Source organism: Canis aureus, chromosome 25 (assembly GCF_053574225.1).
Source record: "Canis aureus isolate CA01 chromosome 25, VMU_Caureus_v.1.0, whole genome shotgun sequence".
Taxonomy (NCBI): domain Eukaryota; kingdom Metazoa; phylum Chordata; class Mammalia; order Carnivora; family Canidae; genus Canis; species Canis aureus.
Genome location: NC_135635.1, coordinates 3,071,950 through 3,140,805, shown reverse-complemented (window position 1 = coordinate 3,140,805; position 68,856 = coordinate 3,071,950). Strand labels below are relative to the sequence as shown.

At 53.9% G+C, this 68,856-nt stretch overlaps 2 protein-coding genes and 2 long non-coding RNA genes across 13 annotated transcripts; 2 read left to right on the top strand and 2 right to left on the bottom strand.

The window, feature by feature from the left end:
• Positions 1-25,293: 25,293 nt before the first annotated feature.
• ANKRD33 (ankyrin repeat domain 33) lies at positions 25,294-27,704 on the top strand. The gene is made up of 4 exons (XM_077871835.1): positions 25,294-25,414; positions 25,586-25,747; positions 26,639-26,674; positions 26,781-27,704. Exons 1-4 carry the CDS (start codon positions 25,294-25,296, stop codon positions 27,503-27,505), a joined length of 1,044 nt encoding a protein of 347 aa, XP_077727961.1. The 3' UTR covers positions 27,506-27,704.
• Positions 27,705-34,781: 7,077 nt separating this feature from the next.
• On the bottom strand, positions 34,782-38,176 carry LOC144296793 (uncharacterized). Of its 4 annotated transcripts, XR_013363748.1 has the most exons (5): positions 37,674-38,165; positions 36,973-37,108; positions 36,697-36,919; positions 36,024-36,580; positions 34,785-35,494 (listed from the first exon to the last, which is right to left on the bottom strand). It is a non-coding gene; the product is annotated as an uncharacterized LOC144296793 (long non-coding RNA). The 4 variants fall into 4 exon arrangements; XR_013363749.1 differs by having other exon boundaries at positions 34,782-36,580; positions 36,973-37,148; positions 37,674-38,176; XR_013363747.1 differs by having other exon boundaries at positions 34,782-36,589; positions 37,674-38,175.
• A 1,425-nt stretch (positions 38,177-39,601) lies between these two features.
• Positions 39,602-54,620, top strand: ACVRL1 (activin A receptor like type 1). 3 transcript variants are annotated; one of them, XM_077869986.1, is made up of 10 exons: positions 39,602-39,619; positions 45,266-45,334; positions 45,868-46,119; positions 46,296-46,507; positions 46,761-46,860; positions 47,203-47,349; positions 47,576-47,851; positions 48,375-48,572; positions 50,961-51,091; positions 52,266-54,620. In XM_077869986.1, exons 2-10 carry the CDS (start codon positions 45,271-45,273, stop codon positions 52,398-52,400), a joined length of 1,515 nt encoding a protein of 504 aa, XP_077726112.1. In that variant the 5' UTR covers positions 39,602-39,619; positions 45,266-45,270; the 3' UTR covers positions 52,401-54,620. The 3 variants fall into 3 exon arrangements, with proteins under 3 accessions (XP_077726112.1, XP_077726111.1, XP_077726110.1); XM_077869985.1 differs by lacking the exon at positions 39,602-39,619 and adding an exon at positions 39,920-40,256; XM_077869984.1 differs by lacking the exon at positions 39,602-39,619 and adding an exon at positions 43,226-43,420.
• On the bottom strand, positions 42,267-54,777 carry LOC144296792 (uncharacterized). Of its 5 annotated transcripts, none has more exons than XR_013363745.1 (6): positions 54,542-54,777; positions 53,549-53,745; positions 50,416-50,670; positions 44,006-48,585; positions 43,285-43,330; positions 42,268-42,924 (listed from the first exon to the last, which is right to left on the bottom strand). It is a non-coding gene; the product is annotated as an uncharacterized LOC144296792 (long non-coding RNA). The 5 variants fall into 5 exon arrangements; XR_013363744.1 differs by having other exon boundaries at positions 42,268-42,833; XR_013363743.1 differs by having other exon boundaries at positions 42,267-42,924; positions 43,285-48,585.
• Positions 54,778-68,856: the final 14,079 nt, after the last annotated feature.

Below are 68,856 nucleotides of genomic sequence, written 5' to 3'. Positions count from 1 at the left end.
TCATTGTCCCCTCAGGACACCGAGAAAGTCACCACAGTTTGCACATGTGCTGGAAGGGTTGCCAAGCACAACTGCTGTCTGGCCGAAAGCAGGTTGCGGGGCTATTGATTGTAAGACGTATAAATGGTTTCAGAAATGTTAAAACGTGGCCAAGTGTGCGCTTTAGAATTGATCAAATACGATATTTTACATAACAGTGGGAAATGGCGGCTGCAGAGTTGATTCATCCAGAGACCCGACACCTTCTTCGGGGAGCCAGGTCCTTTCCGTGTGCACACGCGACACCTTCAGCATGTGTGCTGTGTCCCCGGACGGGTCGCCTCAAACCACAAAGTGGCCGATTACAGCTCCTCCGATCATCCCACCCAACTATTACCCTTGGGTGTCTCTTTTTAAGAGCAAAGAAACTTTTCTGAGAGACATCCAGAAGATCTCCCCTCTCGTCTCGTTGACCTGAAATTGTTACCGCCCGTGTTTGGTCAGGAGTAGGTTCAGTTGCAGATCTCAGCGCAACTCAGAGTGATTTAAACAGGACCGAAGGTGGGCGCCTGGGTGGCTCAGTAGGTTAAGCATTTGGCTCTTGATTTCAGCTCAGGTCCTGGTCTCAGGATGGTGAGCTCGAGCCCCTCATTGGGCTCCATGCTCAGCAGGGAGTCTAAGAGTCTTTCTCTCCCACCCCTGTTCTCTCTCTCTTAAATAAATGAATAAATCTTTAAAAAAATAAACAAGGTTGACATTTATTCTTTCTCATAAAAGAAGTCTGAAGATAGGCAGTGCTATTGTGCTAGCGCCACAGTTTCAGCGTCCCCAGGAACTCAGGTGCCACCCATCTCGTGTGATTCCATGCTCAGATTTGCCCAGTGTTCCCAAAGGGCTGCTGGCGTGCCAGCCGTATCGTAGATCCGTATCGTAGATCAGAAGGGGCAAAAGCAGAAGAACGGAAGGTCGTTCCTCAGCAGTGTCACCTCCTTTAGGCAACCGTCTCAGATGTCCCACAGGACATTTCTACTTACATCTTATTGGTCCGAAGTTGGTCACATGGCCGCATCGAGCTGCAAGAAAAGCTAGAAATATTTTTTTCAGCTGGGCACTTTGTCCTCCTAAATAAGATTTGTTATTTTTCGTTACTAAGGAAGTGACAAATTTGTTAAGGAATAAGTAAGGAATTTGTATCTTTGTTACTAAGGAAGAAGAAAGGAGGATGCATGGTAGGTGGCCACCATTCAAGTCCTCCATGTCTTCATGGACTTCAAACCAACCTCTGGTCAGGGGGACAGGATTACTAGGGTGGAAGTACATTGATGTAGGATTTACTCCCAGGGTGGGCATGGGGTTATATTCCTTGAGAGGTGGATCCCTGAACAAAACCCAAATTCTGGGATCCCTGGGTGGTGCAGTGGTTTAGCGCCTGTCTTTGGCCCAGGGCACGATCCTGGAGACCCGGGATCGAATCCCACATCGGGCTCCCGGTGCATGGAGCCTGCTTCTCCCTCTGCCTATGTCTCTGCCTCTCTCTCTCTCTCTCTGTGACTGTCATAAAAAAATAAAAAAAAAAAATTCCGTTAACAAGAAAGAAGCAGGTAGAAGCTATCAGTATTAGCTATTCACCAAGAACTATTGCCCTCCTTTCTCGCTAACAGAATCTTGATTTTGCCCAGGGACCAGACTGTCCCGTTCTTCGGGGGGGGGGGGGGCTGAGCCCCTCCCCAGCCTCAGGGGCCAACCTTGATTAGTCTTAGACACCTGTGGGAATTCCACTCTTTCTGCCAGAGTTTGGTTTAAGGACGGACACGTAACATGATTTTGGCCTCTGGCATGTGAGGGTATTTTCGTGGGGAGACTTCCGGAAAGATTTTTCAGAGGCTGAAGGAGAAAAACGGGTTTTCTTGGCCCTGGAATGTCGTTGTCTGCATGTGATGTCTGGAACTGCAGCAACCATCTTGTGACTTTAAGAGAAGTCAAGGTACAAGGACAAAAACCAACAGGAGGATGGCACAGGAAAGCGAAAGCAATTCCGTGGGGTACGCACAGCACAGAATCCCACTTCAGCAACAACAATCAACTATTGATACAGACGACAAAATGGGTGAATTTCAAAAGCATTGTCCGAAGCAAAGGGGCCAGAAGACACAAAAGCAGTACCTACCATATGATTCCATGCTCAGGAAAGTCTAAACATGCAAAACTCACCTGTGGAGGTAGAAATCAGCGCCGTGGTTACCTGCGGCAGGTGGTGAGGGAGGGGCTGACCACGTACAGATGGTGGAGAACTTCCTGGCACAATGCCAGCGTTCTCTACCTTGATTGGAATGACAGCTACTGGGTGTCCCTTCATCAAAACTCACCAAGCTGGGGCACCTGGGTGGCTCAGCGGTTGGGCGTCTGCCTTTGGCTCAGGCCATGATCCTGGGGTCTCGGGATCGAGTCCCGCATCAGGCTCCTGGCTTGGAGCCTGCTTCTCCCTCTGCCTGTGTCTCTGCCTCTCTCTCATGAATAAATAAATAAAATCTTAAAAAACAAAACCCAAAACTCATCAAGCTCAACTTCTAAAACGTGTGCTTTCTACCACACGTGAACTATATTTCAATAAAATTAATAAAAGAAAGCAAGAAAGGAAGAAGAAACCAACAGGAAGGAAGGAAGGAACCTAGATCTTTGATAACAGTGTTGAGTCACTGAATTAATCGACAGCCTCACCTTGGGACTTCTTGTTTGGCAACGTAATAAACAATCGTCCTTACTGTTTAGGGCATTTTATAGTTGGGTCTTCTGTAACTTGAAGCTCAGGCCCGCTTGTTAAAAGAAGGGAAAGGCACTCAGAGGTCAGGGCACAGATTCAGGCCTGGAAAGTGTGGGCTTCAAGGAACAGCTGAAAAGAGCAAGAGACCTTGATCCAGTGGAGCGTGCTCCCGGCCCCACAGTCAGAGGGAGCCCAGCGGCGGGCCAAGGGTTTCTCCCCACCTCTCCTTGATCTTCCCCACCCCATTTGCAAAATGGGGACCCTTGCCATCAAAGGGCCTACTCTCTGGTGAGGATTCGTTAAGAGAACCTTCAGGAAAGCTCTTGGCACAGTGCCCGGCCTACAGCAAGGGCCTCGGCGAGGCTCCCGTCTTATCTCACCTGGCCTGCGCCGCGCAGGGGTCAGAGGAGACGAGGGAGCAGAATTCAGAAACCTTTAGGAACCAGATCTTGAGACTGTAAATGATTGATGACACCAAGGACTCGGGCCTGGGTGACAATGTAGATGGGATTGCTTCTCAAGCTTCTGGTGGAGATTACGAGCAGAATCAGTTCTTAACGCCAGGAAGATGCTGGCAAAGGCAGATAAGGCACGTGGGGGGAGGGGGGACTTGGAGAGCGAAATGAAGGGTGTAAGTTGAGTCTGAGGTGGAGTGGCGGGCCCGAACAAGGTGCCACCAGCTAGCTGAGTGATCATGGGCAAGTTACTGCCTCGCTCCGAGCCTCAGTGTCCCCATCTGTGAAACGGGAAGTCTGAGAACACGTACCCCATTAGGTTGCTCTAAAGATGAAATGATATAAAGTGCTTAGCGTGGTGCTGGCGCCTAGTAGGTGCTCATTACCTAGTGCTTCTACTTCTCCTCGTCCCCTGGCGCCCTGCCTCAACTGCCCAGGCAGGCAGCCCGCGGGTCTCCTGCGCTACGGTGCTAACCTCTTAGCTGAAGTGTATGGAGCTCCCAGCGCCTATACTTCACTTTCTCCTGCCCCCAACAGGGCGTTCCCCACCCGCAGGATTTCCTCTCCTTTTCTGTGACCCTGTCCCTCCCTTCCTTCCAGTGTCTACTCTGACCTCCCTCTTCCAGGAAGCCTTCCTTGACTAATGCCTCCCCTTTCCCTGCCAACCTCTCCACTGGCCTCCCTGGAGGGGCCGCCGCCCAGCTGGGAGCTCTATCCAGTTCCCTCCCATGGCCCATCCCTCACTAAAGGCCGGTCCAGCTCAGATAAGGTCTAGCCCCAGGGGGCCGGATGCTTGTCCCCTAAGGGAAGGGTGCCCGCTCTGCACCACACCTCCAGTGGATGAGGGCCCTGAAAGCGGCGGCGCTGGTGAGGAGGCGGCCACCTGCCAGAGTGGCAGCAGACCGGCCAGCTAAATCCTTGACCTACGATTTAAGGGGTCGGGCCTAGTTCAATAGAGCACTCCAGGCTGAATCCCAGCTCATTCACATAGGTCAGGGGGATGAGGGGCAGGGCGGGGAGGGGGGCCCTCTCCTGCAAGAGCCCCTTGGATTCATTCCCAGCCCTCTGAGGCATGAGGCAGCACCCTGAAAACCTGCCAGCCCCATCCGGGTGGGTGCAGAACGCGTCTCCCAGAGGCACAGTGGGGCCGGTGGTTTGCATGGAATCCCCGCGCCCGGGGCACACGGCGAGGGCTCCGGAGGGGGGTGGGGGCGGCTGGATTAACCGCAGAGGCGGAGCCCGATGCTAGGTCCTGGGACCCAGCCGCATCGCCCAGGGTCCCAGGCGGGCCCTAGTCTACTCCCCTCCTCCTCCTTCGGAATTTCCCCGGACCTGGGCTCCCCCAGGATTCGCGGGGAGGCCCTTTGAAGAGCTGGACGGGCCGGCGGACTCCCGCGTGCAGAGCGGGGGGTTTCGCAGCCAGGAACGCCCGGGTCGCGCCCCGAGCGCCCCCGACCCACCCACGAGTCCCCTCGCGGCGCGGCCGCCGCCCACGGTTGCCCCTGGGGGGTGCTATGCAAATGAGATGCAAAACAGGCCGAGGCAGCCGTCGGGATTGGCTGGCGCGGGGACCCGTCCGCCCAATCCGGGGCGCTCGGGGCCCGGGCCCGCCCATAAATCAGCTCCGTCAGCGTTAATGGCTCCTGACTAATTGCCTGGACTCGGGCTCCGGGCTCGGGTCGCCCGCATTAAAATTCAATCAGGCCCAGCGCTGAGCTATTAAATATTCATCGGGAGAGCTTCCCGAAACCGGGCTGGGGGCTGGGGGATGGGGGTGAGGGACTACCTGCAGCCCCAGCCTCAGCCTCAGCCCCCTCTTGGCTCCTCCCCAGCACGCCCGCCTCCTGCAGCCGCTGCCTGAGTTCCATTGGGCTGGGCCTGATTTCTCTGCAAGTCCCTCGGCCCCCCCCACCCCCAGAGGCTCAGGGGATGGCGCTGGCCCGCAGGCCTGCGGTGCTAAAGGATGCCCAGGGCCGCTGTAGCCCTCCGCCCTGCATCCCTTCTGCACCTGGTGGCCTCGCCCCAGCGACCTCTTACCATGCCCACCCGGGGCCCCCAATCGGTGCTGGAGCCGGAGAGCTCCAAGGCAGGGATGGCTTCATCCTCAAGAGAGGCCCCTAGGCCTCTGGCCTGGGCTTTGCCAGCGGCTTTGCTGGCATTACTCTAGCCAACTACAGCAGGCTAGAGAGAGCTTGGGGCTGGGCAGCATGGGGTCTGTGCTGGAAGGGAGGAGGGGGGCTCTGTGCCGCCCTCCTCTTCTCTCCCCTTCCCCCAGGAATGCAGTCAGTCCAAGCTCCTGGGCCCCTGGCCTGATGCTGAGCAGGCTGCCTGGAAGTTCTCAAGGAGGGTACCCAGGGGGAGGGGGCTGGGCCTGAGGGCCTGGAGGGGGCCACTGGCAAGGCAAGTGTCTGGGACTTAAGCAGGAAGCACCCCCTCCCCATTCATACACAGTATAGTTGCAGGGCCATATGAAGAGAGGGTTTGGCAGGTGTGAAGACAGCCACGGCCCAGAGGCTGGAGTGAACCAGCCAAATAAGGACTGGGACTTTTTGCAGGCCCTCCAGATTGTGCGGAGACATCCTGTAACACAGCTTCATCCCTGGGCCAGGGGGTGTTTGAAGGAGGAGAAGAGAAAATACCAGAAAACGTTAGGAGAGACCTGTTCCCCTCCCGTTTTTTACAAACAGCAAATCTTCAGGAGCAAAGCACCTGCTCTCAGGGCTCTTCCCTGCCCTTTGGACTGCTCCCTGCTCCTCATGCCTGAGGTCCCGCAGGAAATTAACCCTGCAGGGTATGGATATGGGGGAGGCTCAGACGGTCAGAGCCACGCAGCACCCTACAGATGCTGCAGGGGACGGGAAGGACGGAGGCTGAGGGCACCAGGCTTTGCAAAGCCAGAAGCAGACCGGGGCTCTAGCACCAGTTCAGAGGGTCCTGTTTGGGGAGACACTGGAAGGGACTTCTTGTTCTGCTTATTCTGAGAGGATCAAGCCTTGTAGAATTCTTGTCTGACCCCCCCCCCCCCCACACACACACACACACACTCCCTCAGAGCATAGGTGTTCTCCTAGCAAGAGATGGGGGACCCAGGCCGGCCCCCGGAGCCGGGTACAGGGCAGAATGTGTCTGGCAGCAATTAGGAGGGGAGCTGAGCTGGGAGGCCTCAGACTTCAGCGGGTCAGGAGTGACCTGAGCCAAGTGTCCAATTCCAAAGCCAAACGTCACAGGCAATCCGGGATTCCAGCTCACCCCACGTGTGGTTCCCATTAGGGCTGGCTGGGGTCTTCCTGAAGGCCAGGCGGATTCCTGAGCCCCTCCCCCAGCACGGCCCCTCCCTCTTCAGGCTGTTTGGAATGTCTTACCCAGTCCTTCGGGGTGGCCTGCCACAGCGCAACCTTGGGGATTTTCAGGAGCATCCCACTCCAAATAGGCCTCCCCACCCACTAGATGATGTTTTTGCAATCTCTTAAGGGGGACAAAGGGATAGGAGACTTAAACCCTTAACCCCCCCAGGAAGGGCTAATCCCCGAAGACCCCTACACTGTGTCTGGGAGCCTTCCCTCCTCTCCAGGTCAGCCGCCTTTGTTCAGGCCTCGGCCCCTTTGGTCCAGACACTTGCAACTGTCCCACTTACCAGGCCATTCCTCCATACTGCCCCCGAGTGGGCATCCGAACACCCAAGCCTGCTATTCAGAGCACCTCCCTCTTGACGAAACTTCCAGTGGCTTTCCTGCAACTCTGCAGCAGTTGCACATTCGTGTTTATGTGCGTATTGGACACACACACACACACACACACACACACGGTTTTAAAATTTAAAAAATAGTTGCCAACATCTAAAAACCCAGGGGCAATCCATAAAAATCGACATTTCTAATTTTTCTTGAAAATATCTGACAACTCTAAGCTCACACGGCAGCATGACAATAACTGCTTGGAGCTCAGTAACAACTGTGGCCTTCTGAAGGGGTCCCTGGGGCTTACATGTGCACCATAGTCCCCAGAGGATGCGTGAATGGCCTTTTTATCACTGGGCTGGCACTGACCTTTTTATCTCACTTCCTGTCAGCTTTGCTCCTTCTAGCCATTCATGTTCCTGTCTGTCTCTCTCAGGAGTGGAGCGGACACTTTGGCTTGCTGCAACAAACCCAAGTCTAAATCCCTTGGCCTGGGGTATCTGTCATTTCAGCTACCCCTCACACCTCTTCCCTCCTTCAACTCCTCCCCTCCAGCACCCTTGGTCCAAGCCACTCAATCTGCTCGCTCCTCCAGACACATCACGGACTTTCACACCCCCAAGTCTTTGTGCACGCTCTTCCTCTTGCCTGGAACAGCATGTCTCTTCTGCCCCCAGTGAACTACTACTACTACTACTACTACTACTACTACTTCTTCTTCTTCTTCTTCTTCTTCTTCTTCTTCTTCTTCTTCTTCTTTTTAAGATTTTATTTAGTTATTCATGAGAGACAGGGAGAGAGGCAGAGACACAGGCAGAGGGAGAAGCAGGCTCCATGCGGGGACCCCATCCGGCACCCCAGGATCACGCCCTGAGCCGACCTGAGCCAAAGGCAGACGCTCAACCACTGAGCCACCCAGGTGCCCCCGGGCATGAACTTCTGTTGCTCCTTCAAGCCCCATCCCAGAAGCCACTGACTCTGTAGCATCATCCTGAGCCCTCCCAAAGGCAGTACCCTGGGTTGTCGATGGTTCCTTAGTTCCTGTGATTCCAAAATGTCTCATGCCTGGTTCCCTGCCTGTAGGGAGAGCGTCTCCGGGGCTGGGAGTCGGCTGCTTGGCATCCCTGCGGCTCACCTGGGTGGAGGAATGGGCCAGCAGCATTTGGGTGGAGGAGTTGCATCTCAGCCCCTCTGGAGCTGGCCTTTAAGGCTAACACAGGTTTGTGAGCGTTGGCAAGGCGGGAGGAGGGGGAGGTAGCAGGCATTTTGTGACATAGGAGAAGTGTTGTGGCCCCGGCAGGAAGGAGGCCTCCCCACACTCAGGATCATCTGTGCTTCCTCACTCCAGGGACTGTGTAGACCCCTGGGGGAAGGGTGTGAAGATGTGTACGTGTTCAGTAAGGGTCTGGGCACCCAGGCAGAGGAGTAGTCTCCTGGGCCCTGTGAGCACCCCCGTGCCCCAGAGCTGCCATCAGTGCTGGGTAAAGGGGTCAAACGGACACCTTCACCTCCTGAGGCTGATGTTGAGAGACGCCAGGAGATGGGCTTGAAACCAGTGGGGCTGCTCCCACGCTCTGCCCCCTGGCCCACCCCACCCCACCCCTCTTCCTGCCTCCCCTGGGTTCCCAGCTGCTACGGCACCTTCCGAAGGACCCACCGCACCTGCCCCAGGGGCTCCTCGGGGCGGGCACAGCACCCCCCACACCTCCCCAGGAAAAGCAACTGGCCTTCCGTGGCATCACCTGAGAGGTAGGTCCTGGGGATCCTGTTTTTATGGAGGAGGAAATCAACTCCGAGGCCTCTGAGGCTGAAGGCACCTCCGAGATGCCCCCAGTGCGAGATGCCCCCAGTGCGTAGTAGCTGGGAGGCGGTTCAGCCCCGCCCCTGTGTCCGAGGGCCAAGTTCTGGCCCCGCCGCCAGCCCCCCGCCCCGCCCGCGGGCGCCAGGCTCTGGCCTCGGGTCCCCCCTCCCCGACCACAGTCACATCCGTCCTGTGCAGACAGATCGATGCGTCAATGTCCCAACGCCGGCGTCCGCCACAGACCCGTGCGGACCTTGTGCGCTGAGTCGGGGCCGCCCGCCCCCCAGGACCCTCCCGGGAACCCGCCCCCCCCAGGACTCCGGGGGGCCCGACCCCCAGGACCCTCTGGGGGGGCCCAACCCCCAGGATCCTCCGGGGGAACCCGCCCCCCTCAGGACCCTCCAGAGGGGCCCGACACCCCAGAACCCTCCAGGGGAACCCACCCCCCCCAAGAGCCCTCCAGGGAGCCTAACCCCCCAGGACCCTCCAGGGAGGCCCAACACCCCAGAACCCTCCAGGGGAACCCACCCCCCCAAGAGCCCTCCAGGGAGCCTGACCCCCCAGGACCCTCCAGGGAGGCCCAACACCCCAGAACCCTCCAGGGGAACCCACTCCCCCAAGAGCCCTCCAGAGAGACTGACCCCCCAGGACCCTCCAGGGAGGCCCAACACCCCAGAACCCTCCAGGGGAACCCACTCCCCCAAGAGCCCTCCAGAGAGACTGACCCCCCAGGACCCTCCAGGGAGGCCCAACACCCCAGAACCCTCCAGGGGAACCCACCCCCCCAAGAGCCCTCCAGGGAGACTGACCCCCCAGGACCCTCCAGGGAGGCCCGACCCCCTGGGCCCTCGGGGGGACCCAACACCCCAGGACCCTCCGGGAGCCCGACCCCCAGGACCCTCCGGGGGAACCCGCCCCCCCAGAGCCCTCCAGGGAGCCCGACCCCCAGGCTCTCGGGGACCCCCGCACTCGCCCCCACCCCGGGGCGTGCGGCGCGCTCGGCCCCTCCCCCAGGCGGAGCAGATGGCAGCAATTAGGGCCCGAGCCGCCCCCGCCCAGCCCGGGCCGGAAGGCCGCTGCCAGCGCTTTCCCGGGCGGGGGCGGGGCGGGCCGGGGCGGGGGCGGGGGGGGGCAGCTTCCTTCCCGCGGGAACCGGCCGGGAGATTCCCTCAGGAAAGGCCGAGCCCTACCTTCCCGGCCCCGGCCCCGGCCCCGGCCCCGCCCCCGAGTGCTTCCAGGCCCGCGTCCCAACAGGCCAGCAGCGCCTGCAGGTCTCAAGGCTCCGAGGATTTTCGGGTTGGGCCAGTGGTCCAGGCTGGGGAGAGGGGAGCTGTACGGTTGTGCAGGTTGCCACCTAAACAAGGGCCGGGTTGGAGGGGTTAAAAGGGGCCTGAAGTCCGAATCTTGGGCCTTGGCAGGTGCTGCTGTCCCTGGAGGAAGGCAGGGGCCACCTTTTCTCACAAAGGGCCCGAATGAACCAAAGTCGGGGACTACCCCTGATTTAGGGCTGCTGAGTGTAGATGGATCTGGGGGTGGGGGGAATGGCTGGAATGGCTTCTGTGGCTCAGGGGCAGGGCCAGAGCAGGAGGACTCCGAGGGCTCAGGACGGAGACAATTCCACCGGTCGAGCTTCCCAGGTTCCTTCTTCCTGAATTCTTCTCCCAGCCTGACCCTATTGTCCAATCCATTAGCAAAGTCTGTCCCTCCTGTCTCTAAGATAAATCTGGGATCAGCCCCTGCCCCCCCTGCCCCCCCAGCGTCCAAGCCCCTCCTCCCTCCTTGCACAACTGCAAAGGCTCCTGTCTGCTCCCCTGGTTCCCCTGGCTCCGGGGGAGTCAATTCACACGGCTTCCAGGGGGGCTGTTAAAATTACCCATCAGGAAAACAAGGCAAAAAACCCCGAGAGCATGTCCCTCCCCGTCTAACAGCTTTGCATGGCTTTCCTGGAGGAAGGCCCCAGTTTCTAACCCGGGCCCCTGCCTGTGCTGATCATTGTCCCTTCTGTCCAGCTGCCACTCACCCCGGCTGCCTTTCTGTTCCTTGAACTTGACAAGTTTTTCCCCACTCCTGGCTTTGGGCTTGCCCATCCCTTTGCCTGGAACACGCTGCCCGGATCCTTCACAGGGACGTCGCCTCCCCATCAATCCTGACCACGACACCACAGCAGCCTCACACCCAGTTGCCTGATCTACGGTGGCACTTAACCCTGTTTCTTCGGGACTTAGCGGCTTTCTGTAATTATCTTCTTTCTTCACTTGGTTTGCCGTCTGTCTCCCTTACCAGAATGCCAGCCTGATGAGTGCAGGTGTCTGCCTTGTTCTCGGCTAGAGATGCCTGGTGCCTGGCACAAACCTGCAGGATGCCCAGCCTACTCCGTGCAGTTAAGGAATGCAGGAGTCCCCGGGGAATGAACTGGATACGGGTCCATTTGGTCATTTCTAAGGGGGCCACTCCTTGGGAGAAGCCAGCTACAGACCCCTGTCCCCACCGGTGTTTCACTCAGATACCTCATATATGGGCAGGCCTGTGGTTTCCAAAATCAATAAATTTGGCAGCCAAGGCTTATTGAGCATTTACCACATGCCAGGCGTCATTCTGAGTGCTTTACAGGGCTTCACTAATTTAATCTGCACAACAAAGTATACACGGCATCCTCAGTTTACCAGCAGAGACGCACTAGGACGCACCCAAGAATGCGTGGTCATTCAGCAAACACCTGCAGGCATCGAAGCGCTGCTGTTGGTTATCATCGCGGGACAGATGGGTGAATACAGAGGTGAGCCTGGGGCATTTAATGACTGCAGGAAGGTGGACAGAACAGGAGGACAGGACATTGGGGAAGGATCAGCATGGGGGGCGCACAGGGCTACTCTGGGCAAGTGGGTAGAAGAGGAAGTGTAGGGCCACAGCCCAAGGCCCTGCTCTGGGCCCGCGCGGCACTCCAGGGTGCAGAGGCGAGGGCCCTCTGCCGCCCACCAGACGTGTGATCTTGGGCAACCCCTTAGCCGCTTGGGGCCACGTTAGCAAAATCCTGGGGAAGGCTTACATCATGCCCAGCTGCCAGAGCTATCACCGGGATTGCATTTAGAAATGCCCATGAAGGGGATCCCTGGGTGGCTCAGCGGTTAAGCACCTGCCTTCAGCCCAGGGTGTGATCCTGGAGTCCCAGGATCGAGTCCCAGGATCGAGTCCCACGTCAGGCTCTGTGCATGGAGCCTGCTTCTTCCTGTGCTTGTCTCTGCCTCTCTCTCTCTCTCTGTGTCTCTCATGAATAAATAAATAAAATCTTTAACAAAAAGTAAACATTGACTTAAAAAAAAAAAAAAGAAATGCCCATGAAAGCGCTTCATCGGCTGCAGAGGGTTGCTGAGGGAAGGAGGTAGGGCAAGGGTGCAGGCTGCCCCCCTGAAAGGCTGGGGTTAGAGCCACACTTTTATGGCCCCTCTTGGGTCCGTCCTCTGCCGCGTACCCTTCCAGGGTGGGCCAGGGTCTACCAGTTGTTCTCCGTTGACACAGAGTCTACTCCTCGGGTGTTTGTTGAGTGAAGGCCCAAGTGAGGGAAAGGCCAGGGGGAGGGTAAGAGGGAGAATAAAGACGTGGGTGAAAGATGGAGACGATGAGGAAGGGCCTGCCCCCGAGCCTCAGTTTCTTCATCTGTAAAAGACAGAGGTAAGGCTCTAGTGGGGACCCAAAGAGATGTGGCAGGTCCATGGAGGCCACCCCTTGCTGTCTCTGCTGAGCCAAAGTGCCTGGCGCCCCCTCCCCCACATCCCTGTCCCCCGGAATTTATAGATTCCTCATTGTCCTGCACAAAGGCCCTCTTGGGGAGGAGGCGGGGTGGGTGAGGAGGCTGGGGAATTAAAAAGTCAGAGGCTGAGTAACAGCCAGCCACACCCGAGGCCCCATAAATCTTCCTGGGCTCCGGGTAAGAAGGCCTGGTCTGCCCTCACCCGGAGCAGCCTGCAGGGCTCCTGCTCAGTCCCGGGGGCACCCTGGTGGAGGTGTGGAGGCCCCAGGATGGGCCCTGAGGGCAGGGGAGGGGTGCACCCTATTGTTTTATCCCAATGACTTCAGGGAGTCCTTCCTCCCACCCCGCCCCTGCTGCTCCCTGACGCGGCCCTGTCACTGCTTGTTGGGACAGAGCCGAAAAAGTAGCTCTCTGTGCACATTCTGAGACCCTGGGTGAGTGGGGCCCAGAGGTCCAGACTCCAGGAAAGCAGCCGCCTCCCCCACCCCCGCCTCTCCGGGAGAGGAGACCTGCCAGATGGTGCAGTGTTAACAGATGACAAGAAAACAGAATTACTCAGCTGCTCTGTCCCTCCTGTTCCTGGAAGGGGATGGCCTCAAACTGGAAAGAGACAATGATGTCAACTGGGAGGGTTGGGGAGGAGAGGGAGGGAGAGAAGCTTTGGGGCACAGGGGCCTGCAAACCAGCCCATGGCAGACCTGGCTCCGCATCCCATCTCCCCATCTCGGCCGCTCACCAGCTGGGGGATCTCAAGCAGGTCCCTTAACCTCTCAGAGTCTGTGTTTCCTCATCTATAAAATAGGTCGATGAAAAACCCGGCCTTACCTTCTCACTGGCTTTTATGAAGATAATGTGGATTTTTCTCTTAATAGAATGGGCTTTATAACCTGTGAAGGTGTCAAAATATAAGAGGTTACTTATAAACTGTAAGTGCCAGCCCCTTAGAGTGGCATTTTAAAGACTTTTTAAAAATCATTTTATAAACTTTCTTTTCCTTACAACAAAATGGAATAGGATAGAAAATATCATGCATATCACAATGTTACCTACAACTTTTGCTTTTACTTACGGGGATGTTCTTGTGTCCTGGGGCCAGAGGTAGATGCATTTGACTGTGGGTGATGGTCCCAAAAGTTTGAAATATTCCAAGTAGAGAAAGTCCTTTAGTGGTATCTCCAGAATGGGAAGGTGGGTGGATGGAAACCAACAACAAGAAAAGCACCAGGAGAAATACATGTGATGGGCCTTGGACTGTGGACCTCGGGGTGGGGAGACCTGGTTCCCAGTAGCTCAGTGTAACTGAGACTGGGGGCAGTGGGTGCTTGCTTAGCACCTACGGGCCTGCCCTCTCGGTGGATAACAAGAATCTCTTTGCTTTGTAGGATGCCTTGAGCCTGAATCATAAGGACACTGTTCCTGAACGCTTACTAGGCCATGGCCACTGCTCCGTCAGCTTGGCCCTGAACTGAGCCAAAGAGAGGGGCTAGTCGGTGAGAACCTGGAACCCCTGTGCTTGGACCTTTTCCCCCAACAAACCCACTAAAAGTGCAACAGGTATGATGTAGTGGTAGTCAGGACCCTCCTGCCTGAACTTCACCCATGACCCTCATCCCCACCTCCACCCCAGGGGCCTAGTCTGGTGGGGGTGAACTGGTCAGAGGGGGCCCTAAATCAATCCCAGACTTCCCTGGCCGGCATTGAGTTACGAGCTGTGGGTTTTGTGATGTAGATCATGGTAGGGGAGGAGGGGGCATGACCTATGGCAGGTCACAGAGGACCCCCAGAAGGGGCCAGAGCTGGGGTCAGAGGTCACCTCCTCCATTCTCCATCCCACCGTGCTGGGTCCTATCCCATGTCCTTAAGTCCTTAAGCAGGGTGGGCCATTTCCCCACTGATTGCCTGTCCCAGCTGTACCTGCCACCAGGCCTGTAGGGTGGGAGTAGGAAGCTTGTTCTGGAAAAAGAACCTGGAAAGAAGGCAGAGGTTGAGATAACAGTACATTTGATTCTCTAACGGTGACTGGCCTGTGCTCCAAACTTGACTCAAGAGTTTGCTGAGCTCTTTCTCTGTAGATTCGTTGCTGCCCTTTCCCCGAATCTCCCCCCCTCCCCCGCCCCTTCTGACTTAACTGCACAAGTCAAGATTCCTGCCAATCCCAGCCCAAGGCATTAGATGGCTGGAGATACGGCCTGACAATCGGAGTCCAGATAGAGAGAGTCAAGCCGGCTCCAGACAATGTGTGTTGCCAGGGCTTAAGAGAGAGTTTTAGAGGGATAGAGAGAAGGAAAGGTCCAGACAGTGAGATGAGATCAAAACTGAAAAGATGGAGAAGTGAAGTCAGGCAGACAGAAGGAAGATGGACAGACAGAAGGCAGTGAAGAGATGGAGAGTGAAGGGAAGTTAGGGTGGCAAGAAAAGAGCATTCTGGTTCACTCCCATCAGAGCCCAGGGATCAAAGGGAGGATAACCCTCCCTCTCTGTTTTGGTTTTTTGTTTTTGTTTTCAAAGACTTTATTATTTATTTATTCATGAGAGACACAGAGAAATGGAGACATAGGCAGAGGGAGAAGCAGGATCTCTGCAGGGAGCCCACCACCAGGCTGGATCCCAGGATCCCGGGATCAGGAGCCAAGCCAAAGGCAGACGCTCAGCCACTGAGACTGAGCCACCTGGGTGCCCCCCTTCCTCACTATTTTTTTTTAAGATTTTATTTATTTATTCATGATAGAGAGAGAGAGAGAAAGAGAGAGGCAGAGACACAGAGGGAGAAGCAGGCTCCACGCCGGGAGCCCGACGCGGGACTCGATCCCGGGTCCCTAGGATCATACCCTGGGCTGAAGGCAGCGCTAAACCACTGAGCCACCCAGGGATCCCCCCTCTTCCTCACTGTTAATCCTTAATCCTTAAGACTGCCAAACTGAGACTCTGAAGGCCCCTGAGATGTACCTGTAACGCCCAGAACGTGATCCAGTATCTTACCCATTAACTAGCGACCCCCAGCCCCCCTCTACCACAGTCATCCCCATCAGCGAAGACAGACACAGGGAGAGTCAAGACCCAGCCTGGGGAACTGGAAAGGGGGGAGTGGGAAGGGACCTGCAAATGGTCTGCCTGAGGGCAGAGGCCTGGACGGGACACCTGGCATGGATGGAGCCTTGCTGCAGGCAGAAGGTAAAAGAAACCTCACAAACCATCTGGGTACCAGCCAGCTTGATTAAAGCTGATCTACACAAATAAACCCCCCGGCTACCATTCTGTGGGACCAAAACTGGGCCCCATTCACCCTCCTCCTGTGCCCTGCCCTGCCAAGACCTTGCCGGGCATCCAACCCCAGGACCCTCTGCCATAGGCTCCTCCGGGTGGGGATGCTCTCCCAAGTCCTGCCCAGGGCTGCCACCTGCTGGCTGAGCGTGGCCTGGCTGAACAGGACCCTTGCTGAGGCTGGGAGTGACCTCCGCCTGGGGGGAAAGATCACCCAAAAAGCAAAATGTGAAATTCCCTTTTACCCAGTTAGATGTCCTTGGGGCCTCTCGGCACAGATCAAAGTCTCCTATCCCTCTACAGTCGTTGCTGAGTGGTAGTCAGGGGACTCTTCAGGCCAGAGGAGGGACTGTCAGCGAACTTCCCATTTCCTGAGTGGCCAAGACTGGGCTAGATGCAGAAGGAAAACATGACCAAGGTGAGGGAAACAGCCAAGCACAAGATTAATGATAGATAACTCCTGTGAAGAGCCAAAGTACCTGCCCGACACAAGGCACGTTTCGGTTCATAGTTATTGAACAAATGAATGAGTGAGTGAAGTTCAGGGGTACACTGAGAAGTAATGGACTCTTAAAAAAAAAAAAGATTTTATTTATTATTTGAGAGAGAGAGAGAGGGAGAGAGAGAACAGGAACAGGGAAAGGGGCACTCCCCGCTGAGCCGGGAGCCGGCCATGGGGCTCTATCTCAGGACCCTGGGATCATGACCTGAGTCTAAGGCAGATGCTTAACTGACTGAGCCACCCCAGCGCCCCGAGAAGTGATGAACTCTGTGTACAATGCAGGTTGGGTAGGGGTGCCTGGCTAGCTCAGTCAGTGGAGCATGACCCATGACTCTTGATCTCAGGGTCATGAGTTGAAGCCCCACGTTGGGTGAGGAGCCTCCTTTAATATATATGTTTAAGATTTTATTTATTTATTTGACAGAGGAGGAGAGGGAGCACAAGCAGGGGGAGTGGCAAACAGGGGGAGAGGGAGAAGCAGGCTCCCCACTGAGCAGGGAGCCCAACGTAGGGCTCTGTCCCAGAGTCCAGGATCATGACCGGATCAGATCCAAAGGCCAATGTTTAACCAATGGAGCCACCCAGGTGTCCCTGGCAACGCTTCAATATCAGTCATTCTTTACAAAAGTCCTCAGACTTGGCCACACATTAGAATCACATGGGGGGATTTTATTTTATTTATTTTTTAAAGATTTTATTTATTCATGAGAGACAGAGAGAGAGAGGCAGAGACACAGGCAGAGGGAGAAGCAGGCTCCATGCAGGGAGCTGGACGTGGGACTCGATCCCGGGTCTCCAGGATCACACCTTGGGCGGAAGGCAGCACTAAACCGCTGAGCCACCTGGGCTTCCCGGATTTTATTTTCTTTATTTCGATTTTTAACTTTTACTTATTTTAAGTAATCTATACACCCAACGTGGAGCTCAAACTCACAACCTTGAGATCACAAGTCACATGCTCTACCAACTGAGCCAGCCAGACGCCCCTACTATTTTGTTTGTTTGCTTGGCTTTGTTTTATTTATTTTTTATTTTTTAAATTTCTTTTTTTTAAAGGATTTTATTTATTTATGCATGAGAGATACAGAGTGAGAGGCAGAGACATAGGCAGAGGGAGAAGCAGGGTCCTCGCAGGGAGCCCGATATGGGACTCGATCCTAGACCCTGGGATCACAACCTGAGCCAAAGGCAGATGCTCAACTGCTGAGCCACCCGGGCGTCCCTAAATTTATTTTTCTAACAAGTTTGAGAGCTCATCTATTTCTCTGTCACCCAGGGCTCTGGCTGTGTTGTGTGTGTTTTTTTTTTTAAGATTTTATTTATTGATTCATGAGAGACAGAGAGGGAGAGAGAGGCAGAGACACAGGCAGAGGGAGAAGCAGGCTCCATGCAGGGAGGGGCATGTGGGACTCTATCCAGCATTTCGGGATCAGGACCTGAGCTGAAGGCAGACGCTCAACTGCTGAGCCACCCAGGCATCCCTTTTTAAGAAGATTTATTTATTTATTTGAGAGAGAGAGAGCGAGCTGGGCCAGGGGCAGAGGGAGAGGGAGAGAGAATCCACAAGCAGACTCCCCGCTGAGCGCCCCATGAGATCATGACCTGAGCTGACAGGAGGCAGATGCTTAACTGCCTGAGCCACCCAGGTGCCCCGCTACTATTTTTTTTTTAAGTGATTAAGTGATTACACGGTGCGGCCAATGTCAACAACTACTCTTCTAGTCCTTTCTATGCATTTCCGTACATGTAAGTTAGCCCATCACACACACATACATCATATATATACAGCTTGTTTCTCTCCAATTAATATGTCTCAGAGATATTTTCCAAGGAGGCCATATGGATCTATCTCATTATTTTTTAATGGAGGCACAATCTTATGTGCATGCTTTTTTCAAGCCCTTCCTCTACTGACGGACATATAAGTCATTTCTAAATTTCTTTTTTTAAATAATTACAATGCTGCAAAGCATATACAATATATCTTTGTTCACATATGCAAGTACTGTTTTGGGAAAGATTTCTAAAAGCTGAATTTTTGGGTTCATGTGTATGTACATTTGTTATTTTGATAGATACTGTCAAAATGCTTTCCAAAAATACTTCCCTAATTTACATTTCCCCAACAGTGTAAGCACTTAATATTATTAATGTTTCATTTTTGCTAAGCTGATGGGCCAAAAGCAATGTTTCATTATTGTTTTAATTTGCCTTTTCCTGCTTACTTGTGAGATTAAGCATCTTTTCATATGTTTATTGGCCATTTGTATTTCTTCTATGAATTAATTACCATGTCTTTTCCCCATATTACTCTTTGGTTGTTTTTTAATTAATTAGGATTAGAGGAAATTCTATTTCCAATAACATGAGTGGCTGGACTCTGGACTGATATTACTGAGTAAAACAGTAAAAATACTAGTTAAAATAGAAAATTCAAATTATTTGAAAAGCATAGAAGAGTGGCCACATAGCAGGGCGCCTGGGTGGGTGGTTCAGTCAGTTGAGTGTCCGACTCCTGGTTTCCACTCGGGTGGTGATCTTAGGGTCATGGGAGCGAGCTCTGCATCAGGCTGCACGCTCAGCACGGAGACTGCTTGAGTTTTTTTCTCCCTCTTCCTCTGCCCTTCCCCTCTTCCTCCACATGCCTGTGCTTTCTCGCTTGCTCTCTCTAAAATGAACAAATAAATCTTATTTTTAAAACATTTTATTTATTCATGAGACACACACTGATTTTTTTTTTAAAGATTTTATTTTTTTTATCTATTCATGAAAGACAGGGAGAGAGAGGCAGAGACACAAGCAGGCTCCATGCAGGGAGTCTGCACCACCAGGGCTGCCCCCACACACTAATTTTTATTCTTTCATACAAAATTGCAAACAAGGGGATCCCTGGGTGGTGCAGCGGTTTAGCGCCTGCCTTTGGCCCAGGGTGCGATCCTGGAGACCCGGGATCGAGTCCCACATCAGGCTCCCGGTGCATGGAGCCTGCTTCTCCCTCTGCCTGTGTCTCTGCCTCTCTCTCTCTCTCTGTGTGACTATCATAAATAAATAAAAATTAAAAAAAAAAAGCTTTAAAAACAAACAAACAAACAAAAAACAAAATTGCAAACAAGTGTATTTTCCTTTAAAACTTCTCTCCCAAAAAATAAAAAATAAAACTTCTCTCTCTCTCTCTGTGTCTCTCATGAATAAATAGATAAAATCTTTAAAAAAAAGCTTGTCTTTTTTTCTCTTGCTGCCTTTAAAATCTACTTGTGGTAATGTAAAGTTTTACTTTTTTTTTTTTTTTGAAGATTTTATTTATTGATTCATGAGAGAAGTAAAGACATAGGCAGAGGGAAAAGCAGGCTCCATGCAGGGAGCCCAATGTGGGACTCGATCCTGGGACTCCAGGATCATGCCCTGGACTGAAGGCAGGCACTAAACCACTGAGCCACCCAGGGATCCCCCCAAGTTTTACTCTTGAAAAAAAAGAAATAAAAATTTTTAAAGATTTTATTTATTTATTAATGAGAGAGAGAGAGAGAGAGAGAGAGAGAGGCAGAGACACAGGCAGAGGGAGAAGCAGGCTCCATGCAGGGAGCCTGATGTGGGACTCGATCCCGGGACTCCAGGATCATGCCCTGGGCCGAAGGCAGACACTAAACCTCTGAGCCACCCAGGGATCCCCCCAAGTTTTACTCTTGAAAAAAAAAGAAATAAAAATTAAAAAAAATAAAGTTATACTTTTGTGTGTAGGTATGGATTTCTTACTGTTTATCTTTCTTTGGATTTTTTAAAATCTATCCTGCTTTTGGATCTATAAATTTTTGTCTTTCATTGGTGCTGGAAAATTCTGGAAATCTCCTATTTTTTTTTTTAAATTTTTTTTTTTTTTTATTTATGATAGTCACAGAGAGAGAGAGAGAGAGAGAGAGAGAGAGGCAGACACATAGGCAGAGGGAGAAGCAGGCTCCATGCACCGGGACCCCGACGTGGGATTCGATCCCGGGTCTCCCGGATCGCACCCTGGGCCAAAGGCAGGCGCCAAACCGCTGCGCCACCCAGGGATCCCTGGAAATCTCCTATTAAATTTACTTTGGTTCTGTCAAAGATGAAGACTATGGATATTGTGGGACACCTGGCTGGCTCAGTCAGAGGAGCATGAAAGCCCTTGATCTCAAGGTCATGAGCTCAAGCCCCAAGTTGAGTGTACAGATTACTTAAATAAAAGTTAAAAAAAAAAAAAAAAGACTGGAAATTGAAGCTGAAGTTTGCCTAATTCAACAAATATTTTCAAACTAAAGCAGATTCCTTGATTTGTTTTTTCTTTTTTTTTTTTTTTTTTTTTTTACGGATTTTATTTATTTATTCATGAGAGAGAGAGAGGGGCAGAGACACAGGCAGAGGGAGAAGCAGGAGCCCAATGCGGGACTCGATCCTGGGACTCCAGGATCATGCCCTGGGCCAAAGGCAGTGCTAAACCACTGAGCCAACTAGGCTGCCCGCTTGATTTGTTTTCTTGTCTGAGATCCTGCCCTCCCTTAGATTTTAACCTAATAAATTATTTTTTTTTAAAGATCTATTTAGGGACACTGGTGGGTCAGTGGTTGAGCGTCTGCCTTTGGCTCAGGTCATGATCCCCCAGGGGGCCAGGTCTTGGGATCAAGTCCCACATGGTGCTCCCTTCAGGAGAGGGTGGAGGGTGGGGGAGAGAAATAGAAAGGGAGAGATAGCAGGAGGAGCTCTGGTGTCTCTTCCTTTTCTGGAAAGGACAGCAATCCTGTTGGATTTGGGTCCACTCCATGACCTCATTTAATTTTAAGTTTGTCCACAAAGGCTCCAACTCCAAATAAAATTACACTGAGGGTTAGGGTTTCAACGTATGAATTTTAGGGGGACACAATTCAGTCCATAACAGATCCCTTCTTCACGCTATATATGAGTAAATTTCAGATGTTCATACAGAATTATTAAAATTAAAACTGCAAAATTAATAAAAGAAATGAAGATCTTTGTGATCTCACTTCACTGTGAGAAGTGCTTCTCAAACAAGACCCAAAGGCACAAAGCATAAGGAAAAATTTTGATGAGTTTAATCATATCAAACTTCTGGATTTCTTTCAGCAAAGCTCACCACAGATCAACCTAAAAGAAACGCACATACAACAGTGGCAACATCTAAAACGCACTCGACACTGGGTTTATTATCTAGAATATTAGAAGGAATTCTTGAAAAAGCAATGAGAAAAAGATAGGAAAGCTCAACAGGACATGGGACGAAGGCTATGAGCAGGCGATTCGCAGGAGGAGACGCGAGAATGGCTCTCAGGTGTTCGGAAAGATGCTCACCGTGTTGATAATCAGAAAAATCCAGTGTAAACTAGTGATATTACCTTACAGTTCTGTCCCATCAGATTAGAGAAAAATTAGAAGGCTGAATAATTACCAGATTGGCCAAGGGTGTGGGGAGGCTTACATGCACTGCTGGTGGGCACACTGCCAATTGGAGAGCAGCCTGGTCAGTAAGGATGCGTGTGCCCTCTGACCTAACAGTCTCAGAACCACCCTGTCGCAGGTCTGGCTGCTAGACACGTACGAGGATGTCCACTGCAGCATTATTTGCAGCGGCAGAGAGTTGGAGGCAAGTTAGTATGCAACACCGGAAGAACAGATTAGAAAAATCTGATAGATGAACAGTACAGAACTTTATGCAGCAGGAGGAAGTTGGGAGAAAGAAAGAGATAAAAAGCTATGCCCCTTATCTTTTATCAAGAGAGCAAAGATTTTTCCAGAAGCCTCACCCACTAGACTACTGCTTGCATTTCATTGGCCAAGATTGTGGCCAGTGGTCACACTTCACTAAAAAGTGACTAGAGAGAAGGGGGCTGTGGTTTACAGATAGGGATTGTGACATCTGATTAGTGCTATCTAACACCTAATCGAGTAGATTTCTTCTATTTGCTGCATAGAGCTCCATAGTGTGCATTCACCAGACTTGACCGTGAAGGCTAGAGGTGCAGTAGCCATCTCGTGACCATGAGGAAAAGTTAACAGACTCCCAGAGAAGGCCCTGCCACCATCAGTTTATATCAACACCAACAGCTTATCCCTGGACTTCTTAATCTTGTGTGAAGAATAAACCCCGATTTGGTTAAGCCACTTGTGGCAGTTGGGTTCGACAGCAGACAGCAGAAATAGATCTGGCTCGGTTAGACATAAAGGAGTGGAGAAACAGGTTCTAGGCTCAGAAACAGCTCCCAGCTTTGCCAAGCACATGACCTTTGCCTGTGATCGGAAGCATCAGTCACTATACTACAGGAAGCTGATGAATCAGGAAGCTGCTCACCAGAGCCCCACTACATCTGTCCTGATCCGTGACAGCAAAACAGATGTCCCATGGCATTTAGCTCTGTTCCAAATTTATGTCTTGCACAAGAGCAGAACCTAAATCACAGATTTCTAGCCCAGGGGAATTGAGGAAGTGTCCTTTTGGTTTTCCAGCTTCTGTAGTTCACAAGAAACACTCAAAGGAGTTTTGGATCGGTGTTGGCAGCCACCACACCTCAGGGGCCAGCTTTTGGTTGCTCACCACCAAAGACACTCCTAGCAGATACACTGCACCGAACGCAATGAGGGGAGATCTCCAGAACAGCACGGGGTGGAAAAAACAGAACGAGCTCTGTCACACAGTCCTACGGTGCTGGTTAAAACATACATAAACCAGGTAGAGGAGGAGAGGGGAAAATAAGAGGAAATCAGAGAGGGAGACAAACCATAAGAGACTCTTATCTCTAGGGAACAAACTGAGGGCTGCTGGAGGGGAGAGGGTGGGGATGGGGTAACTGGGTGATGAGCATTAAACAGGGCAATTGAGGTTATGAGCACTGGGTGTTATATGGAAGTGATGGCTCGCGAAACCCTGCTTCTGAAATTAATTTAATTTTTTAAAAAGATTTTATTTATTTATTCATGAGAGACACAGAGAGAGGCAGAGACACAGGCAGAGGGAGAAGCAAGCCCCATGCAGGGAGCCCGACGTGGGACTCGATCCCGGGTCCCCAGGATCACGCCCTGGGCCTAAAGCAGACGCTCAACCACTGAGCCACCCAGGCGTCCCCTGAAATTAATTTTAAAAACCATACTAAACCAACACTACCTTTTTTAATGCAATGTGCGTTTTCAAGGATATGTAAGTGCCGATTGGTAAAGGGAGGGAGGAGAAGAATGGGCTTTGGGGATCAGGGATGAAAGAGATCAAGCAAATAAAGTAAAATAAAAGCAGATCTCCTACCTGCTGATGGTGGGAATGATATAAACAGAAGAACAAGGTTGACTCCGTTTTCTACACCTGAGGTCCAAAAGTGACCCGTTAAATTTAATATTTAGTATTAATTTAATTTAAAGCATGGTTTAATTATCATTCTAAAAATTATAAATAAAAAAAATTTTAAAAATAAAATAAAATAAAAATTATAAATAGGGGCAACCCGGGTGGCTCAGCGGTTTGGTGCCGCCTTGGGCCCAGGGCGTGATCCTGGAGACCCGGGGTCGAGTCCCACGTCGGGCTCCCTGCACGCAGCCTGCTCCTCCCTCTGCCTGTGTCTCTGCCTCTCTCTCTGCGTCTCTCATGAATAAATAAATAAAATATTTAAAAAAAATAATAATAATAAATAAATAAATAATAAAAATTATAAATAATTTGATTGTTCTAACATCAACGCAATTTAAATATCCCGTACTTAGTTTACCATACCAGAACTAGTCCATGCGATTTACTAGATCGTAATTTCTGCACCCCTAATTAGGCAATTCTGTATCTTAATTTCCCCAGAACCTCAAAAAAAATAAAAATAAAAAAGATCCAGGTTATCCGTGGAGCCCCACCTCCCCCAGTCCCCCCAGTTCAGAGATGTCTGCGCTCGCACCCCCTCCTTCCACCTCCCCCTCCTCCATCCTCAAAGGGAAAGGGGCTGCGGGCTTTCCCGGCGGGGCCGGGACCCCTCACGACCTACCACCCTGCAGGGTGTCCCGAGGGGCGCGCTTCTGGGGCGGATGGGGGGGCCCAGGTGAGCGTGTCTGGAGGGGGCGGGGCCTCACCCTAGACACGCCCCCCGCGGGAGGAGCTGCCTGGTCTGGCCCCGCCCACTGGGGGCGGGGTCTCGGGAGGGTCAGGTGTCTGCGAGAGGGGAGCCCCCCCCTGTGTGGGCTGCTCACCCAGCTTGATCCAGCTCAACCCCGTGGGGGGGGGCGGTTTGCAGCAGCTCCCTCCCTAAGTCCAGCCATCTGTTACCTGCCTCGCTTCCTGGGGAGAGAGAGCGCCCTGGGGCCGCCCCGGGGACCCGCCAGTGTGCCCCAGGAGTGCGGGGGATGCTGGCGCGCCGGCGGTGACTGCCTCCTAGGAGCCCCCACTCGCGGGTAAGGCCCCGAGGGAGAGAGGAGACGGCCCCCGCTGCTGGACTCTTACTGGGGTCCCCCCCACCAACTACTTCTGCCTCTTAGGGTTCCCGCCCACAGCTTGTCCTGCCCTAAGGTGGTGGGGAGCTGGGGCGCTGCCCTGGGGTCCAGGGAGACCCCATTCCCTTCTATTCTGTGTTGTAGATGCCAGCTGCATGAGGAGGAGGGACGGGCCTTCCTGTCCTCTTGTCCCCCCCTCCCCGACCCCAGCCTCCCACCCCTGCGCTGGAAGAGGAGGAGCCGCCCGTTGCACAGCATCCTCCACCCCATGTCTGAGGCATCGTCCTGCCCCGACCCGGAGACCCCTGCCTCGGGCTGCAGCCTGGGGGCCTTGTACTGGGCCTGTGTCCGCAATGACCCTGTCCAGCTCCAAGCCGCGTTGGACGGTGGGGTCTCCCCGGAAGAGGCCGCCCAGGTGGATGGCAATGGGAGGGTGAGCTCCCACCCCACACCCCCCCAGGTGTTTCCCAGGGCAGCTTGGGCATCTCTGTGTCCCCGCCACACGACACTCATCCCGTGCCTGGATCCTTGGGAGGAAAGGAGGGGGTGAGGGGGGCGTCTGAACAGAGGTCGGGGCATCCCGGGTGAGGTGTGGGTTGAGAGGGCACAGGCCCCCAAGGGGATCTTGGAGGAGCGCGCTGGGGCTGAGCTGCCCCTCCCCCAGACAGGCCTCATGGTCGCCTGCTACCACGGCTTCGGCAGTGTGGTGGCCCTGCTCAGCCGCTGCCCTTTCCTCGATGTGAACCAGCAGGATAAAGAAGGGGACACAGCCCTCATGCTGGCTGCCCAAGCAGGTGAGACACTGTTGGCCTTACCTCCCACCACTTCCCCCCCTTCACACAGGGTCACAATCCCCTACTTCTTGTGTAACTTCCTCCCACCCAAAGCACTGTTGTGGATGGGGTTCCGGGGCTTCATCACCCTCTTTTGGGGGAGAGCTAAGCCCCATCCTTGGTGCCCTGCAGGCCATGTGCCTCTGGTGAGTCTCCTGCTCAACTACTACCCAGGCCTGGACCTGGAGCGCCGGGACCAGCGGGGGCTAACAGCACTGATGAAGGCCGCCATGCGGGACCGTTCGGAATGCGTGGCTGCCCTCCTCATGGCAGGTGCATGGGGCCTGGACCGGGATTTGTGACCTCCAGTCCCTCCGCAAGCCTTCCAGCCTGATGCTAAGTCAGCTGGATAGTTGTCAGGTGGAGATGGAGGATCAACCTAGGCTGACTTCCTGGAGGAGGGGAGTGTGCATGAGCCTCTCACAACCAGCAAAACCCAGCTACTGGTAGCTCTATTTACACTGTGAATGTTGGTCTCAGAAAAGAAAGCTTGGGAGGATAACCTAGACCCGCTGGAAAAAAAAAAAAACAAAAAACCCTGATATCCAGAACCAGACCCTTGGGTTCTAGTCCTGGCTCTGCCGCCAGCTGAGTGACCCTGGGCAGATGGCTTCCCTCTTTGGGCCTTACCAGTACAATGAGGGTGTTGGCTTTCTCTGGGATGACTTCCATCTCTGACAAGCCAGGGTCCAAGGGACACGATGATACGTCGTCGAGGCATGTGGCCGTGTGGAGTCTTTCTGGGGTGAAGTCCACACTGCTCATGCAGCCTTGGGCCTTCACCATTCCCTGAGGTGGGCTTGCCATCTGTTGGTCACCCCGGGGAACCCCAGCCTCCAACTCTTCCTTTCCCTATCCCATCTGACTGTGTTGGGGTGAGGAGGGAGGAAACTTTCACTCCTCCTTTATCCCAAAGTGGCTGCTATTTCCCCACCCCAGATTAAAGGGGTGTGGTGATGAAGAGAAGGGGGTGGGGCCAGCAGGACCCCCCTCTACCTGTCCAGCAGGTACAGCTCAGGCCTCCACCAACCTGCCCACCATCCCTTCCTTGCCTCAGGAGGTCCCTATTCTGCTCCAGGTTTGGAGACCGCCCCCTCCAACCAGGTCCCTCTGACGCCTTTCCTACTCTCTGGACTTTAATTTTATCATATATTAATAAAGTGGCCCGAGGCTGTGGCCACTGACGGCTCCCAGATTCCAGCTGCAACAGGATGGGACTCTGTGGTCCTTAATCTAACCCAAATCAGTCCCGCTGCTAAAGAATCTGCCCTTCTGCAAGCCACCGATCCCTGTCCCCACCCCATGTCACTCCCGTGCCCCCTCCCAGGCGCTGACCTGACCGCGGTGGACCCTGTTCGGGGCAAGACGGCCCTGGAGTGGGCAGTGCTGACGGACAGCTTCGACACCGTGCAGAGGATCCGGAAGCTGCTGCGGCGCCCGCGCATAGAGCAGCTCAGCCAGCAGTACCAGCCCGAGTGGCCAGCCTTGCCGGGGCTTGTGGCCCAGGCCCAGGCCCAGGGCGCCCCATCTCTCCTAGAGCGACTGCAGGCCACCCTGAGCCTCCCCTTTGCCCAGCCTCCGCAGGACGGGGGGGTCCTGGACCATCTTGTGACCATCACGACCAGCCTGGCCAGTCCCTTCCTCACCACCGCCTGCCACACTCTGTGCCCAGACTGCCCACCTACACTGGGCACCCGGAGCAAGTCTGTGCCAGAGCTGCTGGGCACTGCCCCGCCCCCGCCCCCAGCCCCGCAGCCCCCCCAGGTAGTCCCTGGCTCCCGGGTCCTCATCCCCTACCAGAGCCGTCAGGGCATGTTGAGTGTGTGCCCTCAGTGGCTACAACCCAGAGACAGTAGCACCCCGAGGCCCCAGGCCCCCAAGATCCACCTGTCCAAGGCATCCTCACCTCCCAGACAGTTCAAGCTAGAGTTTAGGCCTCGAGAGACTCAGAAGCTCGCCCTTCCTATCTGGAGATACCAGGAGCTCAGGCTGGAGAGGAGGAGGCAGGAGGAGGAGGCTAGGTGGGCACAGAATCAGGGGAAGATGGGCTAGGCCAGGCTGGGAGCAGAGGATCGGGCCCTCCCTAAGGCTCCTTGGCCCTCTAGAGCCCCTTCTGCTTACCCACCCACCTCCGTGCAAATGATTCTACTCTAACCTACCTAGGACGTTATTTATACAGCGTTGTTTGCCATCATAAGAGTGGAAACAACCTAAGTGTCCATCACCTGAGCTAGAGGACTAGCTACATTGATCCTGGGCTTAATTACCGCACATCCCTATGCGGTCTTCCACACAGTGGTAAAACAAGGTAGGGACACTCTTTCTTTTTTTTTTTTTTTAAAGATTTTATTTATTTATTCATGAGAGACAGAGGTGGGGGCGCAGAGACACAGGCAGAGGGAGAAGCAGGCTCCATGCAGGGAGCCCGACACGGGACTCGATCCAGGGACTCCAGGATCATGCCCTGGGCCGGAGGCAGGTGCTAAACCGCTGAGCCACCCGGGGATCCCAGGGAAGCTCTTTATGTTCTGATGGAGGGATCCCTGGGTGGCGCAGCGGTTTGGCGCCTGCCTTTGGCCCAGGGCGCGATCCTGGAGACCCGGGATCGAATCCCACATCAGGCTCCCGGTGCATGGAGCCTGCTTCTCCCTCGGCCTATGTCTCTGCCTCTCTCTCTCTCTCTGTCTCTCTCTGTGACTATCATAAATAAAAAAAAAAAAAAAAAATATGTTCTGATGGAAAACTACCTTCAGGATGCATTAAGTGCAAATAGTCAGGGGGTGGAGCAGCGTGTACGGCATGCGACTTTTAATTTGTCACAGTAAAATTTGCACCAAGATAAACTTGACTAATACAAGCATATAGTGAGTACCAGGATGTGTTGAACTATTAGTGAATGAGGGATCGAAGGAGGGAAAGAAAGAACCATTACTGACAGTGGAGGGGAGAATGCTTGAATAAGATTGGAAAAGTATGTAAAACAATTTTTCAAAAAAAAAAAAAAAGATTGGAAAGGCAGGTACAAAAAAAGTTAACTCCTACATGGCAAAACCATCACTTTTTGGTTTTGCCAGACAAAGATGATTTGCTATTTATCAATCTTCTACAGCTTAACCGCTTAACTTTATATATAATAGAGTCTGGGCCCCAATCAAGAGTAAATAGTACGTCAAACAAAATTACTTCCCCTAGATGACCCATAGGTGGGGTTATTAGCCAATGATCTAAAATTTCTTGAAAAGGCACTTAGTAATTTTGTGTGTGTGCCTTATTTACAATTTTTTTTGACTCAGGTTTTTTTTTTTTTTTTTTAAGATTCTATTTTTAAGTAATGGCCACACCCAACCCGGGGCTCAGACTCACAACCCTGGGATTAAGAGTTGCGTGCTCCACTGACTGAGCCAGCCAGGCACCCCTGGGTATTTTTTTTTTCTTTTTTCCTTTTTTTTTTTTTTTTAAGATTTTATTTTTATTTATGAGAGAGAGACAGAGAAAGAGAGTGGGGGAAGGAGCAGGACAAGCAGACTCTGAGCTGAGCTGAGAGCTCGACACAGGGCTCAACTCCATGATCTTGGGACCAGGATCCCTCAGACTGTCAACCCCCAGTCACCCAGGCACCCCCACCCCCACCCCGGGAATTTTTTTTTTTAACACATTTGCTCCATAAATACATTTGTTTGCTTATTTGTAATAATAAAAGCAACCGTTTATAAGGTGCTTACTATATATATTAGTGCATTTAACACTCCCAATAATCCTAGGAGGATTTTATCCTCGAGGACACGGGACACAGAAGAGGCAAGGAATTGCTGGGGTCACACACTAGAAACTGACAGAGACCAGGACTGAGAGCCAGCCATCGAGGAGTGGAGGCCAGGCCCTGGGCTAGAACCCGGCTGCCTCGCGGGAACCTCCGTGGGAAGAAACACGGCCCTTTGCTCAGGAAGATGACTGAGCAACTGACCTCTAAGAGCAGAAGGGAAACTTTCCACCGAATATTTTTTTGAGACTTTTGACTTTTTAAAAAATCAGCTTTATTTTTTAGAACAGTTTTAGATTTACAGAAGAGTTGTGGAGATGGTGCAGAGTTCCCATACGCCCTCCACTCCTGACCTCTATTTTTGACCCGAGTATAGTATATTTGTTACAGTTGATGAACCAAGGGACACCTGGGTGGCTCAGCGGTTGGGTTGCTGCCTTCGGCTCAGGTTGTGACCCTGGGATCCGGGATCGAGTCCCACATTGGGCTCCTGCGAAGAGCCTGCTCTTGTCTCTGCCTCTCTGCCTCTCTCTCTCTCTCTCTCTGTGTGTGTGTCTCTCATGGATAAACAAATGAATCTTAAGAAAAAAACAGTCGATGAACCAACATTAATACATCATTGTTACTGAAGTCTAACCTTTATTCCGATTTCCTTAGATTTTCCCTAATGTCCCTTTTCTGTCCGGAATTCCAACCACGATACATTACATTTAGTTGTCATGTTGCTGTAGATTCCTCTTGATGGTGACGGATTCTCAGATATTCCCTGTTTCGGATGACCTTGACAATTTTGAGGCATACTTACCAGGTATTTAGCAGAAAAATCCCTCATTTGGGATTTGTCTGATGTTTTTCTCATGATGAGACGGGGGTTATGAGCTTTCAGGAGGAAGACCACAGGGGTGACATGCCATTCTCATCACATCACATGAAGGGCACGTGCTGTGAACGTCACGGTGAGGGAGCCTTAGTCACCTGCCTGAAGCCGTGTTTGTCAGGTTTCTCCCTGTGATGTCACTCTTCCTTCCCCCTTTGTACAGCGTGCTTCTTGGAAGGAAGTCATTACGTGAAGCCCACACTGAAGGAGTGGGGAGTTATGTCCCATCTTCCTGGAGGTGGAGCATCTACATAAATTACTTGGGGATTATTCTGCACAGAACGTTTTGACTTTTTAGTCATGTGTTACTAAATTTTGAAAAATTAAAAAATGAAAAATAAACCTGTTCTTTGAATAGGGGAAAGCACACAGACACACTGAAGTGACAATGACTTGTTTGGGTTAGATAGTGCGTGATTTCTCCCAGAGGGTTCTTTTTTTTTTTTTTTAAGATTTATTTATTTGAGAGAGAGAGCACAAGTGGGGAGGAGGGAAAGAAAGGAGCAGACTCCTGCTAAGCACAGAGCCCGACATTGTACTTGATCTCATGACCTTGAAATCATGATCTGAGCTGAAACCAAGAGTCAGATGCTCAGTCTACTGAGCCACCCAGGTGCCCCTTTGCTGGAGGCTTCTGAAGGCAACTATGGTGGACTGGGCCACTCCAGTCCATTAGTCTAGTTCAAGGCTAATTGATCATTTCCTACCTGCGTGAATACGGCACTTAAGTTCCCCTCGCCCCTGTTTTCTCGTCTGTTAATGGGAGGAGACAGGGTTTGGGGAGAGATCCGTTGGATAACATGGTGAAGACGTACTGTAAACTGTAAAATGCTACCAAGATTTGAGGTGCCGTGGAAGGGCCATGGGGAACTAAGTTGGGTCGAGCTGTTTCCAGGCCTCCGGGATGGAGCTCGAGTCCTTTCCTCCCATGGAAGCCAGGGAAAGAAGCTACATCTGCAGGCTTGGAACAGCACGGTGGTTGCACGCTCAGCCTAGGAGCTGGCCGGCGACCTTGGGCAAGTCACTGAGCCTCTCTGAGCCTCCGCCTCTCCCACCTCGAGCGGAGGTAATGAAAACACGTTCCACGGGGCCGCTGGGAACGTTCAGTGAGCGTGGAGCACTTTGCATTGTCCCCCCCTTAGCATCACCACTGTCCTCTCTCAGCCTCTCCCTGCCATGTCCCACAGGCCTGAGTTGTCCTAGGGCGCAGGGGCAGCCTGGGCATCTTCAGGACCAGAGAAGTAGCCCCCCATGGCTCTCTCCCTCCCTCCTGTTAGTGTGGGCTGCATCTGGGCTGGATCTGGGCTCGGGGTGGGGGTGGGGGTCAATTTTCCAGCAGAGGCAAGCCTCTCCACCTTGGAGACCACCGTCTGCCCCTGGCCAGCCTGGGCCGCTCCAGTTACAGGCCTGCAGTCCTGCAAGCGCTCCTCCCAGGCCAAGCCATTTACCTCTAATCCTCTCACAGCTGCCAGCCTTTCAGGCCCCAGGGAGGAAAGAAGCCCACGTCAGCCTCTCCACCAGCATCCCCGCTGCTCCCCGCCAGCCCGGCTCCTGCAGCTTCCACGTGTCAGCAGAGGCCGAGGGCCTCAGGACCAGGCCCCTGGCTGTGCTCGGCCAAGGGCAGCTCCCGGGCTTGGATCCTGGCCCCACCTCTGACCATGTCTGTGACCAGGGACAGCTCGCAGCCTCAGTCTCTTTGTTTGTTTTTTTGTTTTGTTTAAAGGTTTTATTTATTTATTCATGAGAGACACACAGAGAGAGGCAGAGACACAGGCAGAGGAGAAGGAAAAGCAGCCTCCACGCAGGGAGCCCGATGCAGGACTTGATCCCAGGACCCCGGGATCACGCCCTGAGCCGAAGGCAGATGCTCAACCACTGAGCCACCCAGGCGTCCCTCAGTCTCCTCACCTGTAACCTCAAGTGGTGATAATATGTAATCCCTGCTTCCCAGGGTCCTCCTGCAGCCCAAACAGGAGAGGTGTGCTGGGCACTGTGCATGGCCCGGGCCAGCAGTCAGCGCCCAGCGGACAATGGGTTCTGTGTCTGTGCTGATGGGCCAGGGTGTGGCCAAGGGGCAGCTCCATGGGGGAGGCCAGTGGACCCGTCCTTGGAACCCTGTGGCCTTCCTGGTGGTTCCAGGATGTTGATCTGGTGGGCCCTGAAGGGGAAACGCATGCTTTTTCCAGACAGCCTTCCCAGACCAGCTCCTGTGAGCTCTGCGCCCCCAAGCCCAGTGCATGCTGGGCCTGCAGCCCATCCCCGCTGCACTGATGGCTGGCCAGCCTGCCCCCTGAATGCCCCTGGCCACCCTCACCCTGCCCCATGGGGGGGATCCTACAGAAAGGACTGAGAAGTTGGCCTTCTGGACACCCTGGGATGTCAGCCAGGCCTGTGAGGACTCTTGGGACACCCTCCCCTCACTCCTGCATGGGCAGAAGCTGGGTTTGTCTCCCTAGTCCCTGGCTTTGAGCCCAGCCTGTCCAGGTTTAATAAACGTGTATAGACGAGAGTGGAGTTCAGGTTCCACCAAGATCTGGGAGGCTCAGGGGGCCCTTTATCATCTCCTTCCTCTTTGTAGGGCCTGTCCTGGTCCAGGAGCCACGGTGTCCCCACTCACCCCAGGGCATGCCCCAGAAAAGTGCTGCTGGGCCGAGAGAGGGCGGGGGAGTGCACGTATGTAGGGAGGACAGAGGGGCAGGTGGGGATCACTGGTTTATGCCCCTTTTTTTCCAAACTGGGGCACCCGAACAGGATTCCCTCCCCTCTAGCAGTCGTACTTTCCAAATGGTTGGAAACACCCATGCGTCTTTCACCACACCAACCACGAGGCCCCGCTTCCCTCCTCACCCCCCCATTCCTCTCCCTGACCTCTGAGGACATTTCCCCCGTCAGATTTCAGCTGGTCTCACTGACAAACCACCTGGCTGGGGTTCCTGCAGAGAATCAGAGCTGCACACTTTGCTCCCTTTCCTCAGGGGGACCCTGGTTGAGGAAGGTGCCGTGTCTGGAGGGAGGACTTGATGGCAGGGCTTGGCGTGGGAGGGGCCCTGCCACTTGCATCAGTCACATGGGCAACAGCATGGCCAATGCCCCGCCAGCCAGGGTCCCACAGGGGCCTGCAGGTTCCCAGGCACAGAAGTACACACAGGCCGGCTGCCCACCCGGCCCCGGCAAAGCACACACGAACCCACCCCATCACACAGGTACACAAGCACACAGACCCACTGACAGAGGGGGAAATAAAGGCAGGTTCCCCCTCCCTGGGGTCCCGTCTGCACCATGCACTGCCCAGGTGACTGTGCTCCGAGTCGTGGTCTGTTCAGCAACTTGCAGTGGGCCTTGGTGGGGGGAGGGGGGCCTCGTTCACCCTTAGACCTCGCTGAAAAGCCATGCTCCTCGGAGGGAAAGGAGAGAGTAGAGCAAGTCAAAACCTAAATCCTGCTTTGTGGCTATTTACTCCAGACCAGCCTTGGATACCTCCCAACCACTATTTCCTACATCCGTGCCCATGATCTGCTTTCGGGGAATTTGGGGCAGAGGACTTCAGATGAGGGGGCCCTAGAATCAAGAACTTGCTGACGGCCCTCCATACCAGGCTGTCTGGTACTGCAAGGACAGAGCCTGGGCACGGATGCCGGAGGGGTGGGAAAGGGGCAGGATTTATGGCATTTCCCCTCCAGCTGGAAACAAAGGCAGATTCCTGTGTCCAGTTCCAGCAATCCGGTCCCACCCACCCGAGTGGCTGGAGCCGAAGGAAATCCCGCTGGCCTGTGGCCTCACCCAGCCGCTCAGACCCTCTTTCAAACAATCTCTCCCCGCTGGGGCCATTACCAGCTCTCAAATCCTGGGGAGCTGCTCCTTGTCCAAATACCAAGCCCTCCCCATTGGGGATAGTCCCCTTAACCCCACAGACTCTCTCCTTAGGCAGTAACGGTCCCCTTGGCACCACCCAAGAGCCTACCAGGCCTCTACCCCCTTGCTGGGCAACTCTGCCTACCCTCACCCCACAAATTTGGGATCTACTTTTTAGAGTGGGCCAAAGTCTTGATGGAACTCTGGTGTCATCCTAAACACTCAGCCAGACCTTCAAGGCACCTCCAACGATCTTTCAACCGAACATCCCCCAGTAACAAGATGTTCACCTCAACTTGACACGTCTTCCTTCACGGTAGCACAACTGCAGCTCTGGGGAAGGGTGCGGAGTCTTAATTAGCGAAAAGTCACGAGATACTGTGGGACGCCAATAGAATAAGAACTAAAGATGCATTACTTAAACTTATAAAATAATAATATAATGATCAATAATTAGAAGGGAAAGAAAAGAGAATCTAAGTGGCCTAAATTTTGAAAAAAGAAGAAGAAGAAGAAGAAGAAGAAGAAGAAGAAGAAGAAGAAGAAGAAGAAGAAAATTAACAAAACAAAACAAAAACAAATAAATGGCCTAAATCCTGAAGCTTTAAAATAATGGCTGAGGGACCCCTGAGTGGCTCAGCGATTGAGCGCCTCCCTTCAGCCCAGGGCGTGACCCCGGGGTCCTGGGATCGAGTCCCACATGGGGCTCCCCGCAGGGAGCCTGCTTCTCCCTCTGCCTGTGTCTCTGCCTCTCTCTGTTTCTCATGAATAAGTAAATAAAATCTTTTAAAAAGAAATAATGGCTGAGGGCTCCTGGCTGGCTCAGTCGGTAAAGCGGGTGACTCTTGGTCTCAGGGTCATGAGTTCTAGCCGCACATTGGGTGTAGAGATTACTTAAAGATAAAATCTTTAAAAATATATAATGCCTGAAGCTTTCAAATGTAGGAGCAGCAGAAAGACAAACACTGCACGGTGTCACTTATATGTTAAATCCAAAACCAAGGCAAACTCATAAAACAGAGAGTAGAAAAGTGGTTGCTGGGGCTGAGGGGTGGGGGATGTAGGGAGAGGTTGGTGAAAAGGCACAAACTATCAGCTAGAAGATGAAGAAGTTCTGAGGATCTAACGTGTAATACGGTGGCTATAGTGGATTACCCCATGTTGTATAATTGAAGTTAGCTAAGAATGTAGACTTAAATTCCACTCACCAAAAAACTTCTCAATAATAACAACAACAAAAAGATAAATATGGGGGTGATGGATGTGTTATTTTGATGGGAAGAATGCACCATGCATCCATACATCAAATTGTTATGATACACACTTCAGAGATCTTTTTTTTTTTAAGATTTTATTTACTTATTCCTGAGAGACACAGAGAGAGGCAAATACACAGGAAGAGGAAGAAGCAGGCTCCATGCAGGGAGCCCGACAAGGGACTCGATCCCAGGTCTCCAGGGTCACGCCCTGGGCTGAAGGCGGCGCTAAACCGCTGAGCCACCCAGGCTGCCCCACACTTCAGATATCTTACATTTTTATTTGTCAATTGAACCTCAACAAAGCTGAAAAAAAAAAAGATGGAGAGACTATTTAGAGTCAGCAAAGTAAACGTCAGAGAAAGGAATAGCTGAGATTTTGGGAAGAGGGTTGGCTGTAGCAAGAGGGTCGGGGTGGACACAGGTGCTTCTTGTTATAAAGTTTCTTTTTCTTTTTTAGAGATTTGATTTATTTATTTGAGAGAGAGATACCGAGAGAGAGCACGAGCAGGGTAGAGGGGTACAGGGAGAGAGAGAAGCAGGCTCCCCGATGAAAAGGGAGCCTGATGCGGGACTCGATTGGGGGACCCTGGGATCATGACCTGAGCGGAAGGCAGACACCTAACCGACTGAGCCACCTAGGTGCCCCTCAGTATTAAGTTTCTCTGCAGTATCTCGTTTCTTTATTTCACCCTGTGTTTATTTGGGATTTCTCAATTTTTTTTTTTCAGAACGGTCCCTTCATCCTTCAAAGTCCTCTGCAGTGGCTATACCTTCATCTGGGTAACAAGCCCTCAGGTAAGTACCTCTCAGTAGAAGAGGCACTAGTACGCATCTTTGAACAGGTAAGGAAACCGAGGCCCCCGTGGCACAGCAGAGCCTCCAGTCTCCTAACTCCTGGTTCGCGCTCTTTCTCCTACCCTACGGTCGGCCTCCCTCTCTTGCACAACCGGGACATCTGTGCAGGTCTTACGGCTGGTAGGGGACTCTTCCCGGGTGTGGTAGAGAAGGAACTGTCAGCGCCTGGCACAGGTGTGGGGACAAAGGCTCACACGCAGGGACTCCAAGTCCAAGCCCCACTCTTGCCCGCAGTGGTGGGGCCGGTTTGGTGGCGGAGTCAGAGCCTCAGGAGGCTGAGCAGGGTGGCGGCGCTGGGGCAGTGCAGGGGTCGCTGGCCTGCCCCGGAGCGGGTGGTGCGGAGCAGCTTCTCAGCAGAGCCCAGGCCACGTGCCAACTCCCCCTGAGGCATTGTGTGGGCACCGCCTCCTCTCAGACTGCTGCCCTGACATGCCATCCCTTCCTTAAGAGGTTCCATCCTGAGATGAGTCACCCTGACGGTTCAGGGGTAGGCAAGGAGCGGATGAACCCGTCCAGGGGACATCCTGGAGGAGCTGGAGAGGAAGAGGAGGGTGACTTGGTGGCTCCAAGTCGGGCAATCTGGCGACCTCTGGCTCCCCACCCTCTCCAAACCCCAGCACCCACCACACTGCTTTCTTACCTGAGCTGTGACCCCCGGGCATGGGACCAGGCCATTTTCTGAATCTTAGAGCCAAACAAGATAATAGAAGGCTGGGCACGACCTCTGGAAGTATCCGGTTTAAACCTCTCCGTGTAAAGAGGAGGAAAGTGAGGCCCAGAGGGGTGATCCAGGCCTGAAACCCGGGCCCCACGACCCCTGGTTTACCGCTGTCTTCAGGACATGACGGTGCTTGCGCTGAGAGCTGAAAGAGACCCAGAGAGATCACTCCTCCCCCCACCTCGGGGCAAAACTCACTCTGTCCTCTGTGTTGAATAGACGGACAAATGGAATTCATGGGTATCTGCCCCACTTCTCTCCTAAAGGAGACCCGCAGTTCTTTCTCCTCCTCAGGTAGTAGGACCCCCTTCCACTGCTTCCGTGTCTCTTACATCTGAAAAAATCCCGAGCTTGGCTGATCTAAATCTCCCACACTGCAATTTAAATGAAGCAAAGGCCAGCTCACCCTCTGCTAACTACCACCCCCCACCCGCCCTTGCTTTTGCTTCCTACTCATCCTGGTGCAGAACCAGCTACATCATTTGTGGGGCCCAGAGCAAAATGAAAAGGCTGGGCCCTTTGTTCAAACATCATTAAGAACTTCAAGACGGCAACAGCAGGGATCCCTGGGTGGCGCAGCGGTTTGGCACCTGCCTTTGGCCCAGGGCACGATCCTGGAGACCCAGGATCGAATCCCACATCGGGCTCCCGGTGCATGGAGCCTGCTTCTCCCTCTGCCTGTGTCTCTGCCTCTCTCTCTCTCTCTCTCTCTCTCTCTCTGTGACTATCATAAATAAATAAAAATAAAAAATAAAAATAAAAAAAAAAAAAAAAAAAAAAAAAGACGGCAACAGCAGAGCCGTAAGCCACGCCGGGGGGCCCGTGCGTCTGCAGGGGTCGATACCCATGAAGTCGGCTCTGCTCCGGTGTCAAGAGCGATGCTCGAACCCAATACTCACAGCCGGTTCTGAAAGCTCAAGTTGTCCAGTCTCCTGCCTCCATGCCGGACTCCACGTCACCTGCCTTCCTTCCACAGGTCAGAACGCCCTGGAGGCTCATCCCACGAACCCTTCCTAGGATCTCCAGGCCTCTGCTTCACACACCATAGGGAAATCCTTCTCAATATCTAAATTCAAATCTTAGCCCTTTCAGCCTGTTTCCTCTTGTTCTGTCCTCACTGAATATGGGGAACAGCTGGTCCTTCTGAGTAATTAATTTTGTGCACTTGGACACAGTTTGTAATTCCTTTTCCCTTTCCTCATTGGGCTGAGTCTCCAGGGCTTTCTCCAACGCCGCATCCCCCCTCCGAAGCCATCCCCAGGTTCTCTGTGTGCTACAGAATGCACGGGGGTCACCAGAAGCCCTAGGGAGCCCCAGCCAGTGTCCAGAGGGCTCAGCGCTCCGGCGATGGGGGGTGTCTCCATCCGACCCTGTCTCCCTGCTCCAAACCCGACCCTGCTTTGATCTGTTTCGTGACTCCTTCCCAGATAAAGTCCCCCGTCCCCACTGACTCTTGCCAGCGACTCAGCGCTGGCCATGTCACTGTTGCAGTTCTCACTGCATGTCTCACACTGAATGTTTCCCTTGGGGAAGCCCCCACTTCCACCCCCCAGGACAGAGATCCATGGGCTGGGATTGGGAGAAGTTTATCAGAAGCCAGAGCCGGGCGGGGGGGAGAGTGGGTATGAAAGATGGACAGGAGGCCACACTGCGAAGTGGCCGCTATAATCTGAAAGAGCAGATACCGTAATCCCATAGTACTTCCTATTGGCTGCAGGACACAGCTCTGTCCTGACACTGAATTTTGGGTGTGCCTTGGTTCTGGAATTCACAAGGCTCACTAGTTGTGAAGCAGCTGTGGGGTGGGGGCTGGGGAGGGTTTCAGCAGAGGAAGTGAGGTCAGTCAGCAATTGATGGCTGGCGGAACCCTCGGCTGATGTCTCCCCCAGCCTCTGGTCCCAGCACAGGGTGGGGGGCCCCGGCCCATTTTACACCATCTTCATAGAGGAAGACACCTCAGCGGTCCACTTCTGCTTCCAATACCTACTCTTCCCACTTGGCTCTGAGGCGACCACCGCCCCAGCTTTTTCATTTATTAGTGTCCCATGTTCACGGAGGGCCTACCCCGTGGCGGGCACAGCCAGCCGGCGTTTCACTCTGCGCTGAGATAAGCATCCGTGCTTTCGGTCCCACACTGGCCCTATGAGGCTGGCACTGCTGATTGTGCCCATTTAGCAGATGAGAGAGTGAGGCATGGAGAGGGGTCACTTGTCTAAGGTTATGCAACCAGTCTGGAGTCCCAGACTTCGGGGTCTTTGTGCATAACCAGGAGGCCAGAAACGAAATCCTGCCTTCAGGGTGCACACAGTGGTTGGAGCCAAGCAAGACAATGATGTCGGCGTTCGGAGCCTGGCAAGGGAATCAGGAGGAAGAGCCATTGTGCTCCCCTCCCCAAGGCCTTGTCTGCCTTGCCCCGTGGGTGCCCCCACAGAGGTTCCAGTGGGTCTCCATTTGGGGGGGGTAAGGAGCCCGCCTGGAAGGGAGCAGTCCCTGCCTCTCCCTGCATCTGGCCAAGCGTGTGGGGCGAGGCGGCCTTGTCCCTGAGCTGCGGGGCTGGTGGAGAGGCTCTGCTGTTCTCACCACTGACCCGGAGCAGCCCCATCTGGGCCTGTTTACCCAGCGCTGAGCTGAGAGAGGCTGCGGAAGAGAGGAGTGAGCAAGAGGGGGCGAAGGGGCAGGAGGGAGGAGGCTGCAGGATTTGGACCGAGTGGGGCGTCCTCGAGGGCGGGGGTAGGGGTGGAGGGGGCGGGGCTAACACATTTCGACCCCGCCAGCCCCAAACTCTGCCTCGGTGGCTCTGAGCCTTCGAGGTCCAGGACCAGGGGCTGAGGAGGAGGGAGGACAGGTAAGTCACCTCCCCTTCCCCCTCCCCGCGGTCCTTCCCTCGCTGCCCCCCCACTCCAGTCCCAGACTCCAGGTCGCCCCTCCGCGGCTGGGAGCCGGAGGGGGCGCCTCCCTGTCCATCCCCTCCCCGGCCAGTCCTCAGACCGCGCCTCCGCCTCGGCTCCCGGCCCCAGGGCTCCGGGCCTGGCTCCCACGGGACCCCCGCGGCCCGAGTCCAAGGCCCGCCCCCTCGGGGAGGCGGATGTGGGAGGCTCGGGGCGGGGGCGCCGCCGCGATGCGGGGCGGGGGGCAGCCGAGGGTGGCGGTGCCCTGGGGTCCGGGGTCCGGGAGCGGCGCGGGGGAGGCTCGGGGCCCGCGGCCCCAGCGAGGGGCGAGCGGGCGGCCCGTCGGCTAGCTGGGCAATAGGAAACGGTTTATTAGGAGGGAGTGGTGGAGCCGGGCCAGGCAGGAAGACGCTGGAATAAGGAACGTTTTTGCTCCAGCCCCTTTCCCAGTCCCGGGAGGCCGCTGCGCCGTCCGCGCCGAGCGAGCCCCTCCCGGGCCCCAGCGCCGCCCGGGCCGCCGCGCACCCCCGCGCCCGCCGTCCAGCGCCCGCCGGTGCTGCCGTGGCCGCCGCCGGGGAGGGGAGGCGCCCAGAGGTGAGTGCGGGTCCGCGGGCGGCCTGACCCCCGCCGCAGCCCACGCCCCCCCCCACCCCTCGGGCTGATCCCGGAGAGCCTCTCAGAGGGGTCGCCGTAGGGTCAGTCCCCCCTCCTCGCGTAGCGTGCCTCGGCTCCGGACCCCATCTGAGAGACTGGAGCGGGCTGGGCCGAACCTGGGCTGCGAATCAGAAAACTGGCTCCTGGGGCCGGTCACTTACTTCTCTGTTCTAGCCTCATCTGTAAAATGGGCAGAAGGGAGTCCTGCTCTTCTTCACAGAGAAGGGGTCACGTGTCCCTCCAGGCGGCTGCCCTAACCTGGGAGTGAGTGTCGACTTCCAAACCTGTTGAACCTTCCCTTGAAGCCCACCTTTCTGGGACCAGCCTTTGCAGTTCTCGCTTAAGGAATCTGATGCTGTAATGCCACCCTATAAACCTCACCTCCAACCCTGTATGGTCAGACAATGCCCATGCCGTGGCCGTCCCTGGGGATCCAGGCCAGAGGGTTTCCCAATCTCCCTGCAGGCTGGGACCCAAGGTCTTCAGACGGCCCTAGAGGTCAGTGCTGTCTAGAGCATCTCCGGGCTGGCCACCCCACCCTCTTTTCTTCTGGAAGGACAGGGGCAAAGTGGACTGACTATAGCACCACCCTCTCTATAGGGGTAGCTTCTGGCTGAGTCAAGATCTACCCTCTCTGATCCCTCATTGCCCCACTTGCATGTCTTCCCATCTCATTGGGAAGTAAAAATAGATTATCACTTATTGAGTACTTACTATGTTTTCTTAGATATAATTTACCTATATTTCTCTTGTGTAATCCCGGCCACAATTTAGCAGGAGAGATATATTACGCCCCTTCTATTGAATGCAAAAGAGTTTTAGACCTGAGTCCCTCGTCCAAAGCCCCATGGGTGGTGTAAATGGTGCTGTTGGTTTTTTGGTAGCACTTGTTAGGTGCTTACTGTGTGCCACTTAGTGTTCTACTAAATACTTTTTCTATATCGTCTCCCTGAAATGAGCACTATTGTTATTCTAATTTTTAAAAAAGATTTTGATTTGTTTATTAATGAGAGACACAGAAAGAGAGGCAGAGCCACAGGCAGAGGGAGAAGCAGGCTCCTGGAAGGGAGCCCGATGTGGGACATGATTCCAGGCCTCGGGGACCATGCCCTGAGCCAAAGGCAGAGGCTCAACCACTGAGCCACCCAGGCGTCCTGTTATTCTCATTTTTTTTTTTTTTTTTTTTTTGGTGGGGAAGCCTAAGCCTCAGAGAGTTTAAGTAACTTGTCCCAAATCTCATAGCTCTAAGTGGCAGAGGCAGGATTTGAACCCAGGTATCCATGATCCTGACCCCTGTGCCATATGGTGCTGCCTGCGCCTTCTGTATGACCCGAAAATCCAGGCTTGATGCTACATCCCACTGCTCTGAAGGCCCAGGGCCGTGATGCCCATGAAAGTGTTACGTGTATGGTAAGGGGCAGCCTGGGTTGAGTAGCTCAGTCTAACCCTCTGCTGTTCAGCTAAGACCTACTGACACGCCAAGCGAGGCTTTTCCAGCCCTGGGACAAGCCTCAGGTGTGCTGTGGAGAAGGGGATTGACTGCCACCTTCCGAGCGCCCCCCTACTCTGGTTCCCCCCTTAGGACTAAGCCTACAGTGAGCAGATGATTTCTGTCTTCACATCCACACAAACCCGCATCGGGCACCCGGTGATGACAGCAGCTGTGTGCAATCTGTTACTGTCCACAAAACCCACTTGCTCTTTTTCCTCCTTTGAGGGACTCACTGAGCACCAAAGAGTTGGAGGAATAAGTATTCAAGTGAGGATTTATTACCAGCAATTTAAGTTGATCGGGACACATGTGGCGATTACAGGCAAGAAAATTAACATCCCGGGCCTCAGTTTCCCCCACTGGATTGTTGGAAGGATTAATGAGATTAACCATCAAGACTGAGTCCTTAGCACATAAGTAGTATTCAGAGAAGGTTAAATTCTTTTTCTTTTTAAATATTTAATTTATTTATTCATAAGAGATACAGAGAGAGAGAGGCAGAGACACAGGTGGGGGAGAAGCAGGCTCCATGCAGGGAGCCCGATGCAGGACTCAATCCCAGGACCCCAGGATCACGACCTGAGCCAAAGGCAGATGCTCAACCACTGAGCCCGCCAGGCGCCCCCAGAGGTTAATTCTTATTATTAAAGATTTCACAGTAGTAAGTTAACATTTGAAATTCCGTTTGGCATTTGTGATTTCTGGCCAAGGACAGTGATGCTTCTTTTTTTTTCAAAGATTTTATTTATTATTTATGCATGATAGACATAGAGAGAGAGAGAGAGAGAGAGAGAGAGAGAGAGGCAGAGACACAGGCAGAGGGAGAAGCAGGCTCCATGCTGGGAGCCCGATGCGGGACTCGATCCCGGGACCCCAGGATCACACTCTGGGCCAAGGGCAGGCACTGAACCACTGAGCCACCCAGGGATCCTGGCAGTGAGGCTTCTGTCAGCAGGAGATCTTTCAGGAAGTTTTGCTTAGAAGTGAAGGGATGCCACCCAGGCCTCTGTGCTGGAGTCGGGTGTCTGGGCGAATCATTCAGGGACGCTCTGAGTTTGGACTAGTCAGGACTCAGCAGCCTCCTGTACTTGACTTTGTGCTGGGCCCGTTTAAAAGCTGGAGAGTCACAATTTTCCTCCCATTTTCCCAAGATTAGACCAGAGTCGGATTCTGCAAATCCTGTCTGGCCTCCCAGCGTGGTGGCCCAGTCTAGGGAAGCTTGAGAGCAAAGCCGTCACACCGGCCCCCCTGCAGGGTCTCCAGGTCCCTGGCTTCCAGGTTTAGCCCGTCTGTCCCTTCTCTGCCCACGGAGGTGGGGTGTTGGGGGGGGTGCAGAGGTGCCCAGGTAGGAGGGAGAGTCTCTGCCCTCTGCTCCCCTCACCCAACAGGTCCCTGCACATTTCACTGGACCAGACTTAGCACCGTGTAGGACACATTTCTCAAGCGGTGGGACCCTTGCAAACTGATGAGAATTACCTGGAGAACTTTTTAAAAGGCATGATTCTTGCTGGTCCCAGGTGGACTGAAATGAGAATTTGGAAGGAGGGGTGAGACCAAAGAATGTGCATGTTTAACCAAGTGCTTCAGGGGCTCCTGATGCATTATGAAGTAGGTAAGAGGGTACACTGGGGTACGGTCGGAGAGGTGGAAGCGTGGGTAGAGGATCCGAAAAGGATGCCCGCTTCCATCCTTACTGTTAGCCACCCTTTCCTTCCTGCCCCGTGCTTTCTCCTGGCTTCCACAGATGGCTTCCCGCCTACCCCCGGGGGCAAATCCGCCTTGCCTGGGGCTCCTTCCCCAGCCACCCGCCCCCCTGCTAAGTGTCTGCGGAGTCCTCACCGCCTGCCTGCCGGGAGGGGCAAGAGGCAGGAGGTCAAGCAGAGGCTGGGGACACAGCTGCAGCAGCCCAGGGCTCCGTTTCCTCCCCCGGCCCTGGGCCTCTGGGGCAGAGGAAGCCCAGGCAGGAAGGCCAGAGCTGCCACCAGCCAGGGAGGCCCGTGAACGCCACCCCCCAACAACCATCCTGCCCTCAGAGCCGCAGCCCCGTGGATCTCCATTTGGTACCATTCTTAGACTGTGGGTCTGCTGCAGCGCCGGGCCGCCAGCCAGCCCTCCTGGGCTCACGGTTAGGCCAGAAGACGCTCCCCCTCCCTCACGAGAGCCGCCCCTGCCTGGGGATCGGGGCCCAGGGACACACCTGCACGCTCCCCACCATTCAGAAAGTCCTTGCTGCAGCATCAGACCTTATCTTCTTGTTTGAAACCTTTGAGAAATGAAGAAGGATGTGGCTTCTGGAGCACTAGCCGGCTTGGGACCTGGGTTGGGGACTATCACAGATCAGAATTACTTCCCTAACACTCTCCGCCAAACTTCTGGAAAAGTTCAACCTTAGCCAGCCATGGAAGGTCAAACAGTGTTTAATTCTCTTTCAGTTCCCCTCCCGCATCCCCGGCCCTCCCCCAGCCCTTCCCAGGTCAGCAAGGAGGGAGAAGGAAGGGGGCCGGGAATGGCTGGCAGGGGGCCTCTTGCACTCTGCTGAGGCCTAGAGGGGTCTCCTCATGCCTGGCACGAGCCAGCGCTGTTCAGGGTTTGTATGGTCGTTACAACCTGAGGGCTCAGACCCAGTGCCCCCGGGATTGGGGGGCAGACTGGAGAAAGCCCTGGCCTGGCAGTCGGGACACCTGGGGTGTACTCCTGGTACTGCCACCGAATCCTGTCTGACCTCAGACGAGTCTCCTGCCCTGTCTAAGCCTTGATCTCCATCTTCTCTAGAATAAGGGGTTGGCCTTTGTGGTTCCCAAGGTGTCCCCCTAGAATTCTCTCATGGGGTGTCGCAGCCCCAGGTGGCTCCCCCAGAGCCTGCAGCGCCCCTGCCTGCCCTGAGAGTACACGCTGAGCTCTCTGCTGTGCGTGACTCCTGCCCGTTCTATCCGGACCCCGATCTAAACAATCTTGATTCCTGTTCCCAGCTTGGCGGGACCCTGAATGGCAGGAAGTGAAGACAGGAGCCTGTTTATGTTTGAGGCAGCCAGTGCTAGGGGTGGGGGCACTGGGGGAGGGGGCGCGGGGAGGGGGGTGGGCAAGAGCCGGAGGACACAGGGTGCGGGGGGACTGCTGAAGACAAGTGCCTTCCACCCCGGCCCGTGCCCTCTGTGTCCTCCAGTCTGAACCCAGGAGCAGGGGTAAATAGCTGGGAGTCCCCCAAGCTCTCTGTCACTCAAACATGGCTCCCCCACCCTTTACCCCTTACAGGATGGTTTCCATGGGGAAGTGAACCAGGACTTCCCCTGCAGGCCCCGCCCCAAAGCCAGACACAGGGAGTAGGGAGGAGGCCTCCCTGCCCCCCCCCAAAACTCCCAGTGATTTCCTCTGGGTGGGAGGAACCCACAGTCGGTGGCTAAAAACACCAAGGGGAACACATTTCACGGATCTTACGGTAACCCCCTCTCCTCTCCAGGGACCATGACCTTGGACCTGCCCAGGAGAGGCCTTCTGATGCTACTGATGGCCTGGGGCCTGACCCAGGGTAAGTACTAGGGAAGCAGGTGGGGGACACGGACCTGGATGGAGGAAGGGCTGGCTGGGGTCAGCTCTTGCTGGGGCTGAATTTGAGGAGCTGGGGAGGTACTCAGGAGCTTGGCTGGAGAGTGGGAGGCAGGCTCAGCTGCCCCAGCCCTCAATGTTCTGATCTGAACCCACAGACTGGTGCCCTACTGGCCTCCAGGGTGGGAACCTGTATCTGGGGGGTGCAGAGGATGGGGATGTTGGCAGGGAGGGCCTAGGAGAGCCCTCAGGGTTGGGGCAGGGGCCAGGGGCCAGGGCCGGGCCTAGAACCAGGAGGGAAGGTCCTCGGATCTGGGAGGGGACGAAGCCTGGTTCTCATCATCGTATCAGAGGCTAAGGTTCTGGAAGGAAGGATCATCCGAGGCTGGGACTAAAGGCCCACGGCCTCAGGGGTATGTTTGAGAGGTCAGAGGGAAGGGCAATGGGTCAGACATCGGTGTTGGGCCCCGCCCAGGAGTTCGGTCCACAGCGCTGAGCTTCCAGTGTGTCTCCCAGGCAACCCGGTGAAGCCCTCTCGGGGCCCGCTGCTGACCTGCACGTGTGAGAGCCCACACTGCAGGGGGCCTACCTGCCAGGGGACCTGGTGCACGGTGGTGCTGGTGCGGGAGGAGGGCCGACACCCCCAGGAGCATCGGGGCTGCGGGAACCTGAACGAGGAGCTGTGCCGGGGGCGCCCCACCGAGTTCGTGAACCACTACTGCTGCTACAGCCCCCTCTGCAACCACAACGTGTCCCTGGTGCTGGAGGGTACGTGCAGGTCCCCGCAGGCCCTCCCCATCTTCTCAGACCCTTCCTCCCTGCCCTGCTTCCACCTTGTGCTCTGGCCTGGATGGGGGGGCGGTGCACGGCAGGACCCTGGGATCTGAGTCAGGGGAGGGATCCGGCCTGGTGGAAGCTGGGCCTCGGTGTCCCCCCTCCACCAGCCACCCAAATTCCTCCGGAGCAGCCGAAAGTAGATGGCCAGCTGCCTCTGATCCTGGGCCCTGTGCTGGCCGTGGTGGCCCTGGTGGCCCTGGGTGCCCTGGGCCTGTGGCATGTCCGGCGGAGGCAGGAGAAGCAGCGGGGCCTACGCAGCGAGCTGGGCGAGTCCAGCCTCATCCTGAAGTCGTCGGAGCAGGGGGACAGCATGCTGGGGGTATGGGCCTGGGGGAACCTGGGACATGGGCAGGGGAGGGGCTAGGCAGGAGCCACAGAATCAGAGGGGGTGCCGAGTGACAAGCAGCCAAGAAAGGCACAATCACAAACACTCGGAGATCTGAGTGGGGGCCGGGGGTGGGCGCTGGGCAAGTTTGGAGCAGGTAGGGACACAGCAGTGGGGCCCAGCTTTAGGAGGAAGAAACGGGCTGGGCCAGGTGGGGGCCTCTCAGCGGCCTCTCCGGGCCCCCTAGGATCTCCTGGACAGCGACTGTACCACAGGCAGTGGCTCAGGACTCCCCTTCCTGGTGCAGAGGACAGTGGCACGGCAGGTGGCCCTGGTGGAGTGTGTAGGTGAGCAGTGGGGGAGCCCCCGGGGGGATGAGACCAGGGCCTCCCATGAGCTCACGGGAGTGAGCGAGCTCTTGGTCTCGGAGTCCCGGGCAGGCCCGGCCCGAAAGGGAACGCTGCTGGGTAGGCGGTGGCCTGGAGAGGGTCTGGGCTAGATGGTTCTGCAGCGGCTGGGGGTGGCAAGGCAAGTGGGGGCGGGCCTGGAGCGGGTGAAACCTCATCGAGGGTTCTGCAGCTGCGGTCAGGACAGCATCAAGGCGGTGGGGGGCTCCTCTGGGGATGCCCTGCCCAGGGGCTGCATGTGCCCAGCGTGTGACCCCTCCCACCCTCCCGCCACCGGATCAGGCAAGGGCCGCTACGGCGAGGTGTGGCGCGGCCTGTGGCACGGCGAGAGCGTGGCCGTCAAGATCTTCTCTTCGAGGGACGAACAGTCCTGGTTCCGGGAGACCGAGATCTACAATACGGTGCTGCTCAGACACGACAACATCCTAGGCACGTGGGGAGCGCTCGGGGCTGGGGTCCTCAGGGCTCCCCGGGGCCCCCGGCTCCGGCCTCGACTCCAGCTTCCTCCCTGGCCTAAGCCGGACCAGCGTCCACCGCGGCCCCGGCTTTGCCCTGACCCTCTACCCTCTGTCCCCAGCCCCGACCCTGACCCCCATTGGCCCAGCCTCCCTGGCCCCTCGCCCCTTGGCCGAGCCGCCCGACCCTCTGCCCGCAGGCTTCATCGCCTCGGACATGACGTCCCGCAACTCGAGCACGCAGCTGTGGCTCATCACGCACTACCACGAGCACGGCTCGCTCTACGACTTCCTGCAGAGGCAGACGCTGGAGCCCCAGCTGGCCCTGAAGCTGGCTGTGTCCGCCGCCTGCGGCCTGGCCCACCTGCACGTGGAGATCTTCGGCACCCAGGGCAAGCCGGCCATCGCCCACCGGGACCTCAAAAGCCGCAACGTGCTGGTCAAGAGCAACCTGCAGTGCTGCATCGCCGACCTGGGTGAGTGCGGGGTGCGCGGGGCGGCGGCCGGGCGGGCTTTGAGCGCGCCCCTCCTCGCTGGCTTGTGCTGGCTTGTGCCCTCGCCCTCGGCCTCACAGGCTGCCTTGCGGCTCTGCAGGCCCGACTCCTCCGGCCCAGCACCCTGGCTCCGGGAGTTGGGAGCACGGTGCGGGGCGCCGGGAGCCCTGGGTTTCACCCCGGCTTTGCTGGCTGCACTGCGCCCCTCAGCAGGCCTCGGGGGTCCGCCCGGGAAACAGGCATGACAACGCCGGCCTTGCCTACTCCCGTGTCTCTGGGTCCTCGGGCGCTTGGGGGAGCGCTTAGGCGAGCAGAGCGTCGCTGGGATAGGCGTCCTCGGGGGCTGCGGTCCCCCGCCCGCCCCAGGACAGGTGTCCCTCTGCCTGCTGCTCTCTGCCCCACCACCTCTCTCCATCCCCACCTTGCCTCCTGCACCCCAGCCTCCAGGGCCACCCTGTCTGTGGGCTCGGGCGAGCGGCAGGAGTGACAGGCCCGGTGCCCACAGGCCTGGCTGTGATGCACTCCCAGGGTAGCGATTACCTGGACATCGGCAACAACCCGCGAGTGGGCACCAAGCGGTACATGGCCCCCGAGGTGCTGGAAGAGCAGATCCGCACCGACTGCTTCGAGTCCTACAAGTGGACGGACATCTGGGCCTTTGGTCTGGTGCTGTGGGAGATTGCCCGTCGGACCATTGTCAACGGTGAGGGCCTGCCCTGCACGGGGTGGGGAAGGAGGAACGGGGCGGACGTGTGGACAGGCAGACGGGCAGGAGACAGGGGCCTTCCTGCCACGGCTGGCGCCCGTGGCCTGAGGGCTCAACTGAGTGACCCTTGAGGTGTGACTGAATCCGTGAGCCTGGCTGTGACGGGAGGCTGGCTGTGAAATCTTGGATAAGTAGTAATAACAGAAATATCAGTAGCAACTAAGCTTTCTTGAGCCTAAACGTGTGCCAGACGTCCTGCTGTGTCCGTGTAGTATCTTAGCTCGACATCCCGTGCTGGCAAAGCTGGCATCGGCCTGTGGTCAGGAGCGTGCGGTGGGAATCAGACTGCCTGGATTCCGCTCCCGGTTTTGCCCCCCGACCACAGGCAGGTTACTTAACCTCCCTGTGCCTCAATTTCACTTGAAAATGAGAATGAAGATGGTTCTAGTTGTCGAGATGATCCTCGGGCGGGATCTGGAGCTACTCTGGGGCTCAGTAAATATCAGTGGCAGTTTATCGTAATAATGTGAGACCAGCCCCTTCCCAGGTGAGGGTGCCGAGGTAGAGAATTGCAGCTGGCTCGGGGCAGCACCGGGGTCCGAAACCAGGCGGTGTGACGCGGAGGCCACGGGTTCTTTGCTATAGAAATGCAGGCGCTGGGAGTGTCTGCGCTGCCTGCTTATCGCTGCCTCCTTGGGACTTTGGCTGCCGTTGGAGGGGCCGGGAGCAGGTGGGGGGACCTCAGTCCTGCTGGCCAGTATGGGGACAGCCCTGTGGCCCGTGCCCTCCTGGCCCGGGGTTGGGGGGGGTGCATGTATGGATGACGGGTGGTATTCTGGACCAGGTGGAGAGACTCGTCAGGCTGTGTGGCAGCTGTCCCTGGGGAGGGCTTGCTGGAGGTCCTGACAGTTCGGGAACGACCTCAAGATATGACTGGAGCGCTCTGTTCCTTGGGGACAGGGACATTCTCATTTCCTGAGCATCTGCTGGGAGCCAGCCCCATGCCAGGCCTCATTTACCCTCAGCATCAACAGGTGGAGGCCGGGGGGTCACCAGTCCCTGTGGGAGACTCTCTAGGGGCTCAGATTCCTGGCCCTTCAGATGTGAACTCCCTGCGTAGGGTCTGAAGACCGGGGCTGCGGAAGGGACACCTGGAGGGACCGTTGCGGGCAGGAAGGGAAGGCTGGGCCAGCCAGGGCCGACGGGAAGGCTGACTGCAGGCTCCTGGGGCGGAGGGAAGCTCTGAAAGCCCCACACAGATTCGTGGCGCATTATAAACACTGTAATCTGGTGTCAGCCCCGGCGCTGATTAAAGGCCCATTAGACACGCTCAGGCCTCTGTGCAGCGCTGATTAGGGCCGGAGCGGCACAGGGGCCGGCCTGGAAGCCCGCCACGGGGAGAACAGCTGGCGGAGGCTCGACTGAGGTTGCGGCTGCGTGGCTACGGCCCCCAGCCTCAGGCCGGGAGCAGGGGGTGCCCGGGGCACCTTCTCTGGGCCTGGCCTCTCCTGCCTGAGCTGTGGGCGGCTCCCCAGGCAGCATTTCGAGAAGGCTCCGCTAAGGGATGGCGAGGGGACGCAGCGAGGCCTGTGCCATCTCTGGGACGGGGTGGCTGTTACGTGGACCTGGGTAAAAGTCCCTTTCTCCTCGCGCCACCTCGTCCCCCCAGAGCAGGCCAGCTCCCCTCCCTTCGGCACTGCTCCCAGGTCAAGAATGTGCAGACCATCTGGGCTTAAATCTTAGCTCAGTCACGCGCTACCTGTGTGCTTTTAGACGAGTTTCCTCACCCCTCTGGCCTTAGTTGCATTGTCCATAGAGTGGAGCTGGTAGTGCGACTTACGGGGTTGCTGTGAGGATTTAATGCAGTGCGGCCGGGACAGTGCCTGGCACAGCGTACGTGCCCAGTCCATGTTTTTATCGGGCATCTGTGATAGTTGGGGCCTGGGAGCGGTGCCCAGGCCCGGGGTGGGAGGCAGCGTGGAGAGACCGGAACAGGGTCCGGCTGAGGAATCGACGAGAGGAGTTCAGGCCTTGACTCTGCCCTTCCTGGCTGTGTAACCTTGGGCTCCACTTCCTCGAGCATCAGTTTCTTCATCTGTAAAATAGAGGTTACGGTAATACCCGTGGGGTTGTCGCAAAGACGAACGAGATAAAGCATGAAAGTGTTCATAGCACAATGCCTGGCACCTGGTGAGCGCAAAATCAACAGCCGTAATCCTTATTCTTTGAAAATATATTGATGATGTTATCGTGGCCCGTGTCTTACACGGGTAAGACAACTGGTTTTCTGCACCCTGGGGCAGAAGGTGGGGCAAGGCTCTCCTCGGGATGGAATGGGGTCTTCTTGGGGTGCCGAGTGACTGTCCGTCCCCCCGCCATCCTCAGGCATCGTGGAGGACTACAGGCCACCCTTCTATGACGTGGTGCCCAATGATCCCAGCTTCGAGGACATGAAGAAGGTGGTGTGTGTTGATCAGCAGACTCCCACCATCCCCAACCGGCTGGCCGCAGACCCGGTGAGGCCTCCGCGGGGGCGGGGGCGTGGGGGCCTGGGGATGCCATGGGGTAGGGGCTCACAGCTGGGAGTTCTGGCCCCGGGAACACGTACCTGAGGTCTCTGCTTCACCTGCATGGATTCCGGAGGAGAGATGCCAGGGTACCTCCCTGGGTCCTCCCTCCCACATCCCTGGCCTGCAGAACCCCGAGATTTGGGTTACTCGGAGATATTTCAGAACCTTCTATCTCGCGGTGAAAAGTCAGCCTCTCTGCCGCATTTCTTGCTCTGAACTTGTTGCTGTTTTCGTTATTTTCTCAAAACGCTCCACATGCATATAAGACACATACACACGTGGACGTGGACGCATAAAGGCGGGCACCTGCCTCTGCACGAACACGTCCTCACACAGGCATGCGCATCCATGCCAGACTCTCGGCCCTCTGAAGACGAAGAACGTGTCTCCCTTGCCACCTTATATCCCTGTTATCTGTCCCCGGGCTGGCACACAAATGAGTGCTCAACCAGTGTTTCCGGAAGGAAGGAAAGTACATGTATGTACGTACATGTGCATAGACACACGCGTGTTTCTGTACAACATGCTTATCCATAAACAGCCCCATATATGCACTGCTAGGCACACACACGTACACTCAGGCCAGCTTGAGTTTTGGGATGGAGGAGAGGCTGGCTCACTCTGGGGCCACTGAGCTTCCTGGGATGGCTTTGTCCTGGACACTCCTCCAGGGGGCCCAGGCGGGGCTGGAGGAGGCGCTGGGAGAGTCCGTGCCCTCCACGCCGGGGCCGACAGCAGAGGGGAGCCCCCGGGCTTGCACATCTCCCAATCCTCGGATCTTGGGGGAGGTGGGTGGGGTGGGTGTAAGGTGTTCCACAGACACTCCTCACCAAAGGGGGCCTGGGTGCGCCCGAAGAGCTGAGTTCCAGCTCTCCTCCTGCCCTGCCTGCTGCCTTCCCCCGTCCCCACTGCCTTCATCTTCCATCTTTGGGTCTCTCCTCTCATCCTTGCCTCCATTCCCCCCCTCACCTCGCAGGCTTTCCTCTTCCCATCCTTAACACTCCCATCTCCCTCTTCCCGCCCTTTCTGTCCTGCTTATGTCTCTCTGTCCCGGGGCACCCTCCGTGTCACCGCCTGCTCAGCCTCCCTGACCCACGTCTCCGCTTCCTCTCCTCTGCAGGTCCTCTCCGGCCTGGCTCAGATGATGCGGGAGTGCTGGTACCCCAACCCCTCCGCCCGCCTCACTGCGCTGCGGATCAAGAAGACACTACAGAAACTGAGCAACGGTCTCGAGAAGTCCAAAGTGATTCACTAGCCCCAGGCCTGAAGCCGGACTCCCCTCTGCCTGCAGAGCGCGCGTGGGGTGGGCGGCAGACATGGCCTATCTGGGTAGAGGTAGTGTGAGTATGTGTGCTGGGGAGGAGGGTGCCCCTCTTTGGGCGGCCCTGCCTGCCCCGCCGGCTCATCCAGCCAAAAATACAGCTGGGCTGAAACCCGATCCCCCGCCGTCTGGCCGGCTCAAAGCAGCAGGCTCCCTGACGCCTGGCTCCCTCCCCACCCTCATGCCCTGGGCGCAGCCCCTACCACCCCCAGGACAGGATGCAAAGAGGCCCCGGAGCCAGGGTGGCCGGGCCAGGGAATCCCAGTCCTGGGCCCAGAGCCCAGGCCTGCACTTTACCCCCTGCCCTCGGTCAACCTCACGGCCCCACCGGAGCTGCCAGGGTGACACAGGGCCCTGTCTAGCCTTTGGTGGACAGCCTGCCTCTGGCATAAGCCCTACACCCAGGGCCCATCATTTTCTCTCTGTGGGTTTGTATCTCAGCTCCATGAGGCCTACGGCCTCTGTCTTCTGGGTGAGCTGAGTGCCAGCTGCCTGGGAGAGCTGGGGCCTGATCCTGGGCCCCTTCCCCACCCCTGTGCTAGCTCACTTATTACAGCATTAAGCCCAAGGAGTCCTGCTGCAGGTGTGGCAGGGTCAGAGGGCAGTGGGGCAGGTAGTAGGTCAGATGGAGGAGGCCCAGGACTTTCAGAACCAGAGAGACGTTGAAGCCGAGCAGACCTGGGGAATGGCTCCGCTGGGAGTCAGGAGACCCAGGTCCTGGTCCTGGGCAATTGCCCTAGGTGATGAGAAAGAGGCCTTCACTCTGGAGGACCTTTGTTTCCTCATCTACATATTGAGATACAGTCCTGATGCCCTTTGAGGTTTTTTTCAGCTCTAATTGTCTTTGAAATTTCAGCCCATGTCAGAGATCCATTCATCTGGCCCTTGGGGTCCTTTTGCCCCAGCCCCTGGCAATTTGCCCCAAGGTGGGGATTTGAAAGTACCTTTATCTGAGGCCAGGAGTGCCTGAAAGGCCTCGTAGACAGATTCTACAAGCTCTAGTTCCTGCCTTAGTTCACACCAGCAGCCATCCTTGGATTCAGACAGCCCTGGGCCTTTTGGCAGGCCAACCAGCCACTCACCCCACTCCGTGGCTTAGCGTTCTCCATCCAGGACTGAATAGGGCTAAGGGCCTCCCTTCCCACAGGGCCTCCAAGGCTCAGAAGAAATTTGGCTCCAGCCAGCAAGCCTCCAGCGCCCAGGTTCCTGCTCTCCACTGGCCCCTGGCCCAGGCCCACAGCCTTGGCCAGGCCCCAGACAGTGTGTGTCTAGGAAGAACCTGGTGGCGGTGAAGAAACACACGGGAAGTTCAGCATTTGGCAATGTCAAGGGTGTATGTCCATGCAATGAAGACGTTACCCCAAACCCCGGGCGGGTGGATGGACTGGAGGTCGGTGGATCGGAGGTCGAGCCTGAGGGTTGGGGGACGGGGAGGGGGGAAGGGGGGGCTCAGGCCAGGGACACGGTCAGTCTCAAGCTCTGGAAGACCTGGCATGTCAGCCCTTGGGGCAGGGTTGGAGAAAGACCCTCAGTTCTCCCCTGGAGGTGACAAACACAGCCTCCTCCCCTCCTGCGTAAATGACCCAGCACAGCCTCCCCAGGCGGCTTGCTTGCCCCGCTTCCGCCCTGGGGGCACTTTCCCAGGCCTATCTCCCCTGGTTGTGCAAGGCGCCCAGGAGAACCAGGAAGTGAAACTGGGTGAAAACAAAAAAGTGAGAGGGGCCTGCTGGGTCCTCAGATGAGCTGGGGGGGGGGGGGGCGCTTTCACATCCTCCCGACACTGGAACCCACCCAGCCCAGGAGCCAGAAACCCCCTCTCCCACCTCCACCCGCCCCCCACCCTCGTGCCAGATTTTCTCTGGCAAAGCTCTCCTGGGAGGACTCCACAGCCAGAATCCGAAGGCCTGGAGGCTGGAAAACCCCCGAGGGGGAGAAGGTCTGAGGTCAGGGGCCGCAGCGCTGGGTGAGCCTGGCTGGTGGCTCTGGTGGCTCTAGTGGCTCGGGAGGGGAGGAAGCCCCGGGAGCTCCTGTGTGGGCGCAGGCAGGTGTGCCCGGGCCCAAATGCAGCCTCTTACCTGGAGGTACTGGCCGTGGGCGCGCTTAGCTCGTGCTTAGCACCTAGTAGGTCCTCAATAAAGCACGGTTGCATCTCGAGCTCCTGCCGAGTCTTGTCGGGCGGGCGCCTCTGCAGCGGCTCCGGGCAGGGGAACGCGGAGCGGGGCCGGCCTCGGGCCTCCCTCCCGGGCCGGTCACGTTGGCGCAGCCCCGACCCCGGGTCGCGCAGGCCGCGGTCGGTCCGGGCGGGAGCAGCCTGGGGGCAGCGCCCTCTGCTGGCTGCCGGCGGCCCCGCGCCCGCCCCGCCCGCCCCGCCCCTGCGCGGGGACCCGCGGGCCTTCCCGGGCCGGAGCATCCGCGGCGGCGGCGCGCGCTGCGCCCCGGCCTGGCCTCGGTTGGCAGGAACTGTCCCCGGAGAGGGAGAGCCGCACCGAGCGAGGAGCTTTCGGCGGCTTTGCGCGGAGGCCGCGTGGACCCGGCAGCCTCAAGTCTCTGCTCTCGGTTCCCTCCCCCAGGGGGGCCCCCACCCTGCCTGGAGTCAGCGCTCACCCCCCTAGAATGGGAAGGAGCGCGCAGGCCTCGGGGTCACATCTTGGCATCCTGGGCTTACAAGGATGACCCCCCCACCTGTCCCCCCTCACCTGTCCCACCCCACCTGTCCCACCCCCACCTGTCCCACCCCCATCCCAGCACTGCTCCTGCCCCTGGGGGCAAGGAAGAGCCTGGGGGAGAAAGGTACTGAAAGAGGGGACTCATCCATCCGACTTCCCAGCCTAGAAAAATCTGCGTCTTTGTATTAGAGGCCCTCCTAGGGAACCGCAGAAGGGGTACCCTAATTCTTCCTACCACCGAAGGCCCACCCTGCTCCCCGCAGACCCCCAGGCGGCCTCATGCCTGGAGCCTGCTAAGGCCTCCCGGTGCCTGTGTCCATGGACCGCACCGACCCCCCCTCCCAAACTCCTACACCCCTGCCCCAACCAGGGGGTGACCTTCTTCCCAGAGGACCTCATAGACCAGCTTTGGGGAAATGAGAGCGTTCCTGGCATCCTACAAAGGCAGCCTTTCCCCTCCCTGTGTGCTTGCAGACCCAGGCCGCACATTCCCGCCCTGATGTCCTCTCTGTGCTTGGGCATGGCCCAGGGTCAGAGAAAGGAGAATTGGCCCATTGCCCTCCAGGGTTAGAAGAGTCCTTGGGAGATCACCGTGTCCTAGCCGCGGTCCCCCACGTGGGGCCTAGAGAACCCGTCTGCCTGTGGAGGAAGAAAACCCACTGACTGCTTTGCAGGTTTTGCCCTACTTTCCTGGGGGACCCCAGACTCCTAATTCCCTTACCTGTACAAAGAGAGAGAGGATCATCTGTGTAATAAGAAACCTCCCTATATAAACAATAGTGAAAGGGAATAGAAGGGAAGGGAGAAGAAATGGGTAGGAAATATCAGAAAGGGAGACAGAACATAAAGACTCCTAACTCTGGGAAACGAACTAGGGGTGGTGGAAGGGGAGGAGGGTGGGGAATGGGGGTGACTGGGTGACGGGCACTGAGGGGGGCACTTGACAGGATGAGCACTGGGTGTTATTCTGTATGTTGGCAAATTGAACACCAATAAAAAATAAATTTATTATTAAAATAATAAAAAAAAGAAAGAAACCTCCCTAAGGGATGACAAATGTCTGTAACATGCCCACGTGAGGGCGGGGGCAGGTGAAGGTGGTCTAGAGCGTGAGCGTCCAAGCTGAGGACCACCCCTTCCCCTGCCCAGGCCTCAAGGTAGTCAGGCCCTCAAGGTCAGTTCCCTTCCTCCGTCCGGGTCATCAGTCTCCCTCTGTCCCACCCCACATCAGCCTTCAAGGAGGGGGCTTTGCTTCCCCCGAGTCCTCCCTTGCGTCAAGACTAACGGACCAAGGCACACAGTCCCCCTGTGTCAAAGGCCCAGCCCTGGGGGTAGAGCAGAGGGGTGCACGTCCTGGGTCCGGTCTCCCAGGGCGGCGACTGATGCTATCTGCGCCGGCGTCACTCTAGGTGGGCGACTCTTGGAAGGAGCTGCTTCCACCAGGGCCACATTCAGTTTGCTAGAAATAGAGACAGAGGGCTTCTTGACTTTGCATATAATTTGCATAATGTCATAGACACACAGTCTATTTTCGGGCAGATTCCAGGTTAAAGTGTTATCACTGCTGCCCTGCGGGGTGTCACGTCTGGATGAGTCTCTTCTCTGTTCTTTCTCACCCACCCACTCTTACTGACCTAGATCCCAACTGCAGGAGCAAGTGATGAGGTGAGGGGGAAGCGTGGGGTTGTCCAGGGAGACACGAGGACAGGGCAAGAGGCGCACTGGAATTTCCTTTATCCCGGCCACCGCCGAAAGCAGAGCGTGGCGGCCGGAGAGCAGCTGGTAGGCGGAGGGCAGAGGAACGGGGAGCGAGGTAGCCCGTGCTCGGTTCTACGTAAACCTTCCTGCCTCCTAACCAGGAGGACAGCCAGTTCTCATACTCTGGATTCAGGCTTCTGGCAGTTTGAAGAAAGACGTCTAGATAAACCTGTTCCTCTGAGCCACCCATAGAGGCTGGCTTGGCCCAGATATCCCTCTTGGGCGTTTATTTTCAGCACTAAGATGTGATCTTCGCCTCCTGTGAAATCTGACCCTCAGTCCGTCCCTCTCCTGGGAGCCCCATGTGGGAGCCCCGTCCTGGTCTGGTGATCAGTGTTTTTAAAGCACCTGGCACGTAGTAGGAGGTCAATCAGTGCTAGAGGGCCGCTCCTCCCCTTGGTCTGGAAGTCTCTGCCAAGCACTAATGGTCCCAGCCCTGGATGCCCAGCACAAGTGCCATCCTCTGAAGGCTCGAGGCAAACACACTAGAAGGGCCAATTGGGGTGACTGTCACTAAGTTGCCTGTGACCTTGGCAGGTCACTTCCTCTGCTCGGCTAGAAAGGAGGGGGTTTGGTGGGTTTTAGGGCCAAGGGCAAACCTCATTTCATAGCTTGAGCTGTTTGGTCACTTGCCCTCGGTCACAGAGGGTAGGGATGGAGCCCCCCCCACACACACACCGTCCTGCAGACCTTTTGGCCTCGGGGCCTGGCTGGTGTGCGGTCTCACTACACAGACCTAAGGATTCACCGGATACCAAGGCAAAGAGCCTTACTGGGTCCTGGGGATCATGAGGCCACTCGGTGAGGCTGGACAGCAGCACTGCACTACCCAGAATTCCCAGTCCCTGGCGTCCAGTCCTCTTGGACCTGCCTCGTCCCCTTAGGCAGGCGTTTCCTGTTGATAAGAAGCTCAGTCGCAAACACTGATAAAGAGATGAAAAAAGGAAATTGACGGGCTTGGGTATAATGGGCATTTTGTCTGCCTTTTCTACCTTCTTCCTTCTCCCAGCATCCCTCCCCCGTTGCTTCCCAGAACTGAGGGGAAAACAGGCCCCCACCTCCACTGTGGGCCCTATTTTGTAGTTTCCAGGAATTTGGCCCTACAGAGCCCTTAGGAGCAGGGCCTAGCCTGACCTGGTGGGGGTGGAGGTGCAGGGTCAGAGCTCAGGGGCAGGAAGCTCTGGGTGCTGTGAGGCCCCCAAGCCCAGGGAGCAGGGCAGTGGCAGCAGGAAGGAAGGATGGTCCGGCACAGGTTGCATCCATGATCTTCCCTCTTTTCCTCCCCACAGAGGCCTGGCTCCAAGTGCTGGTTAGGTGGCTGCATAGTCTATAATTAGCGGATTTTCCGTAATTTTAGTCATAGGCTCATTACTGGGAGATCTCATTAATTTTTGACTACTCCTTTGGAATCTATGATCCTTCAGGACAAGAAGCTGGACTGATCTTTAGAAAAATAAACAAAGCAAACAAGTTTGCAAAGCCTGCTGGGCTGCCCTTCTTGGGTTTGGATTTGTAAACTCAGCTGGACACAGGCAGTTTTCCTCAGCCCCCACCCTTCTGCAGTTAAGATAACCTGCCACCAGGTGGGTGACAAGGTTTTACTCAACACTTAGGCATCAAGTAGCCCTTGCTCCTGGCGGAGGTGTTCTAAAGATCTCTATTCAATACTTCTTTTCCTTCTTCCCCAGAGATGCAATTCCTTAATAAAACTGTTAGGCAAACATAGAGGAGTGGAATAGATTGGCTCTCTGAATGGCCAGTGTTTAAAAGGAAAACAACAGCCATTTACCACGTGGTGACTTTTTCTCCTGAATTCTTAACTGTTTCCAGCCCTGGTACCCACCTGACCAGGGTCTCCTGGCTTCGGTACCTTGTCTCTTTCGTTGCACTTCTGATACTTGGGAGCAGAGTAGCGAAGAGCAAGGGTTTTTATCCTAGTCAAGATTCCAGCTGGATTTTTCTTTTTAGTAATTCGACAAATTTATTCTTACTTTTATATGGCAAAACAGAAATGTAGCTAAAGAGCTACATCAATTTTTCTCTTATTTTAGGTGACTTTTTGAATGGTTTATACAGTCACATGATTCAGAACCAAAAGTGCCAAAAGTCTTCCATCCTTGTCTCCTGTCTGCTCAAGTTCCCTGACCTCCAAAGAAATCACCAAGTCTTAGTTTCTTATGCTTCTGTCCCTTCAGAGTTTATATATAGAAAACATATTTCTTTGTATTTATGTATTTACATAAATATATATGTAAATTTAATATGGATCCTATCCTGCCCAGCCTTTTATACAGAAGTAACATTTTTAAAAATATTTTATTTATTTATTTATTTATTTATTTGTTTGTTTGTTTATTTAGAGAGCACACGAGCAGGGGAAGTGCAGGCAGAGGCAGAGGGAGAAGCAGATTCCCTGTTGAGCAGGGAGCCTGACTTGGGTTCAATCCCAGGACCCTGGGGTCATGACTTGAGCTGAAGGCAGACACGTAACCAACTAAGCCACTCAGGTGCCCCCAAAGTAGCATATTATATACACTATTCTACACCTCACTTTTTTCACTTAATAATATACCTTGAGGGTGCCTGAATGGCTCACTTGGGTAAGCGTTCAATTCTTGGTTTCAGCTGGGGTCATGATCTCAGGGTTGTGGGATTGAGCCCTGCATGGGATTCCATGCTCAGCGCCAAGTCAGCTTATCCCTCTCCTCCCTCCCCCTCTGCTCCTCCTCCCGCTTGTGTGCTCTCACTCTCTCTCTCTCAAATAAATAAATACATAAGAGAAGAAAGGCTAGGTTGTTTAGATACTGTGGGGAATGCTAGATCATGGTTTTGAGAGAAAATTTAGTTGGGTCTCTACTTCTACATCCACGTAAAGATGGCCTCCAAGTGGATTAAGGACCAAAATATGAAAGGCAAAACTGTAAAGCCAATAAAGGAAATGGAAGAGGACTGACTCCTTGTGTCCTGAGAGTGGGGCAAGACTTTTTTTTTTTTTTTTTTTTTTTGCAAGACTTAAATAAGACCCTAAGACACCAACTGCAAAACAGATAAATAATATAGATATGATGATATTAGTTCACTTTTCAACTAGAAACCATAAATAAAATTAACATAAATAAATTAATAAAATTAAAAATAGATGGTAGACTGAAACGAGATATTTGTAATCCCTAAAACTTTAAGGCTTTAATATCTACAATATACAAGAAATTCCTGCACATCAACAAGACCCAATGAAAAATGGGCAAAGATGCAAAGAGTCAATTCACTAAAAAGAAGCCCAAAAGACCAATAATACAGAAAGGAGGGATCCCTGGGTGACGCAGCGGTTTGGCGCCTGCCTTTGGCCCAGGGCGCGATCCTGGAGATCTGGGATCGAATCCCACGTCGGGCTCCCGGTGCATGGAGCCTGCTTCTCCCTCTGCCTATGTCTCTGCCTCTCTCTCTCTCTCTGTCACTATCATAAATAAATAAAAATTAAAAAAAAAAAGAAAGGAATGTTCACATTCACTAGTGATCCAAGAAACGCACACTTAGGTGGTATAACAATCAACATCCATTAAATTGGCAAAATTTGAAAAGTGAGTAATGCCAAGTGTTGGCAAGGATGTGGGGAAATAGAAACTCTTGCGCAATTCTTGTGCAAATGTAAATTGGCATAGTCTTTTTAGTATTATTTAGTGAGAGTGAGTGTGCCCATCCCATTGGACCCCGTGTGCGATACAATTTCTGTGTCCATATCTCGGCAAAGTTGTCAGACAAGTCCACAAGGGGACATGCGTGAGGGAGTTCAACACAGGGCTGCTTGTGGCAGCAGGGAGGGAGCCAGCCTTGGTGTCCAGCAATGGGGAAATAGCTAGGTAAAATGTTATAAACGAGTATTTCAGAATCTTATGTCATCCAATGAACCAGATGTACATACAGCAACGTAGATAGATCTTAAAAATACAGAACTGATTGGCAAAAAGAGAATGAGATTTATAGCACAGTACCTTTTATATAAATTTAGAATGCATAAGAGAACTACCATATGATCCAGCAATCTCACTTCTGGGTATATATCCAAAGGAATTAAAATCAGGCTCCAAAGAGATATCTGCACTCTCATGTTCATTGCAGCATTATTTATGATGGGCAAGACATGGAAGCAACCTAAAGGTCCATTGACAGACAAATGAATAAAGGAACTGTGGTATTTTGGGGCACCTGGCTGGCTCAGTTGGTAGAGCACACGACTCTTGATCCTGGGGTTGTAATTTCCAGCCCCACGTTGGGTGTAGAGATTACTTAAAAATAAAATCTCTCAGTGGTGCCTACAGGCTCAGTCTGTTAGCATCCAGCTCTTGATTTTGGCCCAGGTCATGATCTCAGAGTCATGAGATTGAGCCCTGCATTGGACTCCACACTGGGCATGGTGCCTGCTTAAGATTCTCTGTCTCCCTCTCCCTCTCCCTCTGCCCCTTCCCACTTGCTCAGGCACACACCTCTCTCTCTTTCCCTCTAAGTAAATAAAAAAGAAAATGTGATATATATATGATGGAATATTATTCATGCATTAATTAATATTAATATTAATATTTTAAAAAGGAGGACATCCTGCCATTTGCAAGAATACAGATGAACCTAGAGGACATAATGCTAAGTGAAATTATAGTAGGATGAGTACTACAGGATATCACTTTTTTTTTTAAAGATTTTATTTATTTATTCATGAGACACACACACAGAGAGAGAGAGAGAGAGGCAGAGACACAGGCAGAGGGAGAAGCAGGCTCCTTGCAGGGAGCCCGACGTGGGATTTGATCCTGGGTCTCCAGGGTCACACCGTGGGCTGAAGGCAGATGCTCAACCGCTGAGCCACCCAGGCATCCCCAAGATATCACTTATACAAGGGATCTAAAATAGTCAAACTCATAGAAGCAGAGGGCAGAATGGTGGTTATCGGGGCTGGCGTGGGGAGGTGGAAATAGGGTGTTAGTAGTCAAAGGTGCAAAGTTTCATTTATACAGGATAAGATGAGTCCTAGAGCCCTATGCAGTATACAGCCTCTCGTTAACAATACTGTATTTTATACTTAAAAATAAGAGTGTAGACCTTATGTCAAGTGTTCTTACCTACCCCCGCAATAATAATAGAATGCATGCATATTCAAAACAATGTCACATTCTTCTCAAGGGTATGTATGCATTTAAAGACATTAGCAAAGGGGCACCTGGGTGACGCTCAGTCAGTTAAGCATCAGACTCTTGATTTTTTTTTTCAGACTCTTGATTTTAGCTCAGGTCAGGATCTCAGGGTCATGAGATGGAGCCCCAGAGGGCTCCACACTCAGCGGGGAGTCTGCTTGAGATTCTCTCCTTCTCCCTCTGCCCTACTCCCTGCCTCCCAATTCGGTTGTCTCTCTCTTTGCCTCTTCCAAATAAATAAATAAATCTTTTTTAAAAATTCAGGGGAGAGGGTCAGAAGGAGAGGGAGAAGCAGACTCCCCGCTGAGCGAGGAGCCCGATGTGAGGCTCCATTCCGGGACCCTGGAATCATGACCTGAGCCAAAGGCTGATGCTTAACCGGCTAAGCCACCCAGGCACCCAAATAAATAAATCTTTAAAAAAAAAATAGACATGAGCAAGTTCACCAGAATGCCTGTGGGGATGGAGATTGTAAAGGGGATTGGAGAATGAGGTACACAGTAAAATCCAAGAGGCTCCTGGCTGCCTTGTCCAGGCCAGAGATGCTAATGTGCAACCGCACACCTAACCTGAGGCCCATCATGGGGAGTGGTGAAAAAATAAAACCCACAACCGCGGCGTTTTGGGGTCCTGACAGCCCTTCGTGGGCCTGTGATCCTGAGCACAACTCAGCACAGAATACTCAGCTTCCCCATCTTGAAATGGGGATAATACATAAGGTGGTTGTGAGCATATCGGATGAAGGCCCGGCCAGCATTGTTGTTCAATAAATAATCACACCACTGCCCACGGTAGTACGCTGTCCCCGCTGAGAGCACTGACGGCTCCGGTTCTGGGGAGCTACTGGCTTGGTGTCAACGCTTCTAGCTTTGTTCCTCTCTCAAGTGAGAAGAGAGCAAGGCAGGCCCTCGCGCCAGCCCCTGGCTCTCTAACCTCCCTGGCCTCCTTATCTGGGCCGCAGCTAAAAAGGAGAGACTTGCGGGCCAAGGTGAGAGCCTAAGGTTGCACGCGCACGTAGGCACGCTCTGTCCACATGTGTTCATTTCAATTAGAAAAAGGCTTCTCATCCTGTACTCACTGGCTGATCCCTTTGGATCAATACTTTAGTTAGGTCTTTTGTGAAATGAAATTTATATTCACGCTCCACTGTTCCCTTAGTAACAATCTCCGGCAATCAGATCTGCTCTCTGGTGGAAATGGCCTTTGGAAAGTGCCTGTGCGGTGCACAGTTGCACGGTCTTACCTTTGCCAGAAACAGTTTTCTGATGTAGCCGGTATCTTTTCCAGAAAAAAAAAAAAAAAAAAAAAAGAAATTAACTACATTTAAGCAGACTTAACAAGGTCTTAAAATAGATATAAAGTGGTTTCACCCCACAAGGGGAATTCTTAAAATACTAAAGTACTGTTTTTAAGCCTAGTCAAGTACTTCAGAAAAACTAATTTACATTCCAAACAATTTCTATGCTAATTACAAATGATTCTTTCCCAACCACTAGGTAATATTTTGTGTTACTGTATGTACCTGAAATGAATAAAATTATCTTTTTCTTTCTTTTTTTTAAAGATTTTATTTATTTATTTATTCATGAGAGACAGAGAGAGAGGTGGGGGGGAGACAGAAACAGGCAGAGGGAGAAGCAGGCTCCCCGAGGGGAGCCCGATGCGGAACTCGATCCCAGGACCCTGGGATCACGCCCTGAGCCAAAGGCAGACGCTCAACCACTGGGCCACACCCAAGTGCCCCTGTTTCTTTACTTTTTTTTTTTTTAATCAATATTCACTCATTCAAACTGGCCTTCCTGCAATTCTTCCAGATTTGCATTTTTATTGTATTTCAGATGTGAATTTGAGAATTAGATCCCGTAGTATTGAGGTAAAACCACAAAGACAGATTGACCACAGTTGTCCAAATGAGATGGTTGTGAATCTCAGATTTCCACTGCTTTTGCCTTTCCACAGAAAACGAAAGCCCAGGATGCTCCTTCAGGCTGACACCAAACTTCTCAATTCGCCTGCATCATTATCTCTCCCCCCTCGGGTCCCCCCTTTCAGCTTCCTCTCTTTTCTTATGTTTGAATAAAACTTTATTTATAAAAATGGGCAGCTGGCTTAAGGCCTCAGGTTCCTCTTTCTTAATGACCTTTCACTCTTCAGAATGGGTCTTCCCCTTGCCCTTCGCTCTGGGTCCTTCCCACCAGGGTATAGACTCAGCTACAGACAGAAAACTCTCTCCCCTACCTTCCAACCACCCCAGTCTCTCTCTCAGCCACCCCTCCCCTGGCCGGTCACATTTATTGGAAAAGTCTCTGCTTCCTCACTTCCCACTCTCAGCCCACTGCCTTCCAGCTCTGCCATGGAAACTGATCTCTTGGTGGTTACCACTGGCCTCCTTGTGGGGGAATCCCGTGGCCCTTTATGAGTCCTTCCTTATTTAACTTGACCTCTTGGCAGTATTTGACTGCTAACCTCTCCCGCCTCTCTGGGCTTTCCTGCAGCTCGACTGGTCCCCCTCCTGCCTGGGGTAGGGGTGGGCCTTTTCTTCTTGGCCTCTCCCATAAATGCTGTTGTTCTGAGCCTCCTGTCCGAGTCCTCTCCTCCATCTACACACCCCTCCCTAGTGAGCTCATCCCACCTTGGTTTTAATGCTCACTGATGACTTCCAGGTCTGTGTCTCCAGCCCACACGTCCCTCTCGAGCTCTAGACCTCAAGCCCCAGCTGCTTCTGGATGGCTTCTTGGATGTCCCCCGGCTTCTCCAACTCCTCATGTCCCAAACGCAACTGGTTATCCATCACCCCAAACTTGCTCTGTGCCCGATGATCAGAGAATGGTATTATTACCTAAGCAAATGCATGGGATTTGTTCATGACCTCCTTCTACCTATGCCCGCCCCCCTCCCAATCCGTCCATCAGTCCAACCCAGGCTTTTGACGGGTCCACCTCCAGGTTACCTCTCCAGCTCTGCCTACCTCTCCCCACCCCCACCTTGGTCCCAGCCACCAGCATCTCACCTAGGTTAGTGGGAACTCTTCTTTCTGGCCCGCACCTGTCTAGCCCCTCCAGTTCATCCTCTATACTGAAGCTGGAGAAGTTCCTCTACGATACAAATGGGTATTCCATGATGTTCTCCACTGCATGTCACTATCCTCAGGTTAAAGTCCAACCTCCTTACTAAAAGGCCCAAATTGCTTCATCTGAGCCAGCCTGCAACATGGGACACATCTCTTTCCACAGCCCTCCTCTCCCCTCATGGTCCGGTCACACTGGACTTCTTCCCTCCAGCTCCTTAGACCCACAGTTCTTTTTTTGCCTCCTGGCCTTTGCACATACCATCCCCTCTGTCTAGGACACTCTTAGGTCTGACTAACTTACTAGCAGTAAATGTGTGGTGGTGATGTGATGGAGTGGACTTCTGAGAGGGGCAGACCTGGGTCCGTATTCCAGCTCTGTCTGTGTGATCTGAAGCCTGTCCACTAACCTCTCTTAGCCTTGGTGTCCACACCTGTAGAAAGAAATAATAATGCTTGCTACGTCTGGCATATGCTGTTTTTTCTTTTCATCTACCTGACCCACCTCCACCTATTTTTTTTTAACATTTTAATTTATTTATGATAGTCACACACAGAGAGAGAGAGAGAGAGAGAGAGAGAGAGAGGCAGAGACAGAAGCAGGCTCCATGCACCGGGAGCCCGACGTGGGATTCGATCCCAGGTCTCCAGGATCGCGCCCTGGGCCAAAGGCAGGCGCCAAACCGCTGCGCCACCCAGGGATCCCCACCTCCACCTATTGCGCCCTCTTCCCTATTTGTGTAGAAACAGTGATGATTCCCAGCAGGCATGTTCCTATAACATGGTGAAGCTCACTCCCCCACAGATAATGGGGCCCGAGGTTGGCACATGACCCAAGCTAGACTATCAATCCCTACCACCTGAAGGAGGAGTGGGGACCCAGAGAGAGCCACATGGAGATGTTCCTGTGTGGGTGGCCTGAGCATACACCCAAAGGCTATCAGGAGCCCTGTGTCCCCGGGGGAAAGGAAACAGAGAAAGCTGGTCTGCATCAAAGAAGTTGGAAACAGGTGCACAGAAGCCAAGGCCCGGAGTGGAAGAGAGGGTGGAAACAGAGAAAGAATCTTGTGCCCTTGACAGGCTGCTTCCAGTGACTGACTGGGACCAGCTGCACAGAGTCTGGGAGAAATTCCTGCATCCTTGAACTGAAAAAAGTTTGTTTTTTTTTTTTCTTAAATAGCTAGATTGGATTTCCACTACTGGGAACCAACAAAGTCCTAAGTAACTTACTGATCTTATAGAGTTATGGTGAAAGGTGGAAATGAGTGTCTGTATGGTAGGTACTCAATGAATAATAAACCATAATATTATTATTAATACATTCAGTGGATGAATGAGGTGAGGACTGAAGATATCAGAACTCTCTGGACCTGTTTCTCTAGAATAGTTTAGAAATAGGAAAAAAAAAAAGAAAAAGAAATAGGGTCCAGTGCTTAGTACTCTATCATCCCATGAGTAATTTTTTTTTTAATTAAAAAGGCAAATCATTGTATTTTGGTAATTTTGAAAGAAGGGAAAAAATTACACATAATCTCACCTTACCAAATTGAAGCAAATATTTCCACTGCATATGTACAGTACATACTTGTTTTTTTTTTTTTTTGTATAGTACATACTTGTAATCATGGTACACGCTGCATTTTGTGCCCAGTATTTTTCACTTAGGATATCATTAACATTTTAATATTTGTACACAGGCTTTATAATAATTTTAATGATTACATAGTATTTAATACAGTGTGTTAGATAATTTAATAAGCCTTTCTCTCTCTCTCTCTCTCTCTATATATATATATATATATATATTTATTTTGTTTTGTTTTGTTTTCTACCTTATATCACATTTCAATGTATATTTTTTGTGGATAGGCTACTTTTTATTTTTGTTATTTTATTTTATTTTTTTGTTATTTTATTTTTTAAAAGATTTACTTATTTATTTGAAAGAGAGAGAGGGTATGAGTGGGGGGAGGAGCAGAGGGAGAGAATCTTCAATCTGACTCCCTACTGAGCACAGGGCCCAACTCAATCTTACGACCCTGAGATCATGACCTGAGCCAGAACCAAGACTTGGGTGCCCAACCCACTGAACCACCAGATGCTACTGGATAGGCTATTTTAAATTAGCTCACATTGATTGTTTTAATTACAAAAATAATATGCAGGACTCCATCCTGGACCCTGGGATCACACTTTGAGCCAAAGGCAGACACTCAACCACCAAGCCCCCCAGGTGCCCCCCAAGTCAAATCTTTTTTTTTTTTTTTAATTTATTTATTTGTGATAGACATAGAGAGAGAGAGAGGCAAAGACACAGACAGAGGGAGAAGCAGGTTCCATGCCAGGAGCCCGAGTGGAACTCGGCTGGGGCTCCAGGATCGCGCCCTGGGCCAAAGACAGGCGCTAAACTGCTGAGCCACCCAGGGATCCCCCCAAGTCATATCTTAATGCATGTGTCTAATTGCAGTATTTCTTTTTTTTTTTTTTAAAGATTTTATTTATTTATTCATGATAGTCACAGAGAGAGAGAGAGGCAGAGACATAGGCAGAGGGAGAAGCAGTCTCCATGCAGGGAGCCCGATGTGGGATTCGATCCGGGGTCTCCAGGATCGCGCCCTGGGCCAAAGGCAGGCGCCAAACCGCTGCGCCACCCAGGGATCCCTAATTGCAGTATTTCTTTAGGATGAACTGCTATATAACTCGAATTGTAGGTCAAGAAATATATGGATATTCTTGGGATAATTTCTAGGAAGGAAATTATGAGGTTCAGGTTTAGAAGTTCTTTAAAGCTCTTGATGTGCTATTTTGCTCTTTAAAAAAAGTCACCTTAATTTTCCAAAGTGGAATTTTAGTGGGAGAGGAGGGAAGAGTGCTTTTTTGTCCACCTGGAATCACTGGGTTATGAGGACCAGCTCTCATCCACCTTCCCTTTCTCCTCTGCACCCAGGCATTTCAGGATAATGGCAAAGATTAAACGACTTGGATTCCAGGGGCTGTTCCCACATTTCACTGACTCAATGATTCAGGCAAGTCACTTAGATGTTTCTGAGGCCTCAGTTTCCCCAACTGTTAAGTGCGGTTAATTATACCTACTCTGGAGTAGCATAGTTTTCTCAAAGGTGAAGAGGAATAATAAATCAACTATAAATCTCTGTTCTAAGCCATGCATTTGTTCAGCTTCACAAGGAGACAATGGTGTTCAGTACTGGGCTTTCTTTCTTTCTTTCTTTCTTTCTTTCTTTCTTTCTTTCTTTCTTTTATTCTTTCTTTCTTTCTTTCTTTTTTAAGATTTTAGTTATTTCTTTACGAGAGATGCAGAGAGAGAGAGGCAGAGACACAGACAGAGGGAGGAGCAGGCTCCCTGCAGGGATCCCAATGCAGGACTCCATCCCAGGACCCCGGGATCACAACCTGAGCCTGAGATGCTCAACTGCTGAGCCACCCAGGTGCCCTGGGCTGTGTTTCTGACAAGACAATGGGAGATAGGGTGGTGGAGAGTGTTGAATCATGGGATTTGACCTACCTGGCCAGTGGTAGGACAGGCAGGGGCTAGACCTCTATAAGCTCCTCCCTCTAGCCCCCACTGTCTGGATCTATTCTATGGGGCAAGGATGGTGGCCAACCTACTGTTGTAGTGGCTCCAACAGCAATGTGGGATTCTTTGGCTTTAATTCACAACCCCTTCTTCCCCCAAACCCAGGCAGCCCCTGTAG

Excerpts from the sequence above, each read along its gene's own strand:
- ANKRD33 (XM_077871835.1), top strand. The coding sequence starts at position 25,294 with ATGGTCGCCTGCTACCACGGCTTCGGCAGTGTGGTGGCCCTGCTCAGC. Across the intron at positions 25,415-25,585 it reads CATGCTGGCTGCCCAAGCAG|GCCATGTGCCTCTGGTGAGT; the intron begins GTGAGACACTGT and ends GGTGCCCTGCAG. Across the intron at positions 26,675-26,780 it reads CTGCAACAGGATGGGACTCT|GCGCTGACCTGACCGCGGTG; the intron begins GTGGTCCTTAAT and ends GCCCCCTCCCAG.
- ACVRL1 (XM_077869984.1), top strand. The coding sequence starts at position 43,369 with ATGTGCATGTTTAACCAAGTGCTTCAGGGGCTCCTGATGCATTATGAA. Across the intron at positions 43,421-45,265 it reads CCTGATGCATTATGAAGTAG|GGACCATGACCTTGGACCTG; the intron begins GTAAGAGGGTAC and ends TCTCCTCTCCAG. Across the intron at positions 48,573-50,960 it reads CCGTCGGACCATTGTCAACG|GCATCGTGGAGGACTACAGG; the intron begins GTGAGGGCCTGC and ends CGCCATCCTCAG.